The sequence below is a fragment of the Pelophylax lessonae genome (genome assembly GCF_965119305.1).
Source record: "Pelophylax lessonae genome assembly, chromosome: 1".
Lineage (NCBI taxonomy): Eukaryota > Metazoa > Chordata > Amphibia > Anura > Ranidae > Pelophylax > Pelophylax lessonae.
The window spans coordinates 460704007-460776095 of NC_138768.1; the positions used below are offsets into that span (position 1 = coordinate 460704007).

Below are 72089 nucleotides of genomic sequence, written 5' to 3' on the forward strand. Positions count from 1 at the left end.
AAAATTGGTTGTAAACGCTCACATATACCCAGTGAAATGAACAGCCTCAGATGATACACAGAGATTTATATATTGTAGTACGAGTCTCACGCTGTCTGGGGGATTTTAAATTATATATTATATATTATATATTATATATATATATATATATATATATATATATATATATATATATATATATATATATATATATATATATATATATATATATATATATATATATATATATATATATAAAAACCCTTCCTAGATGCTGCATGTACCGATACTGCAACCATACAGTCCAAAGCAAACCATACAGTCCAAAGCTTGTATAGAGGGGAGGGGGGATACCGCGCTTCTGGGAAGTAAGTCATCTAATCTCTAAATTAATTGGTGAACACAAATTAGATGTAAATAGGTGAAATAATATATAGATTCTAGATATTTAAATACACTTATAAATAGGATAAAATCAATAAATAGTCTGTGTTCATTGCATATAAATCAATCAAGTATAAAGTGCATCACCTCAATATATCTGATCATGCGCCTTGTGATAAACATTCAATACTCCTCTCCTTCCTTAACCTTCAAACAGGGATCGTGCTCGTTTCCCTGAAAAAGCCACATGAGCGGAAGTGGCGTAACACGTAGGGCCGCTTGACCGGAAGTGACGTATATACGTGGAAGTGAGGACCACGATCGTTCCTATTTGTTATTGAAGGCGCAATTTTGAGCGTAGTATGCAAGTGCTTTTAATCTATTCAAATAAAGTCAGAATTATATGGCAATATTGCACTATTGTGGGCCTTTGTTTGAGATCCGTTGGTCACCTGGAGAACACGGGACCCTGATCGATATAAGGCAGACCGAGCACCATCCCTGTTTGAAGGTTAAGGAAGGAGAAGAGAGGAGTATTGAATGTTTATCACAAGGCGCATGATCAGATATATTGAGGTGAGCGATTAATACACCCTGAGGGGTAACGAGTGAGAAGAAGCACCCCATAATTCACACAGTGTTAGGTGGAGGGTATACACCTCTTTGAAGGCTTCCATCACCTGGATACAGTTTTTAAATATCTGCATTCTATTTTTTTCAAATTTTTTGGATATTTTTGAAATTTGGGATCACTTGCAGCACTTTATTAAGGACTCTCTATTAATTCATTCACCCATTTGTTTAATGCACTGAGCACTTTATCTGTCACTGTATTCATTGTATGTATTTGCACAATTGTATTGCGCTAAGAGTGTGAGTATTTTTCTATAATATTTATTACACTGATGCACTTTATACTTAACTGATTTATATGCAATGAACACAGACTATTTATTGATTTTATCCTATTTATAAGTGTATTTAAATATCTAGAATCTATATATTATTTCAACTATTTACATCTAATTTGTGTTCACCAATTCATTTAGAGATTAGATAACTTACTTCCCAGAAGCGCGGTATCCCCCTCCCCTCTATATACACAGAGATTAAACAAATCCTCCTACAGGAGGTTTTACTTGTTTATCTGCAGTCTTCTCCTCTCTATACCTATACAGCAAAGGCAAATCTTTGTTCATCCAATTGGAGAAAAGGAACCCCCCCTTCAAAACAGAAGAACTGTGTTGAGCTCTCCTCTCCCTCCCGACACAATTTTTTCTCATGCGTGGGGAAAAAGGTCTCAAAAGGGACTCATGCTGGTAACAGAGGAACGAAGCACCAGAGAGAAACAACACTTAGAGCTTTGGGTAGTAAACCCTGCAGATATACGTGCTTCGCTCAGATTCCATGGCTGAAATTTACAACCACATTAATCTGAAACCATAATCAATGCTGTCCTGCTGGTTACTTACCTTGTCCTACCTCAAGATCCTCTGGGCTAATAGGTAGGTTACATGCCAAAAGCATACTTAAATATTCTCTTCAATAACACAAACTAACAAATAGATGAAAGATATGTACAAAAATATGGCTCAAGTTAAATTACTTTAATACAAAATTGAGAATAAGTTAACAAAAAGATAAGCATAAACAAATCTGAAGACAGGTGCTTAACCAAAGTAACTCAATTGAAGGAAAGGAAAAGGTTGCCATGGTTCCCACTTTTGGGAACCATGGCAACATTTTCATTTTCTCAGTCATAGTGATAATGAGAGAATGAACAGTTGATTCAGATTTCTACTTTGGTTTCAATGGGCAATACTGATTTTCCTTTCTCTGGATCTTACAGATAAAGATATTTCTTAGAAGTGTCAAATGGTATATGGCTTAAGAATCTTCCCAAGTCCATCCCTGTTACTGGCCTATATATAGAGAGAGCTTCTGTCCACAGTTGAGATGAGGATCTTGTATAGCTCTCCACATGACCAGCATCTGATATGGCACAAAACGGTGTACCATTAGAAGTTCTCTATAATAGCATGGGTTAAAAGAGTCCAATTTGTCAGATGGCACACGCACTCCTACTGTCCTCATTGCCATGTGAGAGGCTGGAACTAAGCCAGCCTTTGCCAGACACATGCCAAGATAAACATCATCAATAGGAAATAGGGGAATTTCCAAGGAATTATTGTAAATGGCATGAGCAGTGAATCTGGATAGAAGAATTCCTCCACCGCCACAATACATTGGGTAGGAATTGGAGCTGGTTACCTGTACGGGCACATAATATTTGCTACCAGATTCACGAATAGGTCCGACATTGGCTATCAGCTGTCCAACAAAGAGGTGATTATCTGCCTCCAGTCCTTGTAGATAGGTGATGACATTAAAAGTGTTAACAAATACATCATCATCTCCATTAAAAATAAAATGAGCTTCTGGACAGTTCTCTTCTAACCACTGATGGAAAAGGAACTGTTTTAATGTCAGGTTAAAAAAAGTGTCATGGAAGTTCCACTGTAAAATATCGCCGTAGGTTTCGCTTTCAATTTCTAGAAGTTGCCTCAAATGTTTGTTTTCCCTCTCATTTTTGGAAGTTCCAGATAGAAAAATCCTTCTGACTTGGGCACCTTTATAGTGGTTTTCCTCCCCCCAAGTCTGGCGAATGATAGCTCTCCTTTCATAGTTCCCAGGGGAGGACTTTATGGCAAGAAGCAGAAATACCTCTTTAGATTCAGCTCTTCCACCGCACTTCTGTGGTGCGTTAAGGATCTGTGGAAAGCTTCTGCAATGTCTATATCTCAAAAAGTCTTTAATGTGTTCAGGTAGTTTGGAAAATCCTTCAATACTTTCCACTGAAGAGTTCCCCTGACAGGGAGAGACCCATTCAATTTTTTGGAGTGTAGCAGGTCCATGAGTAACATGAGGAGCAAGGACTGGCTGCTCTACAATTTCTTCTACTCCATCTTCACTTTCTTGCATAATGAACAAGAGAGCAACAACCCCCACGCACAGCAGTAGTATGCTTTCCACTTTCAAAATTGACCGCCTCATGCTGGCTCTGTAAGAAAAAAAAAAAAAAAAAAAGTATGAAAATAAAGTCTATTTTTCACAACAAATACAATGCAATATTTATTAAAGTTGAACTTAAAGTCAGAAAATGAACTCCTGCTAGATCACTTCATGCTGGTCCCTTCTGCAAGTCCCTTTTTCAGGTATAGCTATGAAAAACATTAAAAATACATGCCTATACTGTTTAAAATCTGCTGACAGTCTACAAATTTACTGCTGCTCAGGGGGTTCTGCGCATCAGCAAAATGGCAGACTCTGACAAGGAGAAACAGGAGCAATGTTGGAGGCAACTTACAGCCCACACCAAATTTGGTAGCTTAGTGGAATGCATTTTCTCTACTAAAAAACATTTTACCAAGTGGTTATGGGTACATTTCTGCTTTAAAATTGTTTTTTTAAATCTATATTCATATGAAGAGTGAATTCATGAAAAATTGCATGTTAGTGTTTAATAGGTGCTGCAGAATTAAAGAGTCTGAAAGCCCATCACATTACCTTCTCCCTCACTCAGCTAACGTGACCCCAGTGCTGACGGAGAGGGGACTGGGAGGGGCAAACAAAGATGCTGTGCAGGCACCCAGCCTCCTCATCAGCCAATGAGGTCATTGGTTGTTAGGGTGCTGGCAGCTAGAAGGTTGAAATGGTGAACACTAAAAACCTGTGGCTTTGCGAAATAAGTGGAAAAATCGGATTTTTGTAAGATCTTACCATAAAATTCTTTTCTCTTAAGCTCATTGACAGACGTAGTCTTCTTGATTCACAAGAACTGGGTTATGCTGCCCTCTACAGGAGTAGGACTAGGCAGAAAGAAAAAACGTTCTGGCTCCACCCTAGGGGCAGTCCCAGAGGGTATATCCTCTTCCTGTCTGCTACAGAGAATCAGTTCTGTCCCAAAGCAGCAACAGAGAATTTAACCCAACCCAACTCAATGATAGAGGGGCGGGTACTACGTCTGTCAATAAGCTTAAGAGAAAAGGATTTTACGGTAAGATCTTACAAAAATCCGATTTTCTCTGTCGCTCATTGACAGACGTAGTCTTCTTGATTCACAAGAACTGGGACATCCAGTAGCAGTGCCACAAATGAGGGGTGGGATTGACCGAAATCAAAATCCAAACTAGAAGGCCCAACCGGAGCCAACCAGAAGTATTAAAGGACTCATCGAGTAAACAGATGAGACCTACCCCACAAATCCTCGAGGTAGACCAACAGTCTCCTCAAACAGTGGCCTGCAGGAACCTTGCGGCCAGAAGAGGCATCCGACGATGCCATCACATAAACCTTATACAATATTGTAAAGGTATGAACCGACGACTAAACAGTCGCCTTGAAAACCTGAACCACTGACGCCTGATGGCGGAGGGTCCAGGAAACTCTAAGCGCCCGAGTAGAATGCGCCTTAACAGGGAACGGGGGATACCGACCCTTAGATAAAATAAGCCTATACCACCGTCTGTCTGATCCATCTAAAGATGGTCGCAGCAGAACAGGCAACCCCTTCTTAGGGCCATCCGTGATCACAAACTGTGAATCCGTCTTACAAATTGAATCCGTAGTATTCAAATATATCCTGATCGCCCGAACTACATCCAAGGAATGCCATGCAAATTCTCGAGGATGATTGGGCTAAGGCCATAGGAAGGACAATACACTGTCCTCATTCAATGAAACTTTGAAACCACCTTAGGAAGGAAGGATGGATTCGGATGAAGAACAACCTTATCCCTATGAACCACCAGATCTGGGGAACAACAGGATAATGCAGCCAGTTCTGACACCCTGCGTGCAGAAGTGATAGCCACCAAGAAGACCACCTTCTGGGATAAAGTAAGCAAGGGAATCTCCCTGATATTTTCAAAGGGAGGTGTCTGAAGAACCGACAGCACCAAATTAAGATCCCAGGATGGTAACGGCGCGTGCACTGGCGGAGCCAGGTGTCGCACCCCCTGGATGAAATTCCGCACCAAGGAATGAGTAGATAAAGGCTTCTGAAAGAAGATAGCAAATGCTGAAACCAGACCCTTGATAACACTCAAGGCCAGCTTCTGCTCAACTCCCTGTTGCAGAAAAGCCAATATTCGGGCTACCGAATAAAGATGTAGATGGAACCCAAGGGATTCACACCACACAATATAAGACTTCCATGTACGATAATCTTTCTGGAAGTCGCTTTCCTTGTTTTAACTAGAGTAGGAATAACTGAAGCTGACAATCCCTTGTCCTTCAGCACCTGGGTCTCAATAACCAGGCCGTTTAAAACCAGCGATCGTAAAGCAGGATGGAAGATCGGTCCCTGAGACAGTAGATCCTCCCTGAGAGGAAGTCTCCACGGGACGTCCGCCACCAGTCTGACCAAGTCGGCGTATCAAGCTCGACGAGGCCAGTCCGGAGCTGCCAGGATTACTGGAATTCCTTCCTCCTCTATCCTGCGAAGAAGTCTTGGCAGTAACCCAAGAGGAGGGAAGGCATACATTAGCTGGTATTGCCCCCACGGGGTGACCAGTGCGTCTGCGGTCTCTGCTAGAGGATCGCGGGAACGAGCCACGAATCTCTGTACTTTTCTGTTGAATCGTGATGCCAACAGATCCACATCCGGGGTGCCCCAACGTAGGCACAACTGGTGGAAAACTTCTGGATGGAGGGACCATTCCCCCTGATCCGGAGTCTGACGGCTGAGATAATCTGCCTGCCAATTTTCCACCCCCGGAATGAACACCGCAGAGATAGCTGGAACAAATCGTTCCGCCCAGCGAAGAATGCAAGCCACTTCTTTGGCCGCTCGGACACTCTTGGTGCCCCCCTGGTGATTGACATAAGCCACGGCCGTGGCGTTGTCCAACTGGATCCGAACCGGGCTGCCCTGGAGCTGCTCGGTCCAGTGAATCAGACAAAGTCTGATCGCTCTCAGTTCCAATACATTTATCGGTAACCTGGATTCTTCCGGGGACCAAAGTCCCTGAACGGATAACTGACCGAGAATTCCTCCCCATCCGGATAGGCTGGCATCCATGGTCACTATCGTCCAATATATTGGCAGAAATGACTTTCCCTGGCTGAGCATCGGAGACCGAAGCCACCAGACCAGAGACTCTCTGGTCTGTTTGCTCAATTGGATCCGATAGTCCAGGGACTCCGGATTCCGATTCCATCTGAGAAGAATCTCTTGCTGAAGAATTCGGGTATGGGACTGGGCAAATGGGACTGCTTCGAAGGAAGCCACCATCAACCCCAGAACCCTATGCAAGTCCGAAGGGAAGACCAGCTGTTGGATAGTAACAACTGGACTGCTGATTGAATCTTTCGGAGTTTCCCTACCGGAAGGAAAACTCTTGTCCTGACTGTGTCTAGAATTAGACCCAGATATTCGAGCCTCTGGGTGGGAACCAGAAATGACTTTTGCTGGTTCACCAGCCACCCGAATTCCTGTAAAGAAATTATAGTAATTTCTATGTTTTGTAGCAGGGTCTGAGGAGACTCTGCATGAAGCAGGAGATCGTCTAGGTAACCTAGAATCGATATGCCTCTTTGGCGCAGTAGTGCCAACATTGGGGCCAACACCTTCGTGAAGACCCGAGGAGCCGTGGCGAAACCGAAAGGTAACGCCACAAACTGATAGTGGTTCTCTTCTATGGAAAAAGCGTGCGTGCCCCCTTCAATGCAGAGACCAGCGTGCGTGCCCCCTTCAATGCAGAGACCAGCGTGCGTGCCCCCTTCAATGCAGTGTGCCCCCCCCCCCTGAGACCAGTGCACTTACCTGCAGCAGCGGCTTGTCCTCAGTCCCCCGGCCTCTCCGAGTCCTCCCGCCTCCTCCTCGGCCAATGGCATGGGGTTTGCCTTGCGGCCAATCAGGAAGCGGGTATTAGACCTGCTTCCTGATTGGCCAGGAGGAGGATCCATGTGACAATAGCGAATTTTAATTCGCTATTGTCACACAATGGGTGGGCTCGGGGCACACTGCTCTGCGCCCCGGGTCCACCCTTTGCTAAAGCCTAGGACCCACCGCCACCGTAAATGAATATATTAGCTAGCTCTCCGCGGACCGGATTAAAAGGTCCGCCGGGCCATATACGGCCCGCGGGCCGTAGTTTGCCCATTCTTTGCCTAGGCTATAAGAAGATTGCCAAGACCCTGAAACTGAGCTGCAGCAAGGTGGCCAACATCATACAGCGGTTTAACAGGACAGGTTCCACTCAGAACAGGCCTCGCCATGGTCGACCAAAGAAGTTAAGTGCACATGCTCAGCATCATATCCAAAGGTTGTCTTTGGAAAATAGATGTATGAGTGATGCCAGCATTGCTGCAGAGGTTGAAGGGGTGGGGGGGGGGGTCAGCCTATAAGTGCTCAGACCATATGCTGCACACTGCATCAAATTGGTCTGCATGTCAGCCATCCTAGAAAGAAGCCTCTTCTAAATATGATGCACAAGAAAGCCCGCAAACAGTTTGCTGAAGACAAGCAGGCTAAGGACATGGATAACTGGAACCATGTCCTGTGGCCTGATGAGACCAAGATACATTTATTTGGTTCAGATGGTGTCAAGTGTGTGTGTGTGTGTGTGTGTGTGGCGGCAAACCAGGTGAGGAGTACAAAGACAAGTCTGTCTGCCTACAGTCAAGCATGGTGTTGGGAGTGTCATGGTCTGGGGTTGCATGAGTGATGCCAGCACTGGGGAGCTACAATTTGAGGGAACCATGAATGCCAACATGTACTGTGACATACTGAAGCAGACCATCATCCCCCTCCCTTCAGAGACTGGGCTGCAGGGCAGTATTCCAGCATGATAACGACCCCAAACACACCTCCAAGACAACCACTGCCTTGCTAAAGAAGCTGAGGGTAAAGGTGATGGACGGGCCAAGCATGTCTCCAGACCTAAACCCTATTGAGCATCTGTGGGGCATCAGACCTAAACCCTATTGAGCATCTGTGGAGCATCATCAAAACGGAAGGTGGAGGAGCGAAAGGTCTCCAACATCCACCAGCTCTGTGATGTCATCAGGGAGGAGTGGAAGAGGACTCCAGTTGCAACCTGTGAAGTTCTGGTGAAGTCCATGCCCAAGAGGGTTAAGGCAGTGCTGGAAAATAATGGTGGCCAAAAAAAATATTGACACTTTGGACATGTTCACTTAGGGGTGTACTCACTTTTGTTGGCGACGGTTTAGACAATAAATGGCTGTCTGTTGAGTTATTTTGAAGGGACAGCAAATTTACACTATAAAAGCTGTACACTCACTACTTTACATTGTAGCAAAATGTAATTTCTTTAGTGTTGTCACATGAAAAGATAGACTAAAATATTTACAAAAATGGGAGGGGTGTGATAGGATAGATACGATAAAGATACGATAGAGAGGTCCCCTACCCCCCTTCTATTGGTTGAACTAGATGGACTTTTTGTAATGTTAAAGCCGTATTACAAAATAGATTACATTCATTATTTTCCTTAAAATTCTACAAACAATACCCCATAATGACAAGTAAAAGAAGTTTGTTTGAAATTTTTTGCAAAATTTAAAAAAAAATAAAAAATCACATGTACATAAGTATTCACAGCCTTTGCCATGACACTCAAAATTGAGCTTGGGTGCATCCGGTTTCCACAACTTGATTGGAGCCCACCTGTGGTAAATTCAGTTGATTGGACATGATTTGGAAAGGCACACACCTGTCTATACAAGGTCCCACAGTTAACAGTACATGTCATAGCACAAACTAAGCAAGAAGTCCAAGGAATTGCCTCTAGACCTCCGACAGGATTGTACCAAGGCACAGATCTGGGGAAGGGTACAGAACAATTTCCCAATGAGCACAGTGGCCTCCATCATCCGTAAATGGAAGACGTTTGAAACCATCAGGACTCTTCCTAGAATAGGCTGCCCAGCCAAACTGAGCGATTGGGGGAGAAGGGCAGAGCTCCAGCATTTCTCTGTAGAGAAAGGAGAACCTACCAGAAGAAGAACCATATCTGCAGCACTCCCCCAATCATGCCTGTATGGTAGAGTGGCCAGATGAAAGCCACTCCTGAGTAAAAAAAGGCACAGGACAAGCCCGCCTTGAGTTTGCCAGAAGGCATCTGAAGGACTCTCCGACCATGAGAAACAAAATTCTCTGGTCTGATGAAACAATGATTGAACTCCTTAGCCTGAATTACAAGCATCATGCCTGGAGGAAACCAGGTACCACTCATTACTGGGCCAATAACATCCCTACAGTGAAGCATGGTAGTGGCAGCATCATGCTGTGGGGATGTTTTTCAGGAGCGGGAACTGGGAGACTAGTAAGAATCAAGGAAAAGATGAATGCAGCAATGTACAGACCTTGATGAAAACCTGCTCCTGCTCCAGAGTGTTCTGGATCGCAGACTGGGGTGAAGGTTCATCTTCCAACAGGACAATGACCATGACCATAAGCACACAGCCAAGACAAAGAACACGACACTCCCCATCCAACCTGATGAAGCTTGAGAGGTACTGCAAGGAAGGGAAGAAACTGCCTAAAAATAGGTGTGTCAAGCTTGTAGCATCATACTCAAAAAGACTTGAGGCTGTAATCAGTGCTAAAGGTGCTTCAACAAAGTATTGAGCAAAGGCTGTGAATACTTATGTACATGGGATTTTCTTTGTTTTGAAATCTTTGCAAATTTATCAAAAATAAAAAACGAACTTCTTTCACATTATCATTATGGGGTTTTGTTTGTAGAATTTTGGATGAAAAACTGGTTTAGTTCCTGTTTTACCTGGTTGGCTACGTTTAGCCTTTGGGAAGTTTATGCTGTGTTCTTCCCACCCTTCATGTCAACACTGCTTTGGGAAATCCCAAGGATCAAGAAGATATGGAGCCGTGTCCGTCAATGAACGAAGGTACTGGATTTTTGTCTTACCGTAAAATCCTTGTTCTGGCACAGTAAACATGTGGTGGACCAAAGTCTCTCCTGTCACAAGGATCTTTATAAACCGGAGACTCCTCCACCAGAATTAGGGTGGATTTATTCAACCTGGAGCAGAGAGTCCACCACAGGTGGGACTGTCCATGTACACAACAGAGACTTCTGACAGTAGGCGGGAAAAAGAGAATACCTTTGCCGCTTTAGAGGATCTGCAGGCCCCAAGGGAACTGGCGCATCTGACACAGCAGCATCCCCCATGTTTAAAGTTTCCCACACCGGTACAATCAGTGCATCCACAAGCACCTTTTCATGTGCAAATGCAGTAAAGGAGGAATCATCCACAGTGTCAGAGCACTCGGAAGTGCGTGGACGCAGACTCAGTAGGGTCGCTAAATACTAAGCTCACCCTGAACACGTAAAAAGCAGGGGAGGCCGTCGACCTCAGTAACGCAAGGAGACGCCGGCCAAAAGTCCAAAAAGGACCACCCATTAGACCCTGCAAAAAAGCAAAAGGGTCGCCCTCCATAGAGGACATAATAGGACATAGCCCCCTTGAGGGGGGAACCGCCGTGATGCAGATGCACAGGCAGAGTACCCACACAATAATGGCTACTACACTTCACTAAAAATGAAGCACCCCCACAGCGCCACCCGGTTTAAGAGGCGCCAGGCTGACCATATGGCCCAACAGGTCACTGCCTCAAATTTCAGTGGAGGCCCAGCCACAACTGCCACAGTCCGGTAGATTCCCAGGGAGAGAGTTGGGGGCTTCAGCTAAACTCGCTGAGGCTGCCTCTCAACGGCGGTGCCCAAAAGAGGCCGACAGCCACGGCCTACATTTTTTAGGGCGCCCAGCCGTGAGCCCCAGTGGAGCTGACCACCCACGGCAGGGGGGCAAGGCAGATGCCCGTCATCAGCTCTATCCGCTTGGTTAGCATCTCGGACAGCTCAGTCCGTCAGCCATGAGAAGGCCGCAAAGCCGTGGCCTAAACTTTTTAGCCCAATCCAGCCGTGTGAGCCCGTCGGCAGCTCTGTCAGCTTGGTCAGTCGCTCAGACAGCTTAGTCAGTCAGGCGCGAGTAGGCCGCAAAGCCGCGGCCTAAATTTTTGGCCTGATAAGGCGTGAGGCCGTACCCTCAGATGATAAAAACATCCGCTCCCCAAAACCAACAACCGACGCAGGGAGCCCAAAGGACATCCCAGTCACTAACCCCCAGGAGGCAGGGAACCCGCTCAAAAACCCCCTGTTGTACAACCCGGTCAGCAAAAACCACATCGAACCACCCTTCTGGAGCATGTGACAAATCCAGCTCCTACCTCGCCCAGGGAGGGAGGGGGGGAGGGTGAGGGTGGTGGTGGGTTGGAGGCCAAAAGACCCACCGTGACTTTTTAGAGTAGCGGAGGATGGAGGGGAACTCGGGGGTCCTACCATCCCAGGGAGAGGCCCACGTTCACCCCAAAAGAACACCAAGGGAGAGGGGGGGGGGATGACACTACTTACCACACCATGAAAGCAGGCGGGCACCACTCCAGGCAGACCACTGCACCATCTTGGAATGGGGGTGCTGCAGGCCAAAGGCACACTGCGACACAGGTTGTAACCAGTGCTATGCGTCCTTAACTCGCCGGCAAGCCCCCGTTCAGTGGGGCTATGTCGCGGCCAACCTAGCACGGAGCCAAGGTTAGGTCATGCTCACTAGCATGACTGGGAAGACCATAAGGATCTAAAATATCCAGTCCGTCGCCCAGTCCTGCACCGTAAATAGTGTAGATCAATTACCAGTACAAGGTGGGGGGGGGGGGGGGGAACTTATTGAGGGAACTTGGAGAATGAAAATCTGATATTCTTTTTTACTTTGCCGACACTCTAGGTAAAGTAATCTTTTACTTTAGAACTATGTAAAAGAATCCCATACATAGACCTTATTCATGCGGACAGTGAGAGGCAGAAAATATGCTGGGTTTACATTTTGGGGTGATTTCCTCATGCTGAGCACAGCTGTAGTCTTGTAAAAGGTTGCTTCTGTGTCTACCTGCACATGCTTCTACAAAGTTTTTGCATGTAAAACATCTATATTTGACAAATACATCTTGCATGTATGAACCATATTTTATGGTGAATTTTACACCAAGCATATTTTCAGCCTCCCACCATCCATGTGCATGAGGCCAAATACTTAGAAATGATAAAAAAAAAAAACAAAATAGAAATAATAAGAAAAAAAAAAAAAAAAAAAACTAAAATTTGAGCCTTCACAATCTAAAAACAGGTATTCTTTTTACAGTTGCAATTATAAATCATAAAATGAGAGATCAATCAACACAGTGCAATCATAAAACAAATCAGTTTAGTAATATATTGGACATATAAAAAGAATAGGGATCACAAAGATCATCCCTATAACTAAACACTTGGGTTACCTGTACATCCTCCCTGCCATTATATAAACCACTGGAGTCAGCACAGTCTAGAAAAAAATATAGTCTCATTGTATTTGGGGTACTCAGCAATGCGATATAAAAAAAAAGGGGGGGGGGGGACTTTTTTTTGTAACAGTTTACTGAGTCTCAGGTAAAATGGGGGTCCTTAGGAAGTGTGGACCTTTCATTTCCTCAAAAATATTTTAGGCATCCTTGTATTAAATGCCGCTGGGGAATTTCACATTGGGCCTCCTAAGCCCAAGAAATCAGGGGAGCAACAAGTTGCACCAACAGTCATAGAAACATGCATGACACCAGGATAGTATTCCCCTCTTCAACACATTATATTTATATATATTTATATATTAGCACCCTCCTAGATAGGTGCTAGGCAGGAGAGTAGCAGGTAAAGCATGGTCTGCTCCATCTGCTTATCAGGGGAGCCTGGTTGTTAGTTTTGCCTGTTGCATGTGTCCATGTGTGATTCATATGGCCTGAGGGAATGTCCCCACTGTATCAAATAGGGGAACCTGTTGGACAGTGGAGGAAACCCAGCCAGTAACACACTGGCTTTTGTAACTATCCCGGTGGGTTGGCACAAACCGTGGTGCATCCTGGGTTAGGTTATAAAAGCAAAGGGCACATGTGACAGGGTGTCTTTGGGAGGAAGCTACAAGACACCACTGGCTAGTGGCCTCACTTCTAAAGGGCGACCCTCTAATTTTCCAGGAGGAAAGAACCGCAATGTGCTGTTCAAGAGATTCCTTGGGCCATCGGGCCAGGATCATGGATTACAAATTGTAAAGAGTTCTATGAGAACTACCTTAGGCCAATGAGCCAGTGACAGGACTCTGAGTGGCTGCTTGGAAGAAGTGGGCAGCAACCCGAGAATCTTTTGGTGGGGGGTTCCCTAGTGCCAGGGGACCCTGAAGAAACTGCTAACTCCTACGGGACTGATGGGTTGCTTGGGCATTGGCAACAAAGTTCCTGTCGGAGCAAAACTGGGTGTTGAGTGTTGCCAGTCAAGAGGACACTACAAGCACCAGTTTCTGGACAGTTCATGCCTTCCTGGTCTTGGGGGCGGGCGTGACCAGTAGTAGGTAGTCAGTGGCAGGGTTTAGGGTTGCCTTGGAAGAGTGATGCTGAGCACCGGGTCAAGACTGATGGATGGAGTACCTACTGGATCTCATAGCTAGGGACGTTGGATGAGGAGGTCTTCATGCAACCCATTTCATGTAAATTTGTTCATTCGCTTTTCCCCCTCTCCAAGTTTGTGGGATACTCCGTGGATTTTTCTGATAGGAATTTTTGTAGGGGGCGGCTGCCCCAGAGCCAATGGGACATTGCTACATCCACCCCCACCAAAAATGAGCCCCCTCCTAGATAGGTGCTAGGCAGGTGATATATAGTTTGCTCTGTCTGCTTATCAGGGAAGCCTGATTATTAGTTATGCCTGCTGCATGTGTCCATGTGTGATTCATCTGGTCTGAGGGAGTGTCCCCACTGTATCCAATAGGGAGGCCTGTTGGACAGTGGAGGAAATCCAGCCAATGACACGCAGGCTTTTGTTGCTGTCCCAGTGTGTTGGCACTAACAGTGGTGCATCCTGGGATACGCTATAAAAGCCAAGGGCACATGTGGCAGGGGGTCTTTGGGCAGGAAGCCAAGTCCCAAAAGGAAGGTACGGCTGTCTCTCCTTCTGCAGTTGTGAAAGGTGGTCACAGGCAGTCAGCCGGGTGAACCTGAAGGTGTTGCTAAACCCAGAGGTCCAGTGGATGCTGACAAGTGGAGTTTGGAGGCAACGGTGACTCTGGAAAAACAGTGCCCGTGAGTACAGAGGAACTTGCCCTGGGGTCTGCCAGGAAGGGGACCACTCCAGAAGCTAGGGTCAGCAGACAGGTGTCAGCACACAGGCATTGGGAGAAAAGGGGGTGCCAGTTTCAGAACCCTGAAGAGAATATTTACACAGGAACATTTAGGAGTACCTTCATTTAGTGGCAAAGTGAAGCAGCTGCTTTGCCGCATTCTACAGTAAGCTGTCCTTCAGACTGTGAATAGTTAATAGTTGGAGTATCCCACTCATCCCTTCTCCTATCCAAGTTCTTAATAAAAGAAAAAAAAAAAAAAAAAAAAAAAAAAAAAAAAAAACAACATCCCCTGGATTGATTATTGACTGAGCCAAGAACTTTTAATGCGGTTATCTGCTGTCAGTTGCTAAGGGTAACCCAGGGGAACCCAGAAAGCATAATTTTCAGAAGTCCTCTAGGGGGCAGTGCTACATAAGGTTTTCAGAAAAAAAAAAAAAAAAAAAAAAAAAAAAAAGAGCCAAGTTTAGTACAAGAAAAAAAAAAAAAAAAAAACACCAAAAAAACAAACATTCAATAAGCTGAGAAGGCCATCACTGGCGTACATGTATATAAAAAGAAGCGAAGACAGGAGCAAAAACCAAACAACAAATAAATGGCATATACACAACTTACTTGAGCTGGCATTAGACCAGTAGCCCATGGAGGGTATGTATGCCCCAATAAGTGTCATAGGTTGCAAATGTCAGGGATGGAATGAGAGAAAACAAACAAACAAAGGAGAGCAGCTACGGTTCACCCTCCCTTCTCCGGTGGGCCAGAGGAATACAGTATCCAACCAAAATTGTTCTTCTCTGTGGTTGGCCTTGTTTTTAAATTTAAACTGAACTGATTTTTTCATCGTAATGCTTAAGAACAATTAATATTTATAAGTGGTCCCTACAATATAGCAAATATAAAAAGTTTTGCCTATATTTCAACTTTAATGTGAGTTAAAATTTTTTAATAAACTGCCCCTTATCAGTTTCGGTTATCGGGAGCATTTTCATGAGTACTCGGCCCCAATACCGGTACATCCCTGCTTTAAAGTGGATTTAAAGCTACTTTTTTTTTTTTTGGGATAGAGCAAGGAAAAGGTTAAAACCAGTCAGATATTTTTTTTTTTCTCCTCACCATCTGTGTCCCATTGCAGAGGTTTACCTTCAGTTCCTGTCCCATAGCCAAACAGTAAGTGAGAAGAAATACCTTCAAATTAAGGAAATTCTTTGGGGACCCCCAGGTCACCAGAATTAGTGCCCCATTGGAAGAGTCCCTTCTAAAATGTTACTTTCAATGATAATGGTAAACAGAACAAAATCGAGAGGGCGAATCTCCTTAACAAGGAAGCAGACTAGCATTCTAATCTCTCTCCACTCTATGCAAAACTAAAAAAGTTTTGCCTTTAGTTATACTTTAAAGCGGTTGTATCCTGCTTTTTGACACTTTTACCTACAGGTAAGCCTATAAGGCTTACCTGTAGGTACAAATAATATCTCCTAAACCGGCACGGTTTAGGAGATATTTACCGTGCATGCAGCCGCTCGCGCGAGCGGCGCATGCGCTCTGAAGGTCCGGGGGGACCTTCAATTAACTTGCCGGGAGCTTGCCGGAAAAATCACTCCCGCGCGCATGCGCGGGAGTGACGTCATCGCGGCTCCGGCCAATCAGCGCGCTGGAGCCGTCTCTTCCGGCCAATCAGCGCACCGGAGTCGCCGAACCCGGAAGAGACGACGAGGGATCATGGCAGCGCCCGCATCGATGTCCGGGGGTCCGTGTCAGGGCTTCGTTTTAAGGTAAGTTAAACATAATGGGCTAGTATGCGATGCATACTAGCTCATTATGCCTTTGTCTTGCAGGTTTTTTTTTTTTTTTTATAGGGTTTACAACCGCTTTAAGTACATATCTGCTGAAATCTGCATAGTGTCCCCGCCAAAGATCGCAAATCACAGCAGCAGGAGGTGCCCACAGGGCTGGCGGAGATGTAGTGGTGGTTCACCCCCAAGCTGACACCACTTATGTCCTATACCCACAGGGGTCCCGGATCTTCTCCTCCAGCCCTGTGAGCACCTCCTGCGGCCAAGATTTTCTATCATCGGACCAAGATAGAAAAACAGAATTTGGAGCAGAGTGCCCATTCCTAAAATACAACCAATCTGTTCCAAGCTCTAAATGCAGTTGTTCATATTTGAAAGAATCTAGTAACACTTTTGCCAGCTCTGTTAAACACCTCCAATCCTTTGCTTGTGGAATAATCTTGTAGCTCCAACATAGAATATGCCAGAACTCTCCTTTTTGGTCTTGGTTGAGAGGCCCAAGCAATTTAAAAATCAATACTTTTGGTCACGTATTCGATAACGTGTGCCGATACACTGAGGTACGATTTGCGTGAATACAAAATAAATGGGCGCGATTGCACTTTAAAGAGTTGCATGCAATTTGAACAAGAATGACGTGCAAATCCTGCCCAAATCACTTGCTATTTCCCCACCACGTGTACGTACGTGTGTGTGTCTGTCTATAAAAAAAGGGAATCATCATCTCGTGGGCAGTTTATTAACCACAAGGATTTGCCCCCTTAATGACCAGGCCATTTTTTTGCGATTCTGCAAATAAAGATGAGGATTTTCTTTTTTTCCCACAAATAGAGCTTGCTTTTGGTGGTATTTGATCACATTTGCGCGCTATAAACAAAAAAAAATAAAAAAAAAGTGACAATTGTGAAAAAAATATATATTTTTCACTTTCTGCTATAGAACATTCCAAAAATTAAAATTTTTTCATCCTTTTAGGCCAAATGTGTATTCCGCTACATATTTTTTGGATAAAAAAAAAAAACCCAATAAGCATATTTTGATTGGTTTGCACAAAAGTTATTGCGTCTACAAGCTAGTGGATAGATGTCATTTATTAAATTTTTTTTTTTTTTTAAACTAGTAATGGCAGCGATCTGCGATTTTTAGCAGGACTGCGACATTGTGGCGGACAGATCGGACCCCTAGCTGACATTTGACACTTTTTGGGGGGGGGGGGGGAGATCAGTGACATTACTACAGTAAATTAGAGCTAAAAATATGCACGGTTACTGTAATGACACTGGCAGGGAAGGGGTTAACCCATGGGTGATCAAAGGGTTACGTGTGAGCTTAGGGGAGTGTTTTCTAACTGTATGGGGGAGGGACTTGTGGAATCAACACAGAGACCTGTGAAACTATATAGGAGGATCACAGGCGCTCTGAACATTCCAGAGACAACAACGGTCTGCTGTGTTTACAAACAGCAGACTGTCGTTCTCTCAGCGGGGAGCGATCGCGGGTGCCCAAGGGTAATTGCGGCCGCCGGCCCTGTGGATGGGCTTTCCCACTTCCTAATGAAATACAGGTACGGCGATTCACGCAGCCGAGCCAGCCTGCCACAGTATATCTGCGGCGGGCAGTCAGCAAGTGGTTAAAAAGGTTATAGCTCACATTAGGTACTTACCTGGTCAAATGCAAGATCTGCATAGTGTCCCGGTCCTGCCGATAACAAATCACAGCTGCTGGAGGTGCTCACAGGGCTGGAGGAGAGGTAGAAGCAGTCCGCCCTAAAGCTGACATCACTTCTGCCCTATACTCGCAGGGGTCCTGGAACTTCTCCTCCAACCCTATGAGCACCTCCAGCGTCCAAGATTTTCTATCATTGGACTGGGAGCAGATTTTGCATTTAACCAGTTAAGTACCCAATGTAAAACTAGAACATTTTTCAAAACAACTGCCCACTAGATGGTGCATCTCTAGCTCTATCCATATACACACACAAAATATATATATATTATATATATATATATATATAAAAATATTACACACACACGAACAGTGGGGGGGGGGAAGAAATCGCATGCAATTCAGACACGAGTTGAACGCATTTGTACAAATTGCATGCGATTCTTTGCAGAGCGCTTTGCGCCCATTTTGTATTGGCGCAAATCACACCGCAAAGTATCGATACGCGTTATCTGCAAAGTATTTGTTTAAATTGCTTATGCCTGGCAACCAAGACCAAAAAGGGAGAGTGCTAGCGTATTCTATGTCCAGAGCTACCGGATTATTCCACAAGCAAATAACTTTAGGCGTTAACAGAGCAGGCAAAAAGGGTTACTAGATTCTTTCAAAGAATCGAATACAGAGTTTGGAACAGATTGGTTCCATTTAGGAAAGCGCATACTATGGGAGGCCCAGAGCGAAAGCGCAACATGTTTTGACAGCTTCAGCTTTCCTTGGCTTCTGTCAAACCTCAGATTATTGACTGCAAGTTGTACAACCTTTCAGACTTCAGACTTTTCTGATTAGATAACATTCAGTAACAATAAACTGTAAGCAAACAAAGGAGAATACATATTTTTTTTGCCCTCTGTAGACCAAGCACAAATACGTAAAATAATAATATGGACAAAGCTGAGGCCACTCACATGATTGAATAAATAGCAGCTGAGGCATGGTGTTTATTAAAATGGATTAAAAAAACCCATGTCGTGTTTGGTAGAAGTAGCAAAATGGCTTTCATTTTTAGCACAAACTTTTAGGGCAAGTTTGAATCTGTTAGATGGCTGAAAGACATTCATTAAGAAAGAATGTGTTCATACATACATTAGACCTGTCACATTTTGGTTCCTGGAAACTGTATATTTTAAACCAATATCTGCTGAATTTTCACTTCCTGGAAAAATAGAGTAGTGATATCAGATCAGATAGGGTTTGAAGCAGAAAATCTACTGAAGTGGGTGACCAAGTTGATGTCATGCTCCCATATGGTGAGCCAAGGCAGGCCAAGAGGTAGCTAAAGTGGAGTTCCACTCGTTTTTGAGTTTATTAAAAAAGTCAGAAGCTACAAAAAGTATCTGCTGACTTAATAAAAACCCACACTCACCTGTTCCAGAATCCAGAGATGTGGCCGTCCAAAGCCTCACTCCTCTCCTCTTGGCAACGCCGGCATCTCTAGTGTGGGCACCCGGCTGTGGCAGCTTGTGGCCTCACAGCTGGGTGCGCAATGAGCATGCCCGAGTCGCGCTGCGCATAGTGAATAGCCATGCAATCTTCTGGAACCTATGACGTGTCCCAGAAGATTGCAGGGAGAGAAGGGGTGAGAACTTCCCCTCAAGCCGCCTAGGTGGCCGATAGGAATTGGGAGCGGGCACCTGTTAAATCTAGGTTTCCCCCCCCCCCCCCCAAAAAAAGGACATGCCAAAGGAGTATTTAAAGCAGAAGTTCCGCTTTTGGGTGGAACTCCGAATTGAAGAATAATTCTACCTTGAGGGTGAAAAAAAAAAAAAAAAAAAAAAAAAAAAAACACCCCACACACACCAACAATCCCCTCACAGTGATCAATGTCATCATGTTGTAGAGATTTTAACAAATTTTGTAGCAAATTCCTTTTGTAGCACTACCCCCATAATGGCTGCTGGTGACTGGCCCCCCTACTCCTGCACAGCCAGGTAACACACATTCTCCACTTTCATCCAGACACAAGAAGTCAGACCATTGGCTTGGTTTAGGTTTTTTTAGGGGTACCAACTTGGATGGATCCTCTTCTGTACACAAAGATCCTAAACTGCTTTCTTCCTTTCCTCAAACAACCCTTAGTAGATTAATAGCAAAGGCTCATTACAGACTAGGTGTTCAGTCCCTCTTGGACATAGCACAAAGAGAAGGCAAAATGCATGCAGTAGTGTATCCTCTCGTGTAGAGCTGCTCCCAGCTACACTTGCTTGCAGGCACTACTAGCCCATCAGCTGCTCTGAAGATCTCCCAGGGCAAGGATAAAAGTGAAGCACAACGCTGTCCTTTAGAAAGCTTGCTACATGTGGCAGTCTCTCCCCTTAAAAATCTCTGGGTGTGCGGATCTACTCCCTTTGTCCTCCTAGCTCCCACTGCTCTCAGGAAAGATTCCAAATCAAACCGCTCTCCTAAATGGATCCTCCTGAGCCCAGCCTGGGGCTAGGGTCTCCCCTAGACCTAGGAGACCCCTCTTAGGTCACCAACAGCCTCCTCACTACTTCTTCCACCCGACTCCCCTGCTAGCATGTCGCCACCCATATTTAAGGGCTGGCCTAGCCACCCTGCCAGGCCAGTACATCTGGGGATTGGCTAGGTTTCCTTAAGTATGCAGATCAACCCTTCTGGCCCCTGTCCACTCACTAACTTCGAGAAGTTTTTCCAAACTTCCAGAATCAGGGGGAGGCACCAGATCCCTGCCTGTATAGGTAATTCAGCCTGGCCCGCAATAAACCCTGATCCAGATTCACATTACCATGAGGCAAATAAATTTGCCTATACTTCACTACTAGCACACTAGAGGGTGCTACACTTATGTTCTAAAGCTCCAACCTTTTTACCTTTCTGGGCCACATTGGAAGACAAATTGTCTCGGGACGCACATAAAATAGACTAACAATAAGGATAGTTGAAGAGCAGAAAAAGGTCAGTCAGATCACAAGATAACGATCACGGATATACAGTAGATAATGTGCCTGAGTAATACAATTTATATTTTATAAAAAAAAAAAATAAAAAAAAAAAAAAAAGGAAAAAAAAAATAGGGGAGGGGGGGAGCAGACATAAAACCGGTGCGATTTTCGACATGGTTTTCGGTAATCTAACAGATCAATATCTAGTTTGACAGATGTAGAAATAATTCTCAAGGTGCTCATCAGATATTTTGGTTCTAAAATTTACCCTTCATGTGCTTCAATCCTTGAAGATATTTGCTCACAAATATAGGTGCTGCCGAAAACGGATGACATGAATAAGGCGATTATGAAGAGTAGGATATTTTTCTTTGGGAAGGTAAAAAAGAAAAAAAAAAAAAAAAAAAAGGCCTTTATTCTTAAAAATCTATATGCAGTGGTAAATCTAAATAACCAACTATATGGTTAGGGAGCAAAATCTCTAATCCACTCTGAGAAGAACATACAGAAGAGATATACTGTATGTACTATTAGAGACTGAATCTGGCAAATATCGTTAGACTCCTATCAAATTTTTTGTTTGTTTTGCTGATTCTTAGACAGAACTGTAATATATTATGTAGGACACTCCCTTGTCATAGGCAGGTGGCTTGATAAAATTTCCCTGCTGTCACTTAAGCTGGCCATACAAAAACAATGTCTTCCTTCAAAAAAGTATTAATTCTAAGAACATTCGTTCAATTTTCTAATTGTTAGTGGGGTCAAAAAAGACGTCCATTTTCAAACACAGTGATGGGAAAAAAATCGAAAGAGCAGAAAAGACTTCTTGGTAAAGGAATTTTCAGACAGTGTATGTGGTTTTCGTTCAGAAATTACATTAAATTTTAAAACTAAAATGTTAAAAAGCAAGTGAAATTTGACCTGCTTTCATTCAGCGAATGTACAAAGATTTTTCTTATGAATATTCTTGTCTGAAAAGCAATACGTACAGGTATATGGCCAGCATATGGCTCAATTCATGCCTATGCGGTTTGCTTTTGATCCATTTTTGCAGTGCGTTTTGCATTTTGCACACGTGATTTTGCAGCAAAATCAGGGCAAAAAACACATTACATGCTTTTCTGCAGCTTCTCCATTGAAGTCTATTGAACCCAAGAAAAAGAAAAAAAAGCACCATTTTGCATTGAAAAAAAAAAAAAAAAGTCCTTGACCCTTTCCAAATACGCAGCAGCTAATAAAAAAGCATAGATGTGAACGTGTCCTATAGAAAACCATGTTACATGAACTGTAGTGAGTTTCTGCAAAAAGCACATTACTTCAATCACATACATACAATAGATATAGGAATATATACACATACCACACACACATATATACATATATATATATACACATACACACATACACACACAGATAGAGAGATTAAGAGATTATAGATATATAGACAGGGTGGACTGAGCGGTCGGGCACTTCGGACGTGGTCCGAGGGTCTGGCCGGGAAGCCAGGAAGGGGGGGCCCCCCGCCCAGTATAAAATCAACTCACCTGGCCGGCGACATAGCAGGACCGAGTGACCTGTGCTTTTACACAGGGGAGAATGACAGGCGGCTGTCTTTACATTAGCCGCCTGCCTTTCTCCCCCTCTACCTGACGATCGCGAGTGACCGGCGGACATCGGGTCCGCCGGTCACGGGCTGGCTTCTTTGGGTACGAGCGGGGGGGGGGGGGGGGAGGAGCACACCTCCGGCGGCGTGCGCTCGCCCCCTATTGGCTCCCAGACTAGTGACGTACCAGTACATCACTTTGCCTGGGAGGGGCTGACCGCTGCCGTATATAGTCGGGCAGCGGCCGGCAAGTGGTTAAGAAGCTAGCTTTCCCTCATTGGTATGCAAGTAAACCACTCCGATTGGTTTAGGAGCTAAACATTTAACAAGAATTATGTGGAGGTGGCATTAAGGATGTTAGAAACAAGCATGTGTTCAAAGGAGAGTTTCAAAATGGAAGGATTGGGAAGGAAGACAAGGATTTCCGGCACACTATGTCTATAAAATCAATGTTTTATTTAAATTCAATTAAAATCAAGGAAATCATACATACATACATACATACATACATGTGTTGGATAAGAAAAAAAGGACCTATACAGGGTCCATATGGTAATACATAGGACGGTTCAAAAATAGATGAAATCACAAATCTCATACAGATTAATACATGAAATATATTGACAATTCAACCAATCAGAACATTATACTTTACATCAGGAGATTCCTGCTGACGGAAACCCGAATACATGAGGTGCCGGCCAACCGGGTCAACTGATGTCGTATTCAGATGTTCACTATAATAAAAGTTTAGTAGTTTGCTCTTTGCTCTACAGGTTTCGCTTTACTTCAGAAAGCTTCGTCTGGAGCTATTACTAGACTTTCTGTATATTATATGGAGACAAAGTCTCCACATTCTTGGTACGTGACGAGGAGGATTGTTGTGAATTTACAGGAAGCTCAATTAGTAGTGGGTAGTTATTTAACAACCGATAAGGATGATCTGATTTGAATCAGTATCATTCAGCATATAGCTGAGTATTTGCTGTGTTTATAGTCACAGCCACTACATCCCAGCAATTGATGTTCCCACGTTGAGCTCCTGTACACAAACAAAGGAGAGTTGTTTTTGGAACACAAAAAAAAAAAAAAAAAAAAGGAACAATATGTCTGCTTTAGACTTAAGCAGTTTAGAATCTGAGCAAAGAATGATGAAGATTCTATCTTAATTCCATCTTTAAGTAACTGTTTAGGCTATTTATTGCATACACATTGTACATGCTTTTTTGAAGGCAATTAGCTTCTGCATGTTGTAGGCTGTTTTTGGAACTATGAATTGTGGAAAGCTAGGCCTCTATGAGAAGTAGAAAGGTTTGAGTTGTAATCATTGCTTATGTATGGGATCAACACATGGATTTTATCAGTTGTGGATATTTTTAACCGATTCATGACAAATGTTCCCATACAGGTGTAATAAGATCTCTAACCCACAGGTGTTTTCGTGAGCTTTGACATTGTGTGTAAAGATGGCTGCTGCATATCCAGTTGACCATGTGGCTTTGGGGAAAGAGGTTCGCCGTTTGGAGCTGTAGAAAGATGCAGCCAGGACCTCATTGTCCGGTTCCAGATATCGAGTACAAGCTGTTGCCAGAGTTAAGACTCAAAACATACACTCCTATTCCCAATATCCCAAAGAGAGGTCAAATATTACTTGTTAAATGTTTTTGGTAACTTTCACGTGCAAGAAGCTTTATGTATTTTGATGTCCAGTAAAGTTTTGTTTTATGCTTTTTATCAAAACTGCTCTTAATGTGTCTGTTCATTTTAAATAAGTCTATAGGTATTTCAGTGGCTGTCCAGGGATACCTTCATTATAAATTTTGTTGTCCCTACATTTGATACAGCACCCCTGCTCTAAAGCTGGATAACCATACAACTTTTGTTGTTAGATTTCCTTTAGAATTACCTTCAAAATATGTAGTGCAGGGGCCTGCCTGAATGCATATAAATTGAAAGTGTTTAGATTTGACCTCCTATTATATGGTTTTGGTAAATCTAAAGGAAAAAATGTAAAGACAATTGTATAGTGTGTATGGCCCATAAAGCTTGCTCTGTGTTGGCTTGACAATGTCCTTTGAATACGGATTCTAAATAGATTGTTTCATTATAAATAACTTGGCGGCCATTCAGCGTTTAATGAAAGCTGTAGACTGCCTCCCTTTTGAAATCTCACACTGAAACCGAAATTCATATTGCAAGGGGGGTGCCTCATCTGATGTGTACCTTCGTGCTGATTTCAGGGAAAATTTGTGAGCCAATCACACAAGCAGGAAATGAAATTTCTATGTTAGTTCTGTACACCGTGTATAGAACACCTCCAGACGCCATACTGCATCTGATTTTCAGAAAAATGGACAGTAAATTGAAAGGGCAAAGCCATTTTTATATAAAACATGGCTTGTGTAGCAATTGTATGCCGACAGGTCCCTTTGGTAGATTGAACAAAAATACTGGCAGGAAGGCAATAAGGTTGAGGAAGGGTGTCCCTTCATTCCCAATTCAACACACTGTGATAATACTGGCAGGAAGGCAAGAAGGTGGAGGAAAGGAGAGTCCCTTCATTCCCAATTCAACGCACTGAGACAATAAAATGCTTCCCCATCCTAAAGGTCACAGTTGTGCATCGACTCCCAGAGTTTCTAACCATCAGGCCTTGTTTACACCTTGTACAGACATGGCTTCTGCACCAGTCTCTGCAAGGGCACAAAGAAAACAATTGTTCTCCATTTGACCTGTTCACACAACAAAACTAGCATCATCATGTGCAGATTTTTTTCTGTGCAGGATTCTGCAACTTTGCATGGTGCACAAGGCACATAGAAAACAATTGTTTTCTTTGTGCTCTAGCATTGAATTTACGTTACAGATCCCTATGCAGAGAAAAAGAAACTCACATGACAGCAGTGGTATTCTGATGTAAACAGGGTATATATATATATATATATATATATATATATATATATATATATATATATATATATACATACACACACACACACACACATACATACACACTAGATTATATCTATCTATCTATCTATATATATATATATCTATATCAGAATTCCCAGCTGTTTTGCTGGATATAGATACTGCTAGCAACAGCAGCACAGTTAGGCATATTCTCCAAGTGTGAGCACTGAGACAAGAATCAGTCCAGTATCTTTGAATGGTTAGGTTTATTGAGAACTTGGATGGGAGAAGGAATGAGTGGGATACTCTCCTGGCTCAACCATGCACAATATTAGGGGGGGGGCAACTAAAAAAATGCCTGCTGACGCTGACTGAATGCCAGTCAATGCCGGTTGGCGCTAATGAACGCTGACTTGCGGTCTGTTAGCACTGAACTGACTCCTGTCACTTTCTTGTGGCACAAAGTCCCTGTAGAAGCTCCCTTAACACTTTCCTGTGAGGTAGCTACTTGTACATCTGCTGCAACACTTAACACTTCAGGGCCCACACCGACGCCCTCATTACACACACACACACACACACACACACACACTTCTCTTCAGGGCTTAGACTCTGGCACCCCCTTTCTAAGCTTCCTCCTGGTTAGCTGGCTACTGGATCCCTCTGACCTTCTGGAGTGGTCCCCTATCCTAGGCAGACCCCAGGGCAGTTTACAGTACTCACAACACTGCTTTCCTAGAAAATTCTGCCCAGCAGCTCCACAGCACACTGGATCCCTCTCTGCAGCTCAGCTCAACCTTCTGTCCTCCTGGCCGACTGCCCAGGACACTTTCCTCACGCTGACAGGAGGAGAGACAGCCGTCACCCCCCTCCTGGGACTCTGCTTCCCGCCAAAGACACCCTGTCATGTGCTCCCCTCAGACTTATATTTCCTCCCAGGTTGCACTGCGCCAGATTCGGCCCTCTGGGGGAGGTACAAGCCCTGGTGTGCTATTGGCCAGGTTTCCTCCACCGTCCAATGAGAGCCCTCATTGGACACAGTGGTGAGAATCCCCAAGCTCAACAGGCACACCTGGGAACATATGACGGCCTAGCTTAACAACAAAGGCCCCCCCTGATAAGCAGACAGGGCCACCCATATACTTTTCCTAGCACCTACCTAGGAGGGTGCTACATATATAAAAAAATGCAAGTCTAAAAATCTGTGCTAGTAACAAAAAAAAAAAAAAAAAACCTGCTCAGCCTTACTATTTTTGTAAATTTGAATCCCTCTCCCTTTGCGGTGTCATTCTCTATACCCAGCAGTCTGTGTCCCCCTTTGCCACCCCAAAAACATTTAGGCCATTGCAGTTTTACCCCTAGTTAAGCAATCTGCTCCCATACCCACACCCTCATCTTAGAGCTGCACGATTAATCGTATGAAAATCGCGATCTCGATTCACCACCCCTGACGATCTAAACCTGAAATATGCTCGATTCTTTGCATAGCAGAGAGAACAGCTGTGGAAAAAAAAAAAAAAAAGCCTCCCTGCAAACCATTAAGTCTCCCAGTAACTATAAACAAAAATGATTACATTGTATCTTTTCCTTCCCTCTGCCAGGGAGAAAGGAATTGTAACCTCTTAAAGACTGGACCTTTTTCTGACACTTGTTGCTTGCTAGTTAAAAATCAGGTTTTTTTTTGCTAGAAAAGTACTTAGAACCCCCAAACATTTTATATATTTTTTTAGCAGAGACCCTACAGAAAAAAATGGCGATTGTTGTAATATTTTATGTCACACTGTATTTGCGCAGCAGTCTTTCAAACGCAATTAATAGACTTTAATGAATTAAAAAAAAAAAAAAAAAAACGTAACAGTAAAGTTATCCCAATTTTTTTTTTTGTTACACAGAGAATCGTGATCTTTATTCCAAGCTAAAAAATCGTGATTCTCATTTTGGCCAGAATCGTGCAGCTCTACCTCATCTGCACATTTTACTTGGTACGGATCACAGGAAGTATGTTTATACCATTTATTTTAATGCAAAAAGCTGTAGGCTGTGCCTAGTCTGACTAATTTCACAATCATAGTTTCATAAAAGATAACGTTGGAAAGGAAAAAAAAAAAAAAAGTGGTTTGTCAAGTCCAAACTATGCAATCATCAATGCATACATTTTTTCTTGAACAATAAAAAAGACAGCGGTTTTTCTAATATTGAAAGAAAAGGTCAAGCAGTATCCTGATTCCGGACGTTGGTAAACATTTGCTGACCAGACTAGTTCAACTACTGGTATTTCTTCATATGAGGCGATAGGAAGTGAAACCACACAATAGGTATGATTCAGACAAGCAGTAAATTGAATCTTTAAGTCATTGTGAAATTGACTGATTGCAGTAATGGCCACAGAAACGTTCTGCCAAGCTTTGTTTTTTACAAATGTGCCTTTCTCTAGTTCATATTGTGTCTTCATGACAACTCCATTCATCAACAGAAGTCTAGCTGCTGAGAAAGTGGCAGGAACTGAGTCAAATGACAGAGCCTAAGTGGGCCGCATGCGTTCTGGTATTTGACAGTTAAATGATAGGTGGTGTAGCTAAACGAGTAATACCAGGTAGGGTTTTTTTTTTTTTTGGTACGTGTACACACACACACACACACACACACACACACACACACGGCCCTGGAAGCTGGAAATCACTGAAGTGGACCACTAATTCCAGTTATCTCCACTCGCTTCCACGTCCTGTGCCAAGTGGCTGGCCTGCTGCATTGCGAAACACAGAAGGTCGCCCACTCGGCACTAACTTAATTCAGAGAATGCTTTGCATTTGCTCCATGAATGCAAAACGCTTCTCCGATTGGATGAGGAGGAGATGGGGAAAACCCTTTCAAAAAGAGAAAGATTCAAGTTTCCACTGCAGGCCTCTTTCTGAAAATGTACTGTAGGTATCTGCCCGTCATGCAGTCTCCCTTGCTTCAGTAATCAGAATTAAAAAAAATGTACCTCTTCAATAGTCACCATCCTAAAAAAGTTTTAAAAACGTGACGTTCACCTTAAGGTAACATGTTACACCCTGAATACAGTTGTAACCTGTAGCATGTTATGAAAGCAGAAGCGCCACTCTCCCTCGATTCCCCATTGAGACAGTGGGCATGGTATCCTCTCCTGGCACCCACTGTCACAATTTTGCAGGGCTCCAAATGTGAACTACAAGTCCCATCTGCCACCAGGGCAGATGGCCTGTAGTTCTTAATAAACTGAGAGGGTGCTCTCGTTCATTGATTCTTCCGGCACTCGCCACGCTTGCATGCCGTGGGGTGGGGGGAGAAACGGGACGGACATGCAGCAGTTGGTGGCGCGCTTGGGGTCTCTAGGACAGCAAATTACTGATCCCGGTAAAGAGCCGATCACATGTAAACAAGGAAATGCCAGTTATCAGCATTCCTCCCCACTGAGAAGAGCCGACCACCGTTGTTTCCTAACAGGGGAGATCTGCACAGATAATCAGGGCACTGCACATCAGTGCCCTGATTATAAGTGCAGCCCCATCAGTGCTGCCTATAGTACCCATCAGTGTCGCCTATCAGTGTTGCATATAAGTGCAGTCCATCGGTGCCAGTCAGTGCAGCCTCACAGCGCACATCAGTGAAGAAAAATTACTTATTTACAACATTTTATAACAAACCAAGAAAAAAAAAAATTTCTTCTTTGTTTTCAAAAGGTTTGTAATTTTTTTGTTTAAAAAAAAAAAAGAAAGACTCAGTGGTAAATAAATACCACCAAAAGAAATCTTGGTCATAAAAAAAAAATTCTAAAAATTTTGTTTGGGTACAGCATTGCATGACTGCACAATTGTCATTCAAAGTGCGACAGCGCTGAAAGCTTAAAAAATTGGCCTGGGCAAAAAAAAATAAATAAAAATGTGCTGAGCAGACTAGTGCTTAAACCAAGCTGGCTATGGAGATTCCCGTGTCATTTCAATGGTTATACCTATACTTTATTTTAAGGAAAACAGAATGCATACCCAAGTATTGCATCATAACAAAATTCCATAAATGTACTCTTTCCACCTCATATCTAGTGGAACTTTTTTCAGATTAGTCTGGTCAATACTCAAAACAAAATCTCCTTACCCTAAAGGCAACCTAACAAGTTTAGTGCTCAGACATGAACCGATCAGATGTCGGAGGTTCGGCAACAATCTTATGTGTGCAGAAAGATGATCTGCCACTTTCAAGCTCCAGGTGCCAAAACCAAGTAGGGGCATGATATGGTTGCTTTGAAAGAGAAAAAAGAGAAAAAAAAAAAAAAGAAAGAAAAGAAAAAGAAAAAGAGAAAAAGAAAAAGAGAAAAAGAAAAAGAAAAAAAGAAAAAGAAAAAGAAAAAGAAAAAAGAAAAAAAGAAAGGTCCAGTATAAGTGATGCTTTGTTTTGGGTAAGCAATAAAAGCCCTGCCTGAACAACAACTCCTAGGTGGGGGTTCATGTTGCTTCCATGTACCTTTAAAACTTCACTTGTGCTGTATGTCTTTCTTTTGGATCTACAATACTAACATTTTCATATGCCTGGGCAGCATCTTGCCCTGAACCAAGAGTTCTCAATTTAAAATGGTGACACCTGACCGCTACCAGTATCAGAACTGCCTGCAGCATATCTGCTCTGGCTTTCCTTGTCCCTCTGAGTAAACTTCAGCACGAAATGCTGGGTTGAACATTCATGTTCATTTACACGGCAGCCAAGTAATTTCCCTGTGGATGTTCAGATTGTACCCGAGTATCCCAACTGCCCTCTGAAGTCTATGGGTAGCTTAAATCTAACTATACACCATTAGATTTCTTAAATTCTAAAAGATTACTGAATCCACTCTATACTCATGCGGATGGACGAAACCCCCTGCAGGGCTATTGTAGGATGGAGAAATTCCCCCTGCTGGAGCTGCAGCTGTCCCTAAATAGTAACAATGGTTTGCGATACAGCCACTGTTTGGCCTACAACTTTACCCCTGTCTTCTTTAATTTTCCATTTGAAGAACGTCAAGTGTTTAGGCAGGTGCAGTCTGCTTTCTCTACTTAAAGAGTTAGAGTTCCACCCTGGAATTTTTTATTTTTTTTTTTAAATACCCCCGGGACAGTAAGGGCTAGTGCATTCCACAATGGCTAGCCTCTGATCTGTCCCGGGTTGCACTTACCTGTTAGGACAAATACTTACCTTGAAAAAGTCTTGTCCAGCGCTGCCATCTCAGATGTGGGCAGCTTGAAGCCAGCGCGATCCTCTTCGGCGTCCTCTTCCGCCTTCTTCGGTCCCATGATGCCCTGCACCGGCCCCGCGCGTCATCCCTCCACAGCTTCTGGGCATGCCCAGAAGCGGTTTAGAAGGGGATGACGCGCACGCCCCGGAACTGACGTCGGGCCGGTGCAGGCGCAATGATTCCTGGGAGCGATGACGTTCAGCTCCCAGGAATCATTGCAGAGCCAGGAAGTGACGGCGGGCCACGGCCGAGGAAGGAAGAAGAAGGAAGTAAGGCAAGTATATTTTCTTCGCTACGAGGCAAAGTAAAAAAAAAAAAAAAAAAAATGCAATTAGCCATTTGTTTTTCAGGTGACCCGGAGCGAGAAGATGGAGGCAAGTATAAAATTAGGGTGGAACTCCACTTTAAGGTGGCACTTAAAGAGGAAGTAAACCCTCCTCTGTAACTTGTACCTATAGGTAGGCCTATGATAAGGCTTACCTATAGGTACTGTAAATATCTCCTAAACATGCACTGTTTAGGAGATATTTACCTTACATGCAGCCAGTGACGTCACTGGCACATACACTCTGAAGGAACGGCCGCTGGTGCCGTTTCTTCAGAGACCCGTGCCGTGACCGCCGGCTCCCGCGGGAGTGACGTCACCGCGGCTCCGGCCAATCAGATGGCCGGATGCCGCGATCCCGGAAGACGGGCGACTGGACATGTCGCCCGTCATACAGGTAAGTGGGCGGCATGGCGGGGGCTCGTTCTAAGGTAACTATTTCATAATGAGCTACTATGCGGTGCATACTAGCTCATTATGCGTTTCTCTTTCAGGTAGCAAAAAGAAAAAAATGGATTTTTGTAAAATCTTACCGTAAAATCCTTTTCTCTTAGCTCATTGACAGACGTAGTCCTCGGTGATACAGCACCTTCGGGGTTATGTTGCCTCCACAGGAGCAGGACTAGACAGGAAATTAAAATGCTCTGGCCACACCCTAGGGGCAGTCCCAGAGGGTATATCCTCTCTCTCTCTGCCTCAGCAAATCAGTTATTTCAAAAAGCAGTCTTTAGAGATTTTAACCCAACCCAACTCCAAAACAGAGGGGCGGGGACTACGTCTGTCAATGAGCTAAGAGAAAAGGATTTTACGGTAAGATTTTACAAAAATCAATTTTTCTCTATCGCTCATTGACAGACGTAGTCCTCGGTGATACAGCACCTTCGGGACGTCCCAGAGCAGTATCACAAATGAGGGGTGGGAAAATGGAAATCAAATCCCAATCTAGAAGGCCCAACCGGTGCCAACTAGAAGTTTACAATGCTCATCCTTAATGATGAGACTCAACAAAAAAGAAATTTTTCAAACAGAAAAAAACTCTCGAGGTAGACCACCGGTCTCCTCAAATTGCGGCCTGCAAAACCTTGCGGCCAAATGAGGCATCCGCCGATGCCGTCACATCAATTTTATAGAATTTTGTAAAAGGTATGTACCGACGACCAGGTGGCCGCCTTACATACCTGGACCACTGACGCCTGATGGCGAAAGGCCCAGGAAGTACTGAGCGCTCGAGTGGAGTGCACCCTAACAGGGAACGGAGGACTCTGACCCTTAATAGAATAAGCCTGTACCACCGTCTGTCTAATCCATTTGGCAATGGTCGCGGCAGATGCAGGCAAACCCTTTCTGGGGCCATCCGTGATCACAAAAAGTGAATCCGTCTTACGGAATGATTCCGTAGCTTTCAGGTATACTCTGATTGCCCGAACCACATCCAAGGAATGCAACGCATGTTCCCGATGATGCTTGGGCTGAGGACACAAGGAAGGTAGTACAATATCTTCATTCAGATGAAAATCTGAAACCACTTTAGGAAGAAAGGATGGCTTAGGATGAAGTACTACCTTATCCCTATGAATCACTAGGTATGGGGACTGGCATGATAATGCAGCCAGTTCTGACACCCTGCGAGCAGAAGTGATAGCCACCAAGAAGGCCACCTTCTGGGATAAAGTAAACAAGGGAATCTCCCTGATGTTTTCAAAGGGAGGTTTCTGTAGAACCGACAAAACTAAATTAAGATCCCAGGGCGGTAAGGGCGCGCGGACTGGTGGAGCCAGGTGCCGCACCCCCTGGATGAAATTCCGCACCAAGGACTTGGTAGCTAAAGGTTTCTGAAAGAAGATAGCTAATGCTGAAACTTGACCCTTGGTGCTCAAGGCTAGCTTCTGCTCAACCCCTTGTTGCAAAAAAGCCAATATTCGAGTCACCGAATAGGTACGTGGAGGAAATCCTAAAGATTCGCACCACGCAATATAAGTCTTCCATGTGTGATAATAGACCTTGCTGGAAGTCGCTTTCCTTGCTTTAATAAGGGTAGGAATGACTGAAGCTGACAAACCTCTGTCCTTCAGTACTTGGGTCTCAATGGCCAGGCCATTAAAACCAGCGACTGTAAAGCACGATGGTAAATTGGTCCTTGAGACCACAGACACTCCCTGAGACGAAGTTCCCACGGAACGTCTGCGACTAGCCTGTCCAAGTCGGCCAGGCCGGCTTGACGAGGCCAGCCTAGAATTTCTAGGACCACTGGTGCTGACTGGATCTGAACCAGGCGTCCCTAGAGCTATCTGGCCCCGACCATCTGAGAAAGTCTGGTCGTTTTCTGTTCCCACACATTTATCAGATACCCGATTGCTATCAGGAAGGGTGATCTTTTCTGGTTGAACCTCAGGGACCGAAGTCACCCGGCTAGAGGCTTCTTGGCCTGTCTGGTCAACCAGATCCGATTCCTGTGGGGAATTGAGACTAATCTTAGGAAAAGGTAAAGAAAAAGATCTGTTCAGGGAACGGTGACTACCGCTCCCTGTAGTACTTAAATGTTGGAAGGGAAGAATCACACCGGTAGTAGTAGTTGATGCTCGATCTAATGTCCTGAATACCGGTGAAAACGTCCCCCCACCCTCAAACCGGGTGGGGGCGCACCTTCAGGCTGTGTACTCCTTTGCTTCGGGTTTGGCTGAGTTGGTCCTCTGTTTGTCCGACCAGCCTTTCTTGAACCCTCCTGGAGGAGTCTTGCCTTTCCCGTTTGTTCCAGCCGGGCGTGCGAACCCTTTATGGGCGGTAAAGAAAGGTCCTCGCTTGTTGCGAGGTCCCTTAGCTTTAGCAGCCTGTGGCAAAAAAGTGCTCTTGCCCCCAGTGGCATCCTTAATGATTTCATCTAGGGTGGCCCCAAATAGACGATTCCCCTGAAAGGGGAGATTCGTCAAGGTCTTTTTGGAACCTAGGTCAGCTGACCAGCATTTTAACCACAGCACACGTCTGAGGATTACCGCTGACATAGATGCATGCCCTAATAGGGGAGTAGTGTCCAAGGCTGCGTCACAGATAAACTGTAGCCCTTGTATAATCTGTTCCATCAAATCAGATGTTTCCTGGGGAATATCTTTTCCCCTAAGGTCTTGGCGTACCAATCTCGCCCATTCCGTAAGTGTCTGGGAAACTAGACCAATAACAATTACTGGTCTAAATGCTGACCCTATCAGAGAGAAGATGGTGCGGGACTCTGCTTCCATCTTTCGATCCCCCGGATCCTTAAAGGACGAAGTGTCCTCCACTGGGATAACCGTGGCTTTATTCAGCCTGGAAATAGGTGGATCCACCACTGGTGGTACCGTCCATTTCTTAATGATGGATTCCTCAAACGGATAGCGTCTAGCAATACGCTTGGAAATAGTAAAGGTACGTTTAGAATGCTCCCATTCTCCTTTAATCTTATTACCAAAACACTTGGGTACAGGAAAAACCTTCACCGTTTTGATGGGCTTGTTAGTACCAAAGGGAATCTCTGTTTCAGTTGCTTCTGCCGGTAAAACCTCAAGTTTTAAGGTTTCCTGCACTGCCACAACTAGTGCGTCCACCAATGCTTCTTCCTGAATTATAGCGGGAGAAGAAACGTCCTCCTCACTGTCTGAGGGAGCTTTACCTGAGGTAACAGCCCTTGCAGAGGGACCTGCAACTGCAGTGACCATCTCTGAATCTGAGTCAGAGGTGTCAGATAATATAGGGGTAGGCGGGGGTCGCTTTCTTGACCCTCGTCCCTGACAGGCCGCCTCCACCCGAGCCACCATAGACTCCAAAATTGCTGTAAATGCCTCTACACTCTGTGCACCGGCGGGTCCCGTGGCCCCCTCAAGGGAAACAGGTGGGGGAATTTGTGTGGCAGGGTCCATGATTATTCCAGTAACTTCCTGGATAATATAATTTTTTCTTTCTTCACAGACCCCCAGCGCCACAAAAGCCCCTTAGTGTGGGGAAAGAGAAAGAGAGAAAGAGAGAAAGAGAAAGAGAGAGAAAGAGAGAGAAAGAGAAAGAGAAAAAGAGAAAGAGAAAAAGAGAAAGAGAAAAAGAGAAAGAGAAAAAGAGAAAGAGAAAAAGAGAAAGAGAAAAAGAGAAAGAGAAAAAGAGAAAGAGAAAAAGAGAAAGAGAAAAAGAGAAAGAGAAAAAGAGAAAGAGAAAAAGAGAAAGAGAAAAAGAGAAAAAGAGAAAAAGAGAAAAAGAGAAAAAGAGAAAAAGAGAAAAAGAGAGAAAGAGAGAAAGAGAGAAAGAGAGAAAGAGAGAAAGAGAGAAAGAGAGAAAGAGAGAAAGAGAGAAAGAGAGAAAGAGAGAAAGAGAGGAAAGAGAGAAAGAGAGAAAGAGAGAGAGACCCCCAGGCTCACCACTTGATGCTCCGCCCCTCTGCACGCCTTCCGGCGCCTCCCCTAGCTCCACGAGGTGTTTGGATCACCTCAAACATGGCCGCCCCCATGCTGGAGACACGAGGCTACGCCAAAATGGCGGCTCGTGCAATCCAGCAAAAAAAATGGCGGCGGCCTGTACCGAATAGCAGTGTGCTGCAGGGCACACAACACTATCTCTGCATGGGGATTTTTGGCGTGGTTGGCGGTACCGGCCCTGGCGGACCTCATGGCCTTCGGAAGGCCTGCTATAGCTGGAGATTTGACTAGGAAGGCAGTCTACATGTCCGTGGCTTCTGACTGGTAGGTACCTTATTCTTATCACAGTAAGATTCCCAGACTGCCACTGATTACAATCTTTTAAACATGTATACAATTAGATTGTTAGCTCCCAAACCAAGCCTCCTGGCTTTTTGCACATAAAATCACACTCAAAGTAGGGGGATCTGTGCCATGTTATAGGATAGAGGGGGACTCTATCTTACCATACAGAGAGGGGCCCGTGTTCACCACAAGACCCGTCAGGGGGAAAAGGGGGAACATACTACTCACCATACCGGAACCAGGCGGGCACCAACTCCTGACAGTACCCCTCGCCACCGGGGCGGGAGGGCTGTCGACCAATACGGACGCCGTGACTCATGGTCTTTGGCGTTTCAGCGAGACGTTTAACTCGCGGGGTCAGTCCCTTAATGGGACTTTGTCGCGGCCGACCCAGCGCGGAGCTATGGCCTGCACGCGCTCGTAGGCTGAACTGGGGTGACCACCGGATCTCAACATCCAGCCCGTCGCCCAGTTCAGCTTTCTTGCTTGAAGATCTCACAGGAACACTGGAGAAAAAAGCTGTCTAAAAAATCTTAAGAAAAAAATCTTGCCAGGACCGAAGATCCCAGCAAGGTATCTAGGTCCTTACTCCTAACTAGACAGAAAATAACTGATTTGCTGAGGCAGAGAGAGAGAGAGGATATACCCTCTGGGACTGCCCCTAGGGTGTGGCCAGAGCATTTTAATTTCCTGTCTAGTCCTGCTCCTGTGGAGGCAACATAACCCCGAAGGTGCTGTATCACCGAGGACTACGTCTGTCAATGAGCGATAGAGAAAACATTTTTTTTTTTTCTGGTTTACAACCTCTTTAAACCGCAGCAAATCAATACTAAAATGTATGATCACACTGCCTCTAGATCAATGTAAAAATAACAACTAGACAGTGACAAAAAAAAATGGACTTCCCTCCAGATGAAGCCGTGTGCATTGGTGGCGTAACGCGTAGATGTTGAGCCTAGCTGCAGGAGTTTTTACGTGAGAAGCTTGATTATATGCTTGTTTTTTACCTAATAAACGTGAGTGCATTTTATGAAGTGGGTTCTGTGTGGTGTGTTGAGCTTACTAACCCAGGTACTGCACTATTGGAGGCTGTTTTTTCTGTTTGTTGCCTGTGACCTATGTCACCTCCGTGCTTGGGTCCAGCTGGCCAGGCCATGCCTCTTGAGACAGACGCTGTCGGAACACCCAAGACCTACTGCTACGACTCATCGTTGTACATTCTGTGGGTGCACCCTGTCAGGTTGTCTACTACCCAGGCAAGCTGTTCTTGTTTAATTACAATACAGTTCTGTTTCTGCAAATGAAGTTTACTGTCCCCACAAGTGGAAGGGAGCCAGAGGACCAATTAGGCAAAATCCAAAGAGAGCTTTAGACAACCTTATAAATCAAAAGAACGGCCTAGACATTTGCACCAAAGTGTTCACATGTTTATTCTGTCAAATGTGCACCTTTCTAGAACTTCTGAATTTGACTTTGCAAATTAATGGTAATTTTCTCTGCAGTGTTTTTTTATGCAAACTTGGTAAGAAAAAATAAATAAAAGCTCATCTATGAAATGGAAGCTAGCCCTCAAAAAGTACACAGCACAAAACCGTTATTCCTTGTGATGTCAGCATAACCTTCAGACAAATGATCAACCAGTCAAAACTCTGGGCAGCTTTCCAATAGGAAGTAGTCTACAAAAGCTACTTTTCCATACTTCTGAAGTGTCAGTTATTAAATAAATAAATGCAGAAGTTCTAGCCAAACATCCAGTTAGAGGTTACATTTGAAGAAAAAAAAAAAAAAAAAAAAAAAAAAAGAAGAAGTAGTGTGTGTTTCATGTGCCTAGTCTACAAATTAGTCTTTGCAGTTCCGTATTCATGAAAATCAGAATGTATTTTTTAAATGCAGTTAGCGTGACTACCTGAATTTGACCTGGTACATGCAATGTACAGCACAGCTCAGACATGGGAGAGGGAAACCCTGCACAAAGAGCCAGTCATGGTGCAGTGCCCATATACTAACACTGATCGGAGAGCGCAGAGTGACAGATGATCAGTCTGATCTTCCTTTTTACAAGGCATGCAAGAATTTTTTTACTGCATTAGAAAAATCAGATCTCCTGCCAAGACAGACTAATGGCACTTTTCCACTGCAAGTACCGGCTCGGCTCTACTCGGCCCGGTTTGCTTTTCCACTGCTGGTACCGCATGGTACGGTGTTGGAACGGTTCGGTTTGGTTTGCTTTTCCACTAAAGCAGTACTAAAGTTAAGTGGGTGGGATAACAACGATTCTCTGACCAATCAGTGGCTAGTAGTGAATGCATGCAAAGGATTGTGGGATATGATACCGGGTATGGTACCTCTTGGAACCACAATCGATGTGGTACTGTTTTAGAGAGCCGTACCGTTCGGTTCCATGCAGTGGAAAAGCGCCATAAAAGGGCTGAACCAACAAAACAAAAACACAAAAAAAAAATAAAATACAGATTCCTACATCCACACAATTGAGTTGGATGCAGGAACTTCTGCCAGTGTATATAACAGCAGGACTAATCCACTGTCAGAATACATTGATCAGCGCTGCAGCCAACTGGCTGCAAGACACGGATCAGAGGACATTTTCCAGCAGGACAGTTTGACAGACTTCTGTCAAACTGGGATGTCTAAACACAGATCGGAATTCGACCACTCCCTTCTAAAACGTCCACATTTTTTTGATCCATGTTTAGTCAGCTTAAATCTCAGAAATGGATGGCGAGAAATACAAATCCCTTGACAGGTAAAACAAACAGACTAAAAAGACTTTAGTAATGAAAATGGTATTATTAGTAGTAATAAGCATGGATTCATGAAAAATCGTTCTTGCCAAACCAATCTATTAACCTTCTATGATGAAGTGAGCTGCCACTTAGATAAAGGTAAGTTGTGGATGTGGTGTATCTGGACTTTGCAAAGGCCTTTGACACCGTTCCCCACAAACGCTTACTGTACAAACTAAGGAAGGTAGGTATGGATCATAAGGTGAGTACCTGGATAGAGAACTGGCTCCAGGGGAGAGTCCAGAGGGTGGTGATTAATGGGGAGTACTCGGATTGGGCGGGTGTGGAAAGTGGGGTCCCCCAGGGTTCTGTCCTGGGACCAATCCTGTTTAATTTATTCATAAATGATCTAGAGGAGGGGATATCGAGTAAAATCTCAGTATTTGCAGACGATACTAAACTAGGCATGCCAATATCTTCTATGCAGGATGTGGAAACCTTGCAAGCGGACCTGAACAAAATAACGGGGTGGGCAACTACATGGCAGATGAGGTTTAATGTTGATAAATGTAAAGTAATGCACTTGGGGGCCAGAAACCAGAAAGCAAGCTACTCGCTAGGGGGGGGGGGGGGACCTCTGGGTGAGTCTAGGATGGAAAAGGACCTGGGGGTACTGGTAGACAACAGGCTTGGCAGTGGCATGCAATGCCAAGCCGCTGCAAGCAAAGCCAACAGAATACTGGGATGTATAAAAAAGGGGATTCACTCCAGAAATAAAGAGATTATTCTCCCGCTCTACAAGACTCTGGAGAATTTGGAGTATGCTGTCCAGTTCTGGGCACCGGTCCTCAGGAAGGATGTGCTGGAACTGGAGAAAGTCCAGAGAAGGGCAACAAAAATAATTAGGGGAATGGAGAACATCAGCTATGAGGAAAGACTACAAGCACTGAACCTATTCTCTCTGGAGAAGAGACGATTGAGGGGAGATATGATATCAATGTACAAATACTGTACTGGCGACCCTAGCATAAGGAACAAACTATTCAGAGAAAGGGAATACAATAAGACACGTGGCCACTCACTAAAACTTGAGGAAAGGAGGTTTAACCTTAAAGTGCGTAAGGGGTTCTTCACTGTAAGAGCGGTAAGGATGTGGAATTCTCTTCCACAAGCAGTCGTATCAGCAGGGAGCATTGATAGTTTCGGACACCTTAAAGACCACAACATACAGGGGTATACAATGTACGGTTAAAAGCAAACACACACATCATAGGTTGAACTGGATGGACTTATGTCTTTTTTCAACCTCACTATGTAACAGCTTCCATATGCATATTTCACCTGTGCATTTGAAGGTTTGCCTCAGGTTCTGCTTTAAAACCTTCCTGCCCAGCCTTGTGTCCCTTTAATAGGGTATGTACAACCTAGGGGTTGGAAGGATCACCCGAGAACATGACCGCCGCGACTGACTGTCACGTGATCAGGAGTATAAACTAAGAGCTACCTTTGACAGCTTGGTCACTGTGGTAGGAGTACGCAAGGAGCACACACTCTGCACAGGAAGCATGTGTGGCATGGGGGGTGGCAAGTCCACTCTCCTTGTTGCTGCACGCATGCATTACATGGGTGGCAAGAGGTTAAAGAACAATTGTGGGCCTGCAAACCCGTGAGAGGTTTTGAGTTGACATTGTGTTCATTACTTGTCCTCCTGCATCCAAGGTGACAATGCAAAAGAGTCTCTCGTTAGTGGTTTTTGTTTCCGGGACTTGCTCAAGTTAATTTCCTGCCACCAGCCCCAGATAACCAATAGATGCATCATACCCCCTGGGTTAATAGAGGGGGGGGGGGTGGGAAGAGAGAGAATCAGACATCAGGCTAGCAGAGTCCGAGCTTTACAGTTGAATTAGCAGAGAGAGCAGAATACTTTATCTCAACTGGCAGACTTTTATATAATAATATTAAAAATATTATTTAATAAAAATATATCATCATCATCATGGTGGTAAACCATATACTTCGTGCAGAGGCTAGCCTCATGGAATTTTGCATAGGATGAAAAAATCTCCCACATAAGTTGTACCAGTTTGTCTGTAGTCCGCTCTTCTCTTCAACCTTCTAAAACACACATTTTACTCAGCATTTCAAGCTCCAGAAGGCAAGGATCTGAGGTCATACACTGCACAGAACTGTGTATAAACCTGAGACCTGAGCGAAGGCAATGGACACAACGCTCTATACACAGTCTCCCAAGAAATATGAACAACTGAGGCTGTAAAATCAACTGCTGTGTGTTGGAAGGGGGACAGAGTCATCTCCCATGATTGCTTGATGTCAGTATACTATAGACCAGTGATGGCGAACTTTGAAACCAGATGTTTTGGAACTATATTTTCCATGATGCGCAACTACAATGCAGAGTGCATGAGCATCATGGGAAATGTGGTTACAAAACATCTGGGGTGCCAAGGTTCGCCACCACTGTTAACAACCAAATTTAAGAAAAAAGGACTTTGCATCTAAAAATTCAGAGTCAACATACAATTTTATGTCAGCTTAGACTAGCAAAATCAATGGGCTTTTAGTACTGCAAGACTATCCACTCGCTCAACTTTTTCAACACCGAGGAACCCTTAAAATAACTTTCCAGTCTCAGGGAACCCCTGCTAAAAAAGGACTAGACCTAACAACTCATGATACATTAGTGTGATGGTCAGTGGGAAGAATGCTCCTTACATTTGAGGTCATTGGGAAGAATTGCCCCCTTACAGATTGTTAAAGTTTAATGGTGTCTGTAGGAACTTATCTGAGAGGTAGACATTTCTCATTAATCCACAGAGTTGTATAAAGTACTCAAAGCCCATACTTGAGTAAAAGTACAAGTGCTCGATCAAAAAGTGACTTGAGTAGAAGTACTAAAGTATTCAACATTTTTTGTACTTAAGTATTGTAAGTAGTTTTTTTTTTTTTTAAATGTTGCTACTCAGTACTGAAAGTAAAAGTACCAGTAGTTTTAAAAAAAAAAATTGCTACTCAAGTACTGAAAGTAAAAGTACAAGTACTGTGTTATGTAGTTAAGAAAGAAGTCAAAAAGTACACATGACATTACACATTTTTTTGAGCTTCATGAAACCTGCCATCTACTGTTCTGGCAGTGGTCATTTTTATAATAGTAACGAGTAACTATGCAGCACACAAAAAAAAATATCGGAGTAGAAGTATTGAAATCATCGGAAAAAATGTAGTGAAGTAGAGAAAAAAATTCTACTCCAGGAAAGTACAGATACCGCCTTTCGGTACTTAAGTACAGTAGTGAAGTAGTTCTACTTAGTTACTATACATCTCTGTTAATCAAGGAACCCCTAGCAACCTCTGGAGGAACCCTAGGAGTTCCATGGAACCCTGGTTGAGAAACCCTGCTATAGGCAGTCAATTGTGCTGGCCTAACCTACAAATGGACTTTCCAACAAGTTGAAGAAATTTCCCTGTGAGCAAGGCTTACATGACACTTCTATGCAGAAAAGTAAAGGATTAGGCTTAGGAGTACTGCTTGCAAGCTGCTGTCTGTGTTGGTTGAAGATTGTAGATGGAGCGCAATCGCCCATCTCCACACGACTCCTTCTCTGGGAAAAACCACACCGATCTGTGGTAGCCTAATCTAGATAACTCTGCAGCTCCTACAGGCATCAATCAGGTAAAGATGTGCCAACATTTGACACAGCATAGGCAGAACACCAAACACCCAAGTAGCCAGAGGTCAGTCTGTGGGTCCACAGTCAGCCCAACTGGATTCCCAGGGGATGCATCCATTAAAGCCTGGGCTCATAGGAAGTGGAGTGATGATGCTGGCCATCATTCAACCTAGAAGAGAAGCACTATCTACTGGAGAAGAGTACATTTGCAGGGTACAGCATTAGATTTAAAGGAGTTGTAAAGGCAGAAGGTCTCTTTATCCTAATGCATTCTACATATTAGGATAAAAAGGCTGTGTGCAGCAGCCTCCCCAGCACCCCTAATACTTACCTGAGCCCCATCTCTATCCAGCGATGTCCACAGCCATCCGGGATTCTCCTTTCTGATTAGCTGACACACAGCAGCGGCACCATTGGCTCCCAGTCAGTTAGCCAATCAGGAGAGAGAGAGGGGGCAGGGCCGAACTGCAGCTCCGTGTCTGAATGGACACACGGAGTTGCAGCACGGCTCGGGTGCCCCCCATAGCAAGCTGCTATGCTAGGAGGGGCTAGGAGCAGCAGAGAGGGACCCGAGAAGAGGAGGATCTGGGCTGCTATGTGCAAACAACTGCACAGAGGAGGTGAGTATAACTTTTTTTTTTTTTTCCCACAATAACTTTAACCACTTCCTGCAAACTGACGTACCTTGAAGTGGTTGTTGTACCGGGGAGAGGCCTGCAGCTAGAGGCATTACCCCAGTACCATTTTTTTTTTTTGTTTAAGAGCCGGTGGTCAGCTTTCTAATGATAAGCAATTCAGCAGCTGCTCAGCCATTATCACAGGTAGCGCTGTCCCACTGGAAGAACAGCCAGCGTGTCCACAGTCTGGTTAGAGTCCCAAACAAAGGTAAATTCGGCTTCGATCGGGTCTCCTCCAACTACAAACTGGTAAAAACATTTTTAAAGGGTACCCAATGGAGATTTAAGTACCTTAGTTTGTCGCCATTCCATGAGTGTGTGCAACTTTAAACCGTAACATGTTAGGTATCAATTTACTCGGAAGGACAATCTTTCGCAATATACAAAAACATTTGGGCTAACTTTACGGTTTAGTTTTTTTTTTTAATTCAGTGAAGTGTGTTTTTGTCCAAAACAATTGCATTTGAAAGACCGATGCGCAAATACTGTGTGAAAAAATATTGCAACCAACGCCATTTTATTCTCCAAAGTCTTTGGAGAAAAAAAATGTTATATTTTAAATACACACACATAAAATTATTTTTTTTTGGGTTGGGGGGGTTTAAGTAATTTTCTAGCAAAAAACACTGTTTTTAAACTTGTAAACAAGTTGTCTCAGAAATAAACTTGGTCCTTAACCACTTACAGACCGCCCACCGAGTATTTAAGCCCCTACTTTGCTGCCATAACCCTGGTATTTAAACATCAGATAGCTACCATAACTCCGGTATTTTTTCTCCGTTTTTTTTTTTTTTTAAACTGCGGGCAGTCCGCTTTCCTGGTCTGGAGCCGTTGGTTAGAAAAAAATAAAAAATTAAAGCGCACCGCCCCTCTGAGCTTGAATGCAGAAACGAACGCATACACAATTCGCGCCCACATATGTAAATGGTGTTCAACCCCCACATGTGAGGTATCACCGTGATCGTTAGAGTGAGAGCAATATTTCTAGCCCTAGAGCTCCAACTCTAAACTGGTAACCAGTAGAAATGTTAGCCTATGGAGATTTTTAAAGTACCAATGTTTGTTGCCATGCCACGAGTTAGCGCAATTTTGAAGCATGACATGTTGGATATGTATTTACTCAGCGTACCATGATCTTTCACATTATAGAAAATAAAAAATTTGTAAAGGTATTTTTTTCCCAAAAATTGTGTTTGTAAGACCGCTGGGCAAATACAGTGTGATATAAAACATTGCAACAATCTCCATTTTATTCTCTAGGGTCTCTGCTTAAAAAAAAAAAAAAAAAAAAAAAAAAAAGATAATAATAGAATAATAAAAACACCAACATTTAATGTTTGGGGGTTCCAAGTAAATTTTCTAGCAAAAAAAATACCGATTTTAACTTGTAAACAACAAGTGTCTGAAATAGATCCGGTCTTTAAGTGGTTAAAGTGGTTTTTTTTGGTAACAAAGGGATCCTGGTCCCTTAAAGCATGTTGTACAGTGCTTGAATATATTCTTTATTTTGTGCACAGGAGAAGATAAAATGCTTACACGTTTCGGCGAGTAGCCTTGTTCACAGCCGATGATGTAGTCCCGGCCACACTGATGCCCCCTGAGAAGCCATCAGTGTCTTTATGGAGATCTCGCACCTAATCTGCGAGCTCTTGCTTTATTGTGGTACTGCCTATGCACATGACTACATATAATGGGATATGGCACAAACAAAATGCAGACAGACATTCTTAGGCCCCTTTCACACTATCCGTCCGTCGGACTCAGTTTTTCTCAGCGGGGGAATCGATCCGCCAATCCCCCAATGAGCAGGAGGATGACAGCTGTCAGAGCCCCATACATCTCTATGGGGGAAAATCGGATGGGAACGGACCGTTTGCCGTTCTCATCCCATCCGATCGGATGGAAAATAGGGTTTCCATCCGTCCAGATTTGACGGATCGGATGTCAGCGGACATGTCTCCGCTGACATCTGATGCCCCATAGGGAATGCATGGGGGGGACCGTTCAGATCCGCCAAAAAAAAAAAAAAGGGGACAGGCGGATCTGAACGGTCCGCCTGTGTGAAAGAGCCCTTAAACAGACCATACGTTAGGAGCCAACATTGGCACATAGTTGACCAGGCCGTGCGCCTACAATTTAAGACATCAAAAAGGCCAACCTTGGCCCTTGGGGGCCAATCTTATTAAACATTTTAAAAAGGGAGGCCATTTGCAAGAACTGTAAGCCCCGGTTCACACTAGGGCGACCTGTGAGGCGACCTGGTCACCTCACAGGTTGCCGCAGGTCGCCTCCCATAGGGAAGCTACGGACCCGTTCTAATAGGAGCGACACAAGTCGCTCCGACCTAGAAAAAGGGTCCGGAGCTTCTTTGGGGCGACCAGGAGGCGACTGCCATAGACTTCAATGTTATGAAGTCTGTGGCGGCCGCTCCGAGGTCGCAGTGCGCTGCTCGCACCGCAATCTCGGAGGTCGCCCCTGAAAGTAGCGTCGCGCCAGTGTGAACCGGCGCTAAAATGTTCATTGCCTGGTCAGACTTGAAAGGAATCATAAAGACTCAGGGGTGGGATGTAAATATTTACGTCTTTGTAGGTGTTAAAATAGTTTTTCAAAAAAGGGTAAAGTATGAAGAATTTGGCCATAAACAATCCAAGTAGTATTTAAGAATAATAGTTGGAAATCATAAGGGGCGTAAGTTAAGCGCTAAAAAGAGGATTATTTTCATCATAATCTAAAATTCTTCTGTAAACAGAATTAAAAAAAAATGTTAGATATATTATCTTAATCCAACAGACCTCCTGGAAAAAAAAAAAAAAAAAAAAATGGACTGCTCTTGCTGAAATAGTCAGTGTTATGTACCCGATAAGCTTGTGCAGAGAGAGTCTGCGCACCCCCAGCTCTCCTCTATGTAACACACTATACATGCCAAGCACTGAATGTCTAGGGGCAGGCTGAAAAGCCCAAGGATGGTCACATCACACCTACACTTCATATCTGTATAAAGCAAACCCTGACAAGTTCACCAACCTGTATGACCAGTATTTAGACAAAAAATATAAAGTATTGAAGCTTAAATATATATTTTAGAAAAACCTAATGACATGCTTTGAGATAAAACCATTCCAAAAATTGATAAGTGTTGGAAACGCACATTACCCATTTAGATGAAAGTGTTGGTCTGTAATATAAAAATACATTTTATTACCAAAGTATTGGGACCCCTACCACTTCAGCCCCAGAAGGTTTACCCTTCTTCCTGAAGAGGCCAGTTTTTTGCAATATGGCACTGCGTTCCTTTAACTGACAACTGCACGGTCATGCGTCGCTGTACACAAATAAAACTGTGCCCCCCCCCACAAATCGAGCTTTCGTTTGGTGGCATTTGATCACATCTGCAGTTTTTATTTTTTGCGCTATATGAAAAAAAAAATTATATTAATAAATACACACACGTATCCCATACTAGCAAATTATGGCAGGCAGGGGAAAAAAAAAGAAAAAAAGTTCAGCATTTTAACAGCGTCTTAGTCTGTAGGGTTCAATATCGAGTTGGCCCACCCTTTGCAGCTATAACCCTCTTGGGAAGGCTGTCCAGAAGGTTTAGAAGTGTGTCTATGGGAAGGTTTGATCATTCTTCCAGAAGCGCATTTGTGAGGTCAGGCACTGATGGTGGAGAGAAGGCCTGTCTAGCAGTCTCTGCTCTAATTCATCCCAAAGGGGTTCTATCGGGTTGAGGTCAGTACTCTGTGCAAGCCAGTCAAGGTCCTTCATCCCAAATCTGCCCATCCATGCCTTTATGGACCTTGCTTTGTGCACTGGACCAAATCATTTGGTGGAGGGGGGATTATGATGTGCGGTTGTTTTCCAGGGGTTGGGCTTGGCCCCTTAGTTCCAGTGAAGGGAACTCTTAAGGCGTCAGCATACCAAGACATTTTGGACAATTTCATGCTCTTGATTTTGTGGGAACAGTTTAGGGGTGTTGTTCCAACATGCAAAAAGCAAGCTCCATAAAGACATGGATGAGCGAGTTTGGGGTGGAGGAATTTGATTGGCCTGCACAGAGTCCTGACCTCAACCCGATAGAACACCTCTGGGATGAATTTGAGCAGAGATTGCAAGCCAGGCTCTCTCTCCAACATCAGTGTCTGACCTCACAACTGCGCTTCTGGAAGAATGATCAAACATTCCCATAGACACACTCCTAAACCTTGTGGACAGCCTTCCCAGAAGAGTTAAAGCAGTTATAGCTGCAAAGGGTGGGCCAACTCCATATTGAACCATACAGACTATGACTGGGATGCCATTAAAGTTCATGTGAGTGTAAAGGCGCTTCCGGATTATGGCCATAGCAGCGCTCACTGGAACATTCAGAAGTTTAGAATCCTTCTGTAACCAATGCTATCAGTATGTTTTGCAACAATAAGGTTGAAAAGGTCTCCAGAGAGCTCATTTTGCTTTTACCCATCAGGAGTTATTTCTTGTGCAACACCTCGGTATTGAGACACCTTTTTATAGGCCATCAGTTGAGACTGAACCAGCGGATATTAAATTTGCAATGACAAGGGGCAGGATTTAGAAATAATGATAGATTTCAGCTGGTTTATTGATTTTCAATGCCTTTTTGCATCTCCCTTTCTTCACGTGCTCAATACTTTTTTCCTTTGCGATTCCATTTTATTACACATTACTTAAAGTGTTACTAAACCCAGGAGCCTGCATTCACTATATCTGGTCCCCCACAGTACATAAATAATTGCGCTTGCATGTTCTTAGAAGTCACAAGACTGCTATATACTGCTGATGAGAAAAGATATTTAGCAGTTTACATTTATTAACAGTGTCCGGCCGAGCACTGGTTTAAGCTTTAAAAAGGAGGAGTTTTCATTCTCCTCTGACTGTCCTATAAGGCTGCATGACCCCTGACTGTCTGGATAGAGAAAAAAAAACTCTCTAGCAATACACACCAATCTGAGCATGTGCAGAGTACCTCCTAGGGCTCTGCTCTATCAGCAGATGGATTAGAGACCGTAAAAGAAATGGAAGATCAGAGAAGACAGGATCAAACAGCCATTTTACACAACGCAGAGCATTACTCCTTAGGTTCCACAGTGAGTAGAACAAGCATGCTTTACTACATATACACACACTGATATTACTGTTGTGGGCTTAGTCATTTATGAACTTATTTGTTTGGTTGCTTTGTATATATGGATTGCATGGGTTTTTACTGACGTAGTGAAAAAGGTCATGTCAATAGTACTTTAATATTTACCTAGAAAAATGGTGACGTGTTCAAAAACTTTTTACCCGCTGTATAATACACTCACCAGCCACTTTATTAGGTACACTGTCCAATTGCTTGGTAACACAAATTGCTAGTCAGCCAATCACATGACAGCAACTCAATGCGTTTAGGCATCTAGACATGGTGAAAATGACTTTCTGAAGTTCAAAATGAGCATCAGAATGGAGATTTCATTTGAACGTGGCATGGTTGTTGGGGCAAGACGGTCTGGTCTGAGAATGTCAAAAACTGCTGATTTACTGGATTTTCACACACAACCATTTTTAGGTGTTACAGAGAATGGTCCGAAAAAGAGAAAATATCCAAGGATCGGCAGTTGTGTGGAAGAAAATGCCTGGTTGATGTCAGAGGAGAATTGGCAGACTGGTTTGAGACGATAGAAAGACTAACAAAAAAAAAAAAAAAACTTGTGCGTGCAATCAGAGATTGTATTCTGCATACCTTGGATGTAACAACACATTGAACCTTAAAGCAAATAGGCTACAGCAGCATCAGAATACCCCACTGGGTACCATTCCTGTCAGCTAAGAAAAGGAAACTGAGGCTACAATTCACAAAGGCTCACCAAAAATGGACAACAGAAGATTGAAAAAATGTTGCCTGGTCTGATGAGTCTTGATTTCAGCTGCGACATTCAGATGGTAGGGTCAGAACTTTGCGTGCAAATGAAAGCATGGATCCATCCTGCCTTGTATCAATGGTTCAGGCTTATAGTGGTGGTGTATTGGTGTGGGGGATATTTTCTTAGCACACTTTGGGGCCCTTAGTACCAACTGAGCATCATTTAAATGCCACGGCCTACCTGAGTATTGTTGCTGACCATGTCCATCCCTTTATGACTACAGTGTACCCAATCTTCTGATGGCTCCTTCTAGCTTGATAATGCACCATGTCACAAAGCTCAAATCATCTCACCACTGGTTTCTTGGATATGACAATGAGTTCACTCTACTCCAATGGCCTCCACAGTCACCAGATCTCGTTCCAATAGAGCACCTTTGGGATTTGGTGGAACAGAAGATTTGCATCATGGATGTGCAGCCGACAAATCTGCAGCAACTGTGTGATGCTATCAAGTCAATATGGACCAAATTCTCTGAGGAATGTCTCCAAACCCCTTGTTGAATCTTTGCCACAAAAAGAGTTAAGGCAGTTCTGAATGCAAAAGGGGCAGCAAGGTGTACCTAATAATATGTGTGAGATATATATATATATATATATATATATATATATATATATATATATATACATACATACATACATACATACACACACATATACACACACACACACACACACACACATAAAAAAAAAACAAGACACTTATTTTAAAAAAAGGGGAAGAAACCTTTACAAAATGATGGTACATTTCTGTCCAACTCTTGCTTTTGGCGCAGTAATTAACGCAAATTTTGTGGGTGAAAGGACTGTCATAGGCTACTTTGTACACAGGGAGTAAGCTTACATTTTAGGCTACTCCTGCTGTTAGCCCAGTTATTTAAAATATCAAAAATCAAAAGCGATGTCTGATTCTTATTACACATAACCTATTCAATTTAAGGGTGCCAATCTTTCACAAATATTCTCCACAATAATGATACATGCTCTGTGCTCTTTACCATGCATACATCTCCCTTGAAATAAAAAAACCCCAAAACAAAAACAAAAAGGGAGCACAGGCCAAGTGCATTATCCTCAATATCGGCTTTATTAATTAAAAATGTGTGTACTCACAAACAATTGTTGTAAAACAGCATATCCATGACTGGCCTGCACAGAGTCCTGACCTCAACCCCATAGAACACCTTTGGGATGAATTAGACCGGAGACTGCGAGCCAGGCCTTCTCATCCAACTTCAGCGCCTGACCTCACAAATGCGCTTCTGGAAGAATAGTCAAACATTCCCATACACACACTCCTAAACCTTGTGGACAGCCTTCCCAGAAGAGTTGAAGCTGTTATAGCTGCAAAGGGTGGGCCAACTCAATATTGAACCCTACGGACTAAGACTGGGATGCCATTAAAGCTCATGTGCGTGTAAAGGCAGGTGTCCCAATATACTTTCGATAATATAGTGTATGCAAAAGTTGCAGGGGCATATCCTTTCAGAACATATTAAAAAAGGAGGTAACAGGTAACCTTCCTAAAGACTGGAAGATACAGGGCTCACACACAAACTAAACTCCAAGGGGTCTATTAAGTGTGTATAATTTTTTTCCCCCCCAAAATGCATTGACCATTTGCAAATTAATTAAAAAAAAAAAAAAAAAAAAAACGCCCAGTATAAGTGCATATAGATGCAATATGTGGAAATGGGGCAAAAACCTGAATGTTATTAGTGTGTTTTCGGTCCTGGTCGATTGTTTTTCATTGATTTAAAAAGACAATACCTAATTTAGCTACTAGGTGGTAATAAATAGCATAATAAAATTCCCATGATACTTAGTGCCATCTAGTGGCAAAGTATTTTCCATTTTAAATCAATGAAAAAAAAAAAAAAAAAAACCACACACACACACACACAACAAAAACGAAAAAAAACAACAAAACGAAAAAAACAAAACAAAAAAACAACAAACACTTCGGCCAGCAGAGGAAATAGACAATTAACATTCAAGTGTTGCCCCACTTGCACAGAACAAGTGTACATGCACTTTCACTGGGCAAATCGCTGTTTTGTGTACACCCCTATGTGAGAATAGAATAGCAGCAATGGGAGATTTATTAATGCACACTGTTTGGCATGGATGGTGACAAAAATAATTGAAGTGTAGCCATCTAAAAGCAGACCCTCCCTCAAAAGTGAAAGTACTACGCACCCGTACGTTACAGCGTTAAACCAATCACCTTCCAGGTTTTTTTGTCAAAGCTTAAATGAGCCAGGTTAGGCTATTCAGACCAATGTGGTGCTAGAACCTTTTCTGAAGTCGCAGTGACTTCTGTAGTGTCAGTACTAAGACCGACTCTCATAGAAATACATTAAAATTCCACATGTCCTGCGACTGGGGGGTCTCACAAGTCGGATCCCAAGTCTGAAAGGAGCCATACAAAAAAAAAGGTAAAGGGCTGCAGCAGGGGACTGACCTGTGTCAGATATTGAAGAACAACTTGCACAGGCACCAGGATTTACATGACTCATCTCTGAGCCAGCATCTCAGTCCAGGAAGTTGATGCTCAACCTGGATGATGCCTGAACAAAGACAGCGCTGTCCTCCTGGGGAAGAAAAAGCACATAAAAAGCATTGTAAAGGGAAGTAACAGGATTTATGGGAGAGGTAATAATAAATAGCTGGAAGCATTACACGTAAATATTACTTGGCATACATGCACTTACTTAGTATGCAAATTATATCTGATGCAAATTCCTCCTACGGATATGTGAACAGAACTATTGACTGTTTCCCTGTGGTTTCAAAATTGGATGCATTATGTTCCAGGCTGGAAAACTATGATGTATCTGCATTTCTAGTGCACAATTCAGATCCTGCAGCTTGATTGGTGGTTAGGACTTCAGAAATGTAGGTGGTTTGCAGCTCACAATGTATGGAAAAGGTGCAGCTTCCAATTCATACAGAGAAGACCTATGGTTTTCTGATAGTCGGCCTGATCAGAGTCCCGCACATCTACACAAACACTTTATTTACCAGTTTCCACTTTACATACAACTCCTTCCTGCCCTGGAGTGCGGTTATTAAATACGTTTCCTATCCTCAAATAGAAAAAAAGAAGAAAAGGGAAGTGGTCGTGTCATATTTATCACAGCCAGCCTTTTAGACCCGCTACTTGCACAGAACATGATGTGAAGCATAAAGCATTAAAGAGTACAAAGAAAGGTATTTTTTGGGTACTTGCACACAGTATTGATATATGATCAGAAATTTCTGGAGAGGAAGACCCAAAAAAAAAAAAAAAAAAAAAAAAAAACCACACACATGGACAGTCTGTGTAACAATTGTGCATATTTGCACGTATGCTTACAAAAATGCATTAAAGTCTAGCGTGTTTTTTATTTTTTTTTTTTTTTTATAACCAAAAAGGAAGCTGAGATATGCACATATTTGTGTGTAAAATACTAACCAGCAACACAGATTTGTGCGGTTTTTTTTTTTTTTGGTAACCGATCAATAGCAGCACAAATTTATGCTGGACATGCCCATTTCATTCAGTTATGAATCGAAATGCAGACAGAATGATCATTATTCAGAAATTTGCATGTATCCAATTTTGGATTCACTATAGTAAAACATTTCAACTAATCCAAAATAAAATTTGAATTAAAAAATTAACTTGAAATGTAAAAACAGATTGCGATAAATACAGTAAAGGTATAAAAAGTGAAATAAGAGGAGGATTCCTACTTTATAGAATAGAACAGAAATCAAATACAATAGAGTAGAAAAAAAAAAAGAAAAGAATGGAAAAACAAATAGATAAAACAAAAAGATTAGGACTAGAATAAAATAGAACAAATATAGCCCTATTTCGTAAGACTGCTATATTTGTTCTGTTTTTATTGTATTCTATGACCCCCCCCCCCCCCCTTATTTTATTGTGTTCTATTTCTATTCCATTGTTTTAGTCTAGTCTATTCTTGTAGATTCCATTTTAATCTAATCTATTCTATTAAGCAGTCTAAGTAGGAATCCTCATCTTATTTCACTTTTATACCTTACTGTATTTATTTCAGTAAGTTTCATTTTCAAATCGGTTTGAAATTAACGAATCTACAAAATGGATTCCAAAGATGAATCATTGGAATGCAGGTCACACTTTTTCCCTCTCACGAATACGAACTTAAAATTCTAAATATATAAATGAAACAGACAACTGAATCGCGAAAATTTTGGCCGTGGTACATTTATTGGTATAAATAAACAATCAACGAACATCATCATATTGCTGATCATTTATTAATATTTAGACTTGCAAACTTTAACTCCTTTTATGATCGCCCGCTGTACTGCGGCAGGCAGCCGCTCCTGGGCGAGTCACCGTACATGTACGGCGCTCGCTCTTGGGAGTCTAGGGGGCAAGCGCGCTGCCGGTGGCATGCTCCTGCTTGTCAGTGGGGAAGTCGATGCGTGTGTCAGACGGCTCCTCTTGCCGCCTGAAACTTTCAATCGCTCCCCGCTGAGAGAGAAGGACGGCCGGCTGTTGTAAACACAGCCGACCGTCCTTCTCCCTGGGATGATCAAAGAGCGCCTGTGATCCTTCTATATAGGATCACAGGTCTGTATGGTCATCTCAGAAGCCACGCCACCCCCCCACAGTTAGAATTCCACTTAACCCCCTTGATCACCAATATTGTTAACCCATTCCCTGCCAGTGTCATTGTTACACTAACAGTGCATATTTTTAGCACTGATTACTGTAGTAATCTCACTGGTATCCCCAAAAGTGTCAATGTGGCAATGTCGCAGTCACGCGAAGAAGAAAAAAGAAAAAAAGGAAAAAAAAAAAAAGGAAGGAGGAAGAAAGAAGACAAATCTTTCCCCTAGTTTGTAGATGCAATAACTTTTTCGCAAACCAATCAAAATACGCTTACTGGGATTTTTTTTTTTTTTTTTTTTTTTTAACCAAAAATTGTGTCAGAATAAAGATTTTTTTTTTTTTTTGGAAATGTGTTCTGTAGTATAGCAGAAAGTGAAAAATATTGTCTCCTCTGACCCCACCCACCGCATTGTCGCTGTTTATAGCGCAATAAATAAAATAAATAAAATCACACAGGTGATCAAATACAACCAAAGGAAAGCTCCAATTGTGGGGGAAAAAAAAAAGGACTTCGATTTTATTTAGGTACAGCGTCGCACAACCACGCAATTGTCCGTTAAAGTAAAGCAGTGCGAATAGCAAAAAATGGCTGGGTCATTGAGGGGGGGGGGGGGGGCGGGCGAATACTTCGGTCCAGAAGTGGTTAAACTCCTTGGATATTGATGTGGTCAGTTAGTAGCAGAGGGGGTTGTTAATCAGCTTCAGCTGCTTTGGGGTTAATAAAATTAACAGGTGCACTAGATGGGCAACAATGAGAGCCTCCAAAACAGGAATGTTTTACAGGTGGAGGCCACTGACATTTTTTTCCCCTACTCATGTTTTCTGATTATTTTTCACTAGTTTTGCATTTGGCTAGGACAAGTGTCACTACTGGTAGTATGAGGTGATACCTGGACCCTATAGATGTTGCACAGGCAGTACAGGCAGTTACATAGTTAGTCAGGTTGAAGAAAGACAAGTCCATCCAGTTCAACCCCAAAAAAAAAAAATAAATAAAAAAAAAAAAAACACACACACACACACAACACAACAACACAACCACACACAACAGTATTGAAAGCCCAACCATACAATCCCATATACACAATCCTATACCCGCAGTTGATCCAGAGGAAGGCGAAAATAAACCCCAGCAAAGCATGATCCAAGTTACTACAGCAGGGGAAAAAAATCCTTCCTGATCCCCCGAGAGGCAATCGGATATTCCCTGGATCAACTTTACCTAAAAAAAAAAAATTATTAGTACCCATTTATATTATGTACACCTAGGAAAGAATCCAGGCTTTTTTTTAAAGCAATCTACTGAGCTGGCCAGAACCACCTCTGGAGGGAGTCTATTCCACATTTTCACAGATCTTATGGTGAAGAAACCTTTCCGTATTTGGAGACGAAATCTGTATTCCTCTAGACGTAAAGAGTGCCCCATTGTCCTCTGTGTTGACCTTAAAGTGAACAACTCAACACCAAGTTCACTATATGGACCCCTTATGTATTTATACAGGTTGATCATATCCCCCCTTAATCTCCTCTTCTCAAGAGAGAATAAATTCAGTTCCTCTAATCTTTTCCCATAGCCAAGGTCCTCACTGCCTCTATCAGTATGGTTGCCCTTCGCTGCACTTTCTCCAGTTCCCCAATATCCTTTTTAACAACTGCTGCCCAAAACTGAACTGCATATTCCAAATTAGGTCTTACTAATGATTTGTTCAGGGGCAAAATGATCCCTCTCTCTCTCTGGAGTCCATGCCTCTGTTAATACAAGAAAGGACTTTGCTTGCTTTGGAAACAGCAGCTTGGCATTGCATGCCATTATTAAGCTTATGATCTACAAGAAGACCCAGATCCTTCTCCACTATGGATTCCCCCAGTTCTCCTCAACCTAGCATGTATGATGCATGCATATTCTTAGCCCCCTAAGTGCATAACTTTACATTTATCAACATTAAACCTCATTTGCCACATTGTTGCCCAATGAAAGTGCATTGAGGTCAGCTTGTAAAATTGGAGACATCCTGTAAGGAAGTTATTCCTCTGCAAAGACTGAAATTCTACTTTTAATCCCAGACCCTATATCATTTATAAAGATATTAAAAAGTAAGGGTCCCAACACTGATCCTTGGGGTACACCACTGATAACCTTAGACCATTCAGAGTAAGAATCATTAACCACTACTCCATGAATTCTATCTTTTAGCCAATTTTCTTTCCAATTACAAACCGATTTTTCCAAGCCTGTAGACTGTACCTTACACATTAGCCGTGTGTGGGGAACTGTGTCAAACGCTTTTGCAAAATCCAAGTATACTACATCCACAGCCACCCCTCTGTCCAAGGTTTTACTTACCTCCTCATAAAAAGAAATCAGGTTTGTTTGACAACTTCGGTCTTTCATGAATCCATGCTGTCTGTTGCTTAAAATATTATTTTCCAGCAAGAACTCATCTATGTGGTCTTTTATTAAACTCTCCAATATCTTTGTGACTATAGAAGTTAAACTAAGAGGTCTATAGTTACTTGGCGAAGACTTTGATCCGTTTTTAAATATAGGCACCACATTGGCCCTATGCCAATCCAGTGGTACTATTACAGTCCTTAACGAGTCCATAAAAATTAGAAACAAAGGCTTAGAAATTACAGCGCTCAATTCTTTTAGGATGCGTGGGATGTCATCTGGTCCAGGCGCTTTATCCACCCTTATTCTGTCTACATATTTCTGGACCATATCACTTGAGCCATTGTGGATCATTTGGGGCTGTCAATACCGTCCTCATTATGGTCATGAGCTCCCCCATGCTCCTTTGTATATACAGAGCTGAAGAAAGTAATTTCCCTTCTCTTTGTCCCCAGTCACCCACTTCTGATTATTTTGTAAAGGGCCTACATGCTCAGACCTAACCTTTTTACTGTGAATATATATTTGAAGACGTTTTTGGGGTTTGTCCTACTATCTTTTGCAATCCGTCGGTCATTTTGAATTCTTGCGTCCCCCGATTTCCTTTTTACATATTCTGTTATATTCTTTGTAACAATTAAACAATGATAGTGTTTCCCTCATTTTTATATTTTTTAAAGGCTCTTTTCTTTTTATCTATAGCTTTATCTATAGCTTTTTTAACTTTTGCCGTGAGCCACATAGGTTTTATTTTTAGCCTTTAAAACGTATTAACCGTGGGAATATACTTTGCATAAAGTCTTTTTCGAAAAATTCCCATTTCTGTTCTGTGCTCATCGATGCCAATATTCCCTCCCAGTCTAAATCCTGGAGAGCAGCCCTTATCCTTGGAAAAATTGCTCTCTTAAAGTTAGGTGTTTTTGTATTTCCTGTATGCGTTTTTTGCTTACAGCTAACATTAAATTAATTCATGTTATGGTCACCCAGATTTTATTTTATATGAACATTGTTAATAGGCTCTGCATGGTTTGAGATTACAAGGTCCAACAGATCATCATTTCTAGTGGGGGGCCTCAATAAACTGCACCATAAAATTGTCTTGTAATAGATTTATACATTTTGGCTCTTTAAATGTTCCAGCAGTGCCATTACTCCAGTCAATGTCTGGGTAGTTAAAATCCCCCATTATTAACATTGCCCCAGCCCTTGCAGCCCTTTCCATCTGTGCCAGGAGCTGAGTCTCCATCTCCTCATTAATACTGGGAGGTCTATATGGTAATTTTTGTTTTACGCACACCCATGTACATTTCAACCCATACTGCTTCAGATTCAGCACATTCTCCATCAACTAGGTCCTCTTTCACACTCACTTTGAGATCACTTCTCACATAGAGACAAACACCACCACCCCTCCGTTTTACCCTGTCTTTCCGAAAGAGAGCATAGCCAGGAATATTAAGAGCCCAGTCTTGTGAAGAATGAAGCCAAGATTCAGCAATACCAATCAAGTCATAATTTTCCTCGTGCACCAGAGCTTCCAAGTCACCTATTTTGCTTGCCAGACTTCTGGCATTGGTGAACAAACACTTTAAATCATTGTCACATTTTGCACACATATTTTGGTACAAATAGTACAATTTCCAATGGTTGTTTGTAACATGGGAACCTTCAACTCCTCTAGGATGGCACATCAATACGTGCCATTACCAGAAGGTTTGCGGTGTCTCCCAGCACACAAGAGCATGGAGGAGATTCCAAGAGACAGGCAGTTATTCTAGGAGAGCTAGACAGGGCCATAAAAAAAAGGTCCTTAAAGTGGAGTTCCACCCTCATTTTATACTTACCTCCATCTTCTCGCTCCGGGTCACCTGAAAAAGAAATGGATAATCGCATTTTTTTTTTTTTACTTACCTCGTAGCGAAGAAAATATACTTACCTTACTTCCTTCATCCTCGGCCGCGGCCCGTCGTCACTTCCTGGCTCTGCAATGATTCCTGGGAGCTGAACGTCATAGCTCCCAGGAATCATTGCGCCTGCACCGGCCCCGACGTCAGTTCCGGGGCACGCGCGTCATCCCCTTCTAAACAGCTTCTGGGCATGCCCAGAAGCTGTGGAGGGATGACGCGCGCGACCCGGAAGTGACGTCGGGGCCGGCGCAGGGCATCGTGGGACCGAAGAAGGTGGAAGAGGACCCCGAAGAGGATCTCGCTGGCTTCAAGCTGCCCACATCTGAGATGGCAGCGCTGGACAAGACGTTTTCAAGGTAAGTATTTGTCCTAACAGGTAAGTGCAACCCGGGACAGATCAGGGGCTAGCCATTGTGGAATGCACTAGCCCTGACTGTCCCGGGGGTATTTTTAAAAAAAAAAAAAAATAATTCCAGGGTGGAACTCCGCTTTAACCCATCAGCAGGACCGGTATCTTCTCCTTTGTGCAAGGAGGAACAGGATGAGCACTGCCAGGGCCCTACAAAATGACATCCAGCAGGCCACTGGCGTGAATGTCTCTGACCAAACAATCAGAAACAGACTTCACGAGGGTAGCTTGAGGGCCCAAAGTCCTCCAGTGGGTCCTGTGCTCACTGCTCAGCACCATGAAGCTTGATTGGCATTTGCCATTGAACACCATAATTGGCAGGTCTGCCACTGGTGCCCTGTGCTTTTCACAGATGAGAGCAGGTTCACCCTGAGCACATGTGATAGATGTGAAAGTCTGGAGAAGCCATGGAGAACATTATGCTGCCTGTAACATCATTCAGCATGACCGGTTTGGTGGTGGGTCAGTGATAGTCTGGAGAGGCATATCCATGGGAGGGACACCAAACCTCTACAATGGCAACCTGACTGCCATTAGTTATAGGGATGAAATCCTTGCACCCTACGCTGGTGCAGTGGGTCCTGGGATCCTCCTGGTGCATGGCAATGCCCAGCCTCACGTGGCGAGAGTATGCAGCCAGTTCCTGGAGGATGAAGGAATTGACACCATTGGATGGCTCCCCACGCTCGCCTGACCTAAATCCAATAGAAAACATTTAGGATATTAGGTTTTGGTCCATCTGACGCTGCCAGGTTGCACCTCAGTCTGTTCAGGAGCTCAGTGGTGCCCTGGTCCAGACCTGGAAGGAAATACCCCAGAGCACCATCTATCATCTCATTAGGAGCATGCCCCGATGGTGTCAGGCATGCATAAAGGCACGCGGGGGGCCATACAAACTACTGAGTACAATTTTAAGTTGCTGCAATAAAATTTCAGTAAAATGGACTAGCTTGCTGCATAATTCACTCACTTTAATTTTTAGGGTGTCTTATGAATTCAGCTTTCTGTAGGTTGATATATTTCATTTCCATCAAACAATGTGGCATTCTTTCGTTCCTAACACCTTACCCAGTCCAAATCAGCATAGTTATCCAGCAGATCTGAGGTGTTTTCAAAGTGTTCCTTTATTTTTTTTGAGCAGTGTGTATACATGCAGACCTCACTGTTAGATTAAGCAAGGATAAAGTTATCTTCTAATCAATAGGCTTTTTTTTTTTTTTCTTCCTTAAAGGGGGTATACAGGTGTGAGAATTTGAAGTAGTTAAGAATCTCACTTACAGTAAAAAAAAAAAAGAAGAAGAGCAGGTTCTGCAAGATTTTCTGACTTATTTAAAAGCAGTATGGGCAAAGTTTGTTTAGCCATACTTCACAGGAGTGCACTTAGTTCTGCACTACCGTGTCTCAGATTCAGCCAACAGCAGGCTAAAGTCCGCTGTCAGCAGACGTCGCAGAGCCAGTCTAGGCTCTGCAGGGATCCTGACATGTCAGGATCTGCTCACATGCCTGACCATCAGCTGTCACCAACTCTCTGCTCACTAAAGACAGAACTGAGCAATCAGCTGTCTTTGGATTGCTCAGTTCCTGGTGTGGAGCCAGCTGCAGCATTGGATCGATGCTGCAGCCATCTAGGGGACTATGTAGGTTTGTTTTTTTTTTTTTTTGTAATCCTGCACCTCTCTTTTAAGGTTCTTCCCACTTTACAAGTTCACAACACAAAAATGGGGATTTTTGACTTACCGTAAAATCCATTTCTCTGATGTTCATTGTTGACAGATATAACTCAATGGTCAAGTAGATCAGGCGCAATAATGCCACCTACAGGAGGACGACACTAGGCAGAAAAAAAAAAAAAAAACAAAAAGAACAAACACAGACTGGACTAAGCCTAAGGGCAGTTCCAGGAGGTATACTCCCCCTCTCTGCTATAGTTACTCAGTTTTGTTAGAAGCAGCATCAGAAGTATTACAACTCCACAGAGGAGGTGCTGGGTCCATCAATGAACATCTGAGAAATGGATTTTATGGCAAGTCAAAAATCCCATTTTCTCGTTCGTTCATTGACGGACACAGCTCCTGATCTCCTTGACCATTGAGACGTCCCAAATCAGCATCAAAACATGAGGGGTGGGAACAGCAAGACAATTTGCCCAGGTTAAACCATAGCCAAGCAGGTAACAGGAGCTCAACCAAAAAACAACTGGAGCCCACCTAAAAACATTACACCCCCAAAGAGGGAACAGGCACTCTAAATAGCAGCCTGCAGAACCTTGCGGCCAAAGGATACCAACACATCCACTTTATAAAATTTTGTGAAAGTGTGCACTGACAACCAAGTAGCCACTTTGCACACCTGCGCCACTGACGCCTGATGACGGGAGGCCCAAGAAGCACTAATTGACCGTGTAGAGTGCACCTTCACAGGGAAAACGAGGAACCTGACCCTTAATTGAATAGTCACCATCTGTCTGATCCATCTGGAAACGGTCAGTCACAGACGAAGCAGACAGTCCTTTGAGGCACATCCGTGAGCACAAATTAGGGAGTCTGACTTCCTAAAAGACTCCATAGCTGCCAGGTACACCTGAATAGCCCGAACCACATCCAGGGAATGCAACGCAAGTTCCCTAGGGTGTTTTGGCCTGGGACACAGGGATGGCAACACAATGATTTTCATCTGAATGAGGACAGAGACAACTTTTGGAAGGAACGATGGAAAAGGACAAAGAACCACCTTATCCTTGAGCCCCTATTAAGGGGTGCGACAAGCCAATTTCGACACCCTGAGCGCAGTAGTGATAGCCACCAAAAAGGCCACCTTCTGGGACAGCGTAATCAAGGGAATCTCCCGAATATTTTCAAAGGGAGGCTTCTGGAGAGCTGAAAGCATCAAGTTGAGATCCCTAGGCAGTAGTGGGGACCTCACTGGCGGAGTCAAATGGTCGAACCCCCTGAACCCCAAGCGACTCACACCACGAAACGTATGCTTTCCATGTAGGAGGTTACATCTTCCTAGAGGTAGACTTCCTAGCTCTTAATAGTGTAGGAATCACCGACCCAGACAAACCTCTATCCTTCAGCACCTGGCTTTCAACAGCCGTCGTCAAAGCCAGCGACTGTAAAGCAGGATGGAAGATTGGCCCCTGGGACAGCACATCTTCCCTGAGAGGAAATCTCCAAGAGGCGATGGCGACCAGCTACAATCGGGTCGGCGTACCAAGACCGGCGAGGCCAATCTAGAGTCACTAGAATGACTGAAATTCCTTCTGCCTCGATCCTGTGCCAGAGTCTCGGCAGAAGCTTTAGAGGAGGGAAAGGTGTAAAATCAGACGATACTGGCTCCAGGGGGCCACCAGTGCGTCTGCGGCGTCCGCTAGCGGATCCTGTGACAGTGCTACAAACCATTTTTATTTATTAGGCAAGTTAAAAAGAGTAATTGAAAAAGTATCACGTCAATTCAAATTATGTGTACAGCTGCTGGCACTATAAAATGGACAAAACATTGCAATAAGAGTATAAAGTAAAAGGGTGCAGTGCTAAACAAACATTGTAAACATATCAAAACAATGACTATCCAGTGTAATATATTTATCCAGTGTACTATAAAGTGCCAATAATTTATAAGTGTGACAAAGTCCATAAAGTGATAATAAAGTCCACAAAGAAAAAAGGATGAAGATCCCAGTGTAAACACTAATGAAAATGGATCGTGCCACTATCCGTGCCCCAATCACCACTGTGTGACCATCCACCGCTCTATAGAAATAAACTGCTTACCAGATAATATGGACTCAGATACCTTTAGCACTGTGTCAAAAACGCTTGAGTATACCCAAAGGTGGTGTTTGAAGGCAGCTCTGAAGGATTCCAAATAGGATTCCACCATAAGACCGCCACTCACAAAGAAGTATTATACAATGCATTGGACCAAAAAGACAAAAAGAAGCCTCCACTTGTATCTAAAATTTTTAAAGTTAAAAACGTACATCATATCCAAGTAACAAGCTCCTTTAACAACATCCAGCATGGAAATCAGACTGTAGTGGCCTGAATGACAGTAAACCCCTTGCTGCGCTCAACCCTGTGCTCTTCGCACTAATCAGACTGGTCCCTGGGACTCTGTTTAACCACTTAAAAGTGGAGTTCCACCCTAAAATTTTACTTTTATCCATCTTCTTGTCCCGGGTCACCTGTAAAACAAATGGATACTCGTAATTTTTTTATTCACTTACCTTGTTTTAGAAGAAAATATACTCACCTTACTTCCTCTTCCTCCCTCGGTGGCCACGGCCCGTCATCACTTCCTGGCTTTGCAATGATTCCTGGGAGCTGAACGTCATCGCTCCCAGGAATCAATGCGCCTGCACCGGCCCCGACGTCAGTTCCGGTGCCGACATACCTTGCTAAACAGCTTCTGGGCATGCCCAGAAGCTGTGCAGGGATGACGCTGCAGCCCCGGAAGTGACGGCGGGGCCGGTGCAGTGCATCGTGGGACCGAAGAGGATGGAAGAAGACGCAGAAGAGGATCACGCTGGCTTTAGCTGCCCACACCTGAGATGGCAGTGATGGCGAAGACATTTTCAAGGTAAGTATTTCTTCTTGCATGTAAGTGCAACCCCGGACAGTTCAGAGGCTATCCATTGTGGAATGCACTAGCCCTGACTGTCCCGGGGGTATTTTAATGTATTTTTTTTTTTTTTTTGGTGGAACTCCGCTTTAAGGACCTCCCTATTAGCAGCTATACTGCTACAGGGCGGCCCTTTATACACACACACTTCTGCACTTCCGCCTTGGGGGTGTGTGCGCCACGCTGCCTGGACCCACTGCTGTTGTGATTACTTATAGCAGAAGCCAATCTGAGGGTGCCAGGCACTGGATGTCCGCCGCCACCTGCCGATCATCAGGCAGAGACACAGAAGGGAGAAAAGCAGGAAATAAAATCCATCACTTCCCTTAGTAAAAGCACTTAACAGTACACAAAAATATTGGTTAGGCACACATTTAATCCTTTGTTCATCCTAGATGTTTAACCCCTTCCCAGCCAGTGTCAGTGCATATTTTTAGCACTGATCACTGAATTAGCGTCCCTGGTTCCCACGAAGTGTCAGTTAGTGCCCAATTGCCTGTCGCAATATCACAATCCCACTATAACTCGCTAATCGCCATTACTAGTATAAAAAAAAATAAAAAATAAAATAAAAAATGCCAGTATATGTCCCAAAGTTTGCAGATGCTATAACTTTTGCGCAAACCAATCAATATAGATGGCGCTTAGTCGAATATGTAGCAGAATACATATCGGCCTACTTATTAAAATTACAATTTTTTTATTCTTCACTGAATAGGTTTTATAGCAGAAATTTTTTTTTTTTTTCCCCTGGCAAAAGAAATAAAAATAAAAACCAGATGCAATCAAATACCACCAAGAGAAAGCTCCATTTGTGGGGGGGGGGGGGGGGGGGTGTGACAAATTGGATTTGGGTACAGTGTAGCAGGACTGCGCAATTGTCAGTTAAAATAACGCAGTGCCTCATTGCAAAAAAAAAAAAAAAGGCCTAGTCATGAAGAGGGTAAATCTTCCATTGGTCAAGTGGTTAATGGAGTACATGGCTTCCTTATTCTACCTTTTCAGCTCCCTGCCCCATCTGGGCCTTCGCCTAAATGACCATGCTTGACCATGATTTGCCAGGCTAAAGTACGGTCATTTAACCATCATCCATTTAATATTTTAAATATTGTAGCAATTCTATCTAGATTGGTAGCTGAATGTCCATATTTCTGACTACTTCTCATCTGTACTATAATCATTTTCCTTTACAACCAAATAACATCTTTTGGGCAACACAGTGATTTAGTGGTTAGAAGAACATTTGCTTTTCAGCCCTGGTGTCCTCAGTTTGAATCTGCATGGAGACATGCTGGTGGTTCCTGTCTAAATTTACCCTATAGGCACATGTGAGACGCCTTAGATTATTTGCAACTTGAAGGCAGAGACTAGGAATGTCAAGCATTGCATAAATTGCTTTAGAATTACCTAGAACGGAAACCCTCTAGGCATAAGGTGTGGGGTGAACCCAATGCACTCAGCTAATGCTAAACAATAACTGCATTTTTTCTGGGATACTAGGTTTAAAGTAATAAGTCATGTCACTTAAAGGGCACACCACTATTGCAGTCATTTATCTGTACTAGGTAAACCGTCACTGACATTACTGTCTTTGGACAAAATTACTGTGCAAGCTGCAGAAGAATTAGTCATCCACTTATCTGACTGCAATAATACGCTTCATGGACAGTTTTATTGCTTATTAGTAACAGAACAGTGTTAATTTTGGCAGCAAATTTCAATTTAGTTTTAGTCTTAGGACTAAAATGGCATTTTAGTTTTAGTCTTCTGCAAGTGTTTTAGTTTTAGTCGTATTTAATCGACTAAAACTCCTGTATATTTTAGTCGACTAAAACGTCCTACATTTTAGTCGACTAAAACTCATTTTAGTCATCTATAATCAAATGGTAGTAGTTCAATTGTAATTTGTAATGCATTATTTAAGCATTTCTCTGCAATTTCCAAACTCATTATATACTACTGCTGGTCCTGGAGTGAAAAATCTAATAGGTTATTATTTATGCTTTGAGCATGCGCCAGTGTTAATTTTTGGCAGCAAATTTCGATTGAGTTTTAGTTATAGTCTTTTGACTAAAATGCCATTTTAGTTTTAGTCGTATTTTAGTCATCTGAATTGTGTTAGTCGACGAAAACGTTTTAGTCGACGAAATTAACACTGTAACAGAATGAACTCCTTGTTGGCATAACAATAATGCAACGGGGCTTTGGAAGCTCAAGGGGGTGCTCTGCAAGGTATGTAAATATGCATGCAGGCACAATAGGTAACCAATTTCAATCGAAATTGGCTACAGCATCACTTTAACCCACTTCCTATCCAGGCTTCACTCCTACATGTAAAAACCCTCAAACATACCAGACTAACTATAACATTGACAGAGACCATAGAGAATAAAATGGCCATTGTTGCAATTTTTTGGGAAAAGATACAATTTAAAAGGAAAAAACAATTTAAAAAAGGAAAAAAAAAAAAAAAAAAAAAAAAAAAAAACCACACAATAGTTACCCCAATGTTTTTGCGAATAAGGTGAAATATGATGCTACACCGAGTAGATACCCAACAGGTCACACTTTAAAATTGCGTCTGCCCATGGAATGGCGGCAAACCAGGGTGCTTCAAATTCTCCATAAGCGTCGCTTCAAATGCCTTTACAAGTTAAGCCTTACACAAGAGGTCTGGTGCTAGAATTATTGCTCTCGCTCCAACGTTCGCAGCAATACCTACATGTGCTCTGCAATCACTGTTTACATGTGTGTGGGAGTAACATATGCGTTCGCATTCGCGCATAAGCACGGGGGGAGGTGGGGGTCGAGGATAATTTTTTTTTTTTTTTTTTTTTTTTTTTTTAAAAAAAACACTTTGCCAGGACCAGAGATCCCAGCAAGGACCTATGTCCTTACTCCTGACTAGACAGATTAAAAACTGACATCCTATGCAGAAAGTGAGAGGTGTACCCCCTGGGACTGCCCATGGGCGTACCCAGAACCTTTTTTTCCTGTCAAGTGTCCTACTCCTGTAGGGGGCAGTACTACCCTACTGATATGCATCAGGAACTGCGTCCGTCAATGAACAATAAAAAAAAGCATAAAATAAAGTTTCTCTATGGATTAACTTTATTGCCATCACAACGGATGAACAACACCCCTTGTGAAGCCATGGGCCATGACAGTTCCTCTTCTTTGGAACATCTGGGGTCTATTAGACCCCAAATCTGTCCTCTGGCCTCCAATGCAGCTGATCAGACATAGTTTGGTCTGATCAGCTGCTTTCCTGGCCGCTAGTGGCCAGGTAAACAAAGACGGAACCAGAAGTCACGACAACTCATCGCTTCCTGTTTCGGGAGAGGGAGAGAGAGACAAGTTTGTGCAGCCGATGCCGCTGGTTGCAATGCTCTAGGGCTCCACAATCAAACAGCAGAGCCCGGGAGAGGCGGTGGCAGGAAGAAGTCACCCGCAGAAGCGATCAATTGGCTATTTAGCCATTTAAATCACTTCTGCTACAGAGGAAATCACCAGCTGCAGATTTTCATACCAGGATGATGCTTGTAGGTGCAGGCATCATCCCAGTAGAGCCAACGCAACCCATGGACGTCCTACATGCGGCAAATAGAAATGGTTTACTGTGCCCTACTTGACCTTCATAAACGTTTTTACCCCCTTCATGACCAGGGCATTTTTTGGTATTCAGCACTGCGATACTTTAACTCGCAATTACTCTGTCATGCAACACTGTACCCAAACGAAATGTAAATTATATATGTGATCACCATTTTTTTTTTTTTTTTTAGGTTTTGCAATAATAAAATATTTTTTCCCCCACTCTAAAACATATCCAATAAAATCAAGTTTCTTCATAAATTTAGGGCAAAATGTATTCTGCTAAGTCTTTAAAAAAAAATCCTAATAAGCGTAGATTTAGGGCTCTTTCACACGGGCGTTCCGTATGTCCGTTTTTCATCCCATCCGTTTGCGGATAAAAAAACGGACATAATGTATCTCTATGTAAATACGGATGTCATCGGATGATCATCCTCTGACATCCGTTTTTTGTCAGTTCAGTTCAGTTTTTTTGAACGGAGGAGAACCCTATTTTTTCTTCCTTTCAAAAAACGGAACTGAAGCAAAAACGGATGTCAGTGGTGTCATCCGCTGACATCCGTATTTACATAGACATGCATTATGTCAGTTTTTCATCCGCAAACGGATGGGATGAAAAACGGACATACGGACCGGATGACACAAGTGTCATCCGTGTCCGTTACAAAAAAAAAAAAAAAAAAAGGACCTGATCGGGCAAAAAAAAAAAAGGAACGCCCGTGTGAAAGAGCCCTAAGTGGCTTGTGTAAATGATAGCATCTACAAACGGTATACTGTATATAAGTGGATGTGTAACCGCGCTAAAGTAAACCAATAAACAAATGATATTAAGATTAGAATGAAAAGCTGCAACTTCAAGTGTGACAACACTCCAAATAGAAAATAATAAATACAATACAAGTCGCGCTAAGAGATAACGAACAAATAAATATATCAAATTGTGAGATTTGAGTCCACAAAATATAAGTTCATAAATTCTTAAGTGCAAAATGATAAATGAATTAGGTGATTGAGTGCAGGAATCCGCATCTGATGAATGTTCTGCTTACCAGAATAAGATGAATAAATAGCATAAGTGTGAATCTCCACCGCATATGATGAACTTATCAAGGGTCAATAGATATGGCAAAAAAATAAAAAAAAATACACTCACATGTAAGAAGTATAAACGCCTTGAGTGAAAAGGAACTGGAGCCACCGGCCGGACGGATTACCGCCCGCACTTCTTGGACACAGAGGGTGACGTCTGCACGCCGTGATCCAACGCGTTTCGTCAGAGCTGACATTATCAAGGGTACGGGCGCCACTTTTGTCTTTATAAATAGGCGGCTCCAGCTCCTTTTCACTCAAGGCATTTATTATACTTCTTACATGCGAGTGTATTTTTGTTTTTTTATATTAAAGTTTGTCTGGTTTTATGCTATGGCGTTCCCCCCTCTTTTATTTATGACTGCGGAGTTTATTGGTCCATACGTGCCATATCTATGTAGTGGGACTCCTTGTGACTGCTGGGTTCCTTTTGATTCAACTATCAACAGGCTATTGTCCTGAGTTCAAGCTGATTCCTTACTGGTATCTGGTAAGGAGTTATTATATTGGGTGCAGCTTAATTTGGGGGTGAGTGTCCCTTCATTTCTTCCTCATCGGATGAAGATTCTCATCTTTTGTCGTTCACCTTCCTTATTTGTTGGAGGCTCTTTAATGCACACTACTATCTATATTTGGTACCTATATAGATCCACACAAAACACTGTGGTGTTCAATTTTTTCAACATATTCTCAACTTTTCTTTTTATTATCTCCCCCCCCCCCCCCCCCCCACTTTATAATTGGTGTGGAGGTTTCATTAGTCTTTCATTCCACATCATTTTGGAGTGCACTAGTCTTTTATTAAATATTTTTTGGGGAATTTTTGCTATGGCGTTTTTTTTATCATTCCATGTTCATCATCTAACATGATTGATACACCTCCATTTAAGCGATTCTGACGGCATCACCACATACACTATATATATGGGATTTCTCTCCGACATCTTGACCCTTGATAGGTTCATCATACGCGGTGGAGATTCACACTTATGCCATTTATTCATCTTATTCTGGTAAGCAGAACATTCATCAGATGCGGAATCATGCACTCAATCCCCTGATTGATTTATCATTTTGCATCAAAGAATTTATGAATTTATATTTTGTGGACTCAAATCTCACAATTTGATATATTTATTTGTCCCTTATCACTTAGCGCGACTGGTATACTGTATATATTTGGAAATTGATCAGTCCTTAAACCGTCTATGACCTTAAAGGGAGTTGTAAAGTCAGAAGGATTTTTATCTTAATGGATTCTATGCATTAGGATAAAAAAAAAAAAACCTTCTGTGTGCAGCAGCCTCCCTAATACTTACTTAGCCCCATCTCTGTCTGCATGTGTCTCGGCCGTCCGAGACTCTCCCTCCTGATTGGCTGGGACATAGCAGGGGCGCCATTGGCTCCCGCTGCTGTCAAAGTCAGGAGAGAGACAGAGGCAGACGATGCAGCTCTGTGTCTGAATGGACACGGGGAACTGTGACTCAGCTTGGGTGTCCCCATAGTAAGGGGTTTGCTGTGGGGGCACCCACAAGGAGGAAGGGGCCAGGATCTCCAGCCAGGGACTGGAGAAGGAGGAGGATTGGAGCTGCTCTGCGCAAATCCACTGCAACAGAGCAGGCAGGGCCGGTGCTACCAATAGGCAGCAGCCTAGGGCGCAGCCATGGCCAGTGCCACATTCCTCTCCTGTCACCTCCTCATCCCCGATGGATGTCACCTCTAGAGAGGCGGGCAGTGTGTATAGGAAGGGGGTGTAGGGTTAAAGGGGATGTAGCATTAAAGGGAGGCAGTGTGTGCAGGAAGGGGGTGTAGCATTAAAGGGGGGGGGGGGGGGGGGGAGTGTGAGCAGGGAGAGGGGGGCAGTGTGTACAGGAAAGGAGGTGTAGTATTAAAGAGGGCACTGTATACAGGGTGAGCAGTGTAGGGTTACAGGGGGGGGGGGGCATTATGTGCAGGAAGGGGGCAGTGTTTTTTGGGGGGGTGCAAGTAGCTAGTCTTGCCTAGGGCGCAAAATAGTCTAGCACCGGCTCTGAGAGCAGGTAAGTATAACATGTTTGTTATTTTTTTTAAAAAAAGTGAGACTTTACAGTCACTTTAAAGCGGATGTGGGACAGCCACAAAATCACACCAAGGTGTTTTAGGTTCTTTATGTTTATCATAGCAGTTTACCATACCATTAACAGTGTATTTCACAAAACTAGAAGAAAAAAAAAAAAAAAACACCTTGCAATACAGTTTTTGAAGCGATTTATCGCATGTTGTGGCAGAGGCCCATCCCATTTTTATGTGCCATTCAAATGAATGGCATCTGAAATGTGCATTGTATGATTTTGCATTCACACCTGGGCGTTTTGAAATCGCCGGCAGAATCGCAGCAAATTTTTCCCACGACTGAAAACGTCCATGTGTGAATGCAGCCTTAGTCTCGATTCACACCGATGCAGGATTCACAGCAATTACTGTGCGTTTCCAGCACCGCATCACATTGGCAATCTGTTCAGGCAAACCGCTGCGGGTGTCAATGTCAAGGTAATGACACCCAAAAAATAAATAAAATAAATAAAAAGGGTTACATAATGCACTGCGATTGGCAGAATCAGATCGCATGGGTGCGAACATCCATGTGATCCGGTTACAGTGCCGAAAAAAAAAAAAAAAAGTACACTGGGTGCAGTGCGATTTGAGCTATACAAAGCAAATGAGCTCAAACTGCAAAAGAATCGCATGCGATTTGTACAGGAATGCAGTGCGATTCCTGTCTGCATTACATGTGGCTGCCCACACTGCATCAACGTGAATCTACTTTTCGCTGTATTTGGCATCTCGGCTTACTGTAGCACTGCAGATACTGCCAGTAGCAGTACTCATATTGGACAACGCTGCAGCTGATCATACAATTTTCCTTTAGAGTCCTTTCACACGGGCTTTCCGCCCGGCGGACTCAGTTTTGCTCAGCGGGGATCGATCCGCCAATCCCCGCTGAGCAGCCAGATGACAGGTCTGTCTCTGCTCACTGTGCAGAGACGGAGCAGTCAGATCCTCTATGGAGATTGGATGAAAATGGACTGCCTGTCTGTTTTCTTCCGACCCACCAGATGGATGGGTTTCCATCCGTCTGGATTTCACGGACCACGTCGAATCGGAGAGCAGCGGACAGGTCACCGCTGCTCCATAGAGGTACATGGAGCATCCGATCAAAAACTGACAGGCGGACCTGATCGGAAAGCCCGTGTGAAAGGAGCCTTCGATTTATCAAATCTGTAAAATAGGAGGACATATCTAAAACACTTCCAATTTGTATGCAATCAGGCAGGCCATTGCACTACATAGTTGAAGGTAAATCCAAAAGGAAATTGTACAAGATAATTGTAAATTGTATGGCCAACTTAAGCCACTGCCCCATAAGCAGTAGCAGCATATTCAGCATGTCTTGTGAATTCCTTCAGTTGGTTATCAGGCAGCATATCTGATAAACCCAATGGAAATCCTAACAGCTAACTGAAGCTATGTCCAGGCAATGAAGAAACATCTGTGTGGGCAAAGCCTGAAGGAGCACGTGTGGCTTGCTGGTTTGGGATGAGCCGGCTAAAATTTTAGCAGCGACTGTCCCTGTTCAGCACCCAACCGTCCGACATCCTTCAATCTGAACATCAGCTGTAGTCACGGTTTGGCCACACCCACTGTATTCCATCAGTCAGCAGCTGTCAGACTACAACAACCTCAGCTGAAGATTCATTCATGCTGCATAGTGTGGATGGAGGGATCTGTTAGGGCCAGTGTACACCAGTGTTAGATCACCCCCATCTGTTTTAAAGCGGAGTTCCGGGCACAGAAGTCAATTTTCAATAAGCATACCCCTGGGACAGTCAGGGCTAGCACATTCCACAATGGCTAGCCTCTGATCTGTCCCGGTTCGCACTTACCTTTTAGAAGAAATACTCACTTATAAAATTTCTTTACACAGCGTTTCCATCTCTCTTGGGGGCAGCTGAAGCCGGCGCGGTCCTCTTCTGTGTCTTCTTCCCAGTCTTCTTGTCCCAGAATGCGCCTGCACCGGCCCCTCTCGTCACTTCCGGCGCGGCACCGCCCGGAAATGACGAGCGGGGCCGGTGCATTGATTCCTGGGAGCGATGACGTTCAGCTCCCAGGAATCATAGCGAGGCAGGAAGTGACGGGGTGAGCCGCGGCTCCGAGGAAGGAAGTACTCTGAGGTGAGTATCTTCGATCTTCAATTAAAAGGTGAGTGAAAAAAAAAAAAAAAAATAACTATCCAATTCCTTTTCAGGTCAGGTCTACCTAGCGGAGGGGCACAAAAAAAAAATATCGTTTTTGTGCCCGGAACTCCGCTTTAACTCCTTAACCACTTAAGCCCCGGAAGATTTTACCCCCTTCCTGACCAGGGGGTATTTTGCGATTCGGCACTGCGTGACTTTAACGGACAATTGCGCGGTCGTGCGACGCTGTACCTAAACGAATTTGACATCCTTTTTTTCCCACAAACAGAGCTTTCTTTTGGTGGTATTTGATCACCTGTGCGATTTTTTGATCACGCGCTATAAACAAAAAAAGAGCATCAA

General features: G+C 43.4%; 1 protein-coding gene across 1 annotated transcript; it reads right to left on the reverse strand.

The window, feature by feature from the left end:
- Window positions 1-2055: 2055 nt before the first annotated feature.
- On the reverse strand, window positions 2056-51435 carry LOC309562812 (N-acetyllactosaminide beta-1,3-N-acetylglucosaminyltransferase 3-like). Its single transcript, XM_082267120.1, has 2 exons — window positions 51312-51435; window positions 2056-3424 (listed from the first exon to the last, which is right to left on the reverse strand). The coding sequence occupies exon 2, from the start codon at window positions 3415-3417 to the stop codon at window positions 2278-2280; it is 1140 nt and encodes a 379-aa protein (XP_082123246.1). The 5' UTR covers window positions 3418-3424; window positions 51312-51435; the 3' UTR covers window positions 2056-2277.
- Between the last annotated feature and the right edge of the window lie 20654 nt (window positions 51436-72089).

Excerpts from the sequence above, each read along its gene's own strand:
- LOC309562812 (XM_082267120.1), bottom strand. The coding sequence starts at position 3,417 with ATGAGGCGGTCAATTTTGAAAGTGGAAAGCATACTACTGCTGTGCGTG.